The sequence below is a fragment of the Bombus pyrosoma genome, linkage group LG10, assembly GCF_014825855.1.
Source record: "Bombus pyrosoma isolate SC7728 linkage group LG10, ASM1482585v1, whole genome shotgun sequence".
Taxonomy (NCBI): Eukaryota; Metazoa; Arthropoda; class Insecta; order Hymenoptera; family Apidae; genus Bombus; species Bombus pyrosoma.
Window position 1 is genome coordinate 5484220 of NC_057779.1, and position 68367 is coordinate 5552586.

At 34.9% G+C, this 68367-nt stretch overlaps 8 protein-coding genes across 12 annotated transcripts; 4 read left to right on the forward strand and 4 right to left on the reverse strand.

Moving 5' to 3' along the window:
* Positions 1-16984: 16984 nt before the first annotated feature.
* Positions 16985-26870, forward strand: LOC122571409. The gene is made up of 3 exons (XM_043735096.1): positions 16985-17193; positions 17259-17324; positions 26599-26870. Exons 1-3 carry the CDS (start codon positions 17095-17097, stop codon positions 26689-26691), a joined length of 258 nt encoding a protein of 85 aa, XP_043591031.1. The 5' UTR covers positions 16985-17094; the 3' UTR covers positions 26692-26870.
* LOC122571408 (cold and drought-regulated protein CORA-like) lies at positions 17379-19290 on the reverse strand. The gene is made up of 3 exons (XM_043735094.1): positions 19114-19290; positions 18331-18548; positions 17379-17853 (listed from the first exon to the last, which is right to left on the reverse strand). The coding sequence occupies exons 1-3, from the start codon at positions 19123-19125 to the stop codon at positions 17682-17684; spliced, it is 402 nt and encodes a 133-aa protein (XP_043591029.1). The 5' UTR covers positions 19126-19290; the 3' UTR covers positions 17379-17681.
* On the forward strand, positions 22581-26121 carry LOC122571404 (golgin subfamily A member 6-like protein 22). Its single transcript, XM_043735090.1, has one exon. It carries the CDS (start codon positions 22968-22970, stop codon positions 25839-25841), a length of 2874 nt encoding a protein of 957 aa, XP_043591025.1. The 5' UTR covers positions 22581-22967; the 3' UTR covers positions 25842-26121.
* A 290-nt stretch (positions 26871-27160) lies between the features above and the next one.
* LOC122571406 (zinc finger protein 511) lies at positions 27161-28268 on the forward strand. The gene is made up of 3 exons (XM_043735092.1): positions 27161-27444; positions 27533-27734; positions 27805-28268. Exons 1-3 carry the CDS (start codon positions 27305-27307, stop codon positions 28252-28254), a joined length of 792 nt encoding a protein of 263 aa, XP_043591027.1. The 5' UTR covers positions 27161-27304; the 3' UTR covers positions 28255-28268.
* A 138-nt stretch (positions 28269-28406) lies between these two features.
* Positions 28407-30909, reverse strand: LOC122571405 (thyrotroph embryonic factor). Its single transcript, XM_043735091.1, has 2 exons — positions 30375-30909; positions 28407-29759 (listed from the first exon to the last, which is right to left on the reverse strand). The coding sequence occupies exon 2, from the start codon at positions 29754-29756 to the stop codon at positions 28827-28829; it is 930 nt and encodes a 309-aa protein (XP_043591026.1). The 5' UTR covers positions 29757-29759; positions 30375-30909; the 3' UTR covers positions 28407-28826.
* A 6652-nt stretch (positions 30910-37561) lies between these two features.
* LOC122571407 (40S ribosomal protein S12, mitochondrial) lies at positions 37562-43122 on the reverse strand. Its single transcript, XM_043735093.1, has 5 exons — positions 42945-43122; positions 42585-42632; positions 42417-42464; positions 38484-38702; positions 37562-37946 (listed from the first exon to the last, which is right to left on the reverse strand). Exons 1-5 carry the CDS (start codon positions 43006-43008, stop codon positions 37813-37815), a joined length of 513 nt encoding a protein of 170 aa, XP_043591028.1. The 5' UTR covers positions 43009-43122; the 3' UTR covers positions 37562-37812.
* A 233-nt stretch (positions 43123-43355) lies between these two features.
* Positions 43356-46661, reverse strand: LOC122572228 (glycine-rich cell wall structural protein 1-like). Of its 5 annotated transcripts, none has more exons than XM_043736981.1 (6): positions 46269-46661; positions 46006-46024; positions 45020-45359; positions 44282-44554; positions 43778-43910; positions 43356-43593 (listed from the first exon to the last, which is right to left on the reverse strand). In XM_043736981.1, the coding sequence occupies exons 4-6, from the start codon at positions 44291-44293 to the stop codon at positions 43460-43462; spliced, it is 279 nt and encodes a 92-aa protein (XP_043592916.1). In that variant the 5' UTR covers positions 44294-44554; positions 45020-45359; positions 46006-46024; positions 46269-46661; the 3' UTR covers positions 43356-43459. The 5 variants fall into 5 exon arrangements, with proteins under 5 accessions (XP_043592916.1, XP_043592914.1, XP_043592917.1 ...); XM_043736979.1 differs by having other exon boundaries at positions 45851-46024; XM_043736982.1 differs by lacking the exon at positions 46006-46024.
* A 344-nt stretch (positions 46662-47005) lies between these two features.
* Positions 47006-48632, forward strand: LOC122572104 (mitochondrial genome maintenance exonuclease 1-like). The gene is made up of 4 exons (XM_043736698.1): positions 47006-47649; positions 47711-47918; positions 48041-48173; positions 48247-48632. The coding sequence occupies exons 1-4, from the start codon at positions 47199-47201 to the stop codon at positions 48400-48402; spliced, it is 948 nt and encodes a 315-aa protein (XP_043592633.1). The 5' UTR covers positions 47006-47198; the 3' UTR covers positions 48403-48632.
* Positions 48633-68367: the final 19735 nt, after the last annotated feature.

Sequence of the window (68367 nt, forward strand, 5' to 3'; positions counted from 1 at the left end):
AAAACACATACACCCCCAAGTCTCGATAACTGCATAACTCGTTTCACAAAGGCTATAGCTCGACGTCTGAAGGAGCTCGAGAGATTCCGATTGCTGTATAACGTCCTAATTTTCCAAGCGGATGAAAACATATGAAAATCTGCGAGGCAAACGAGTAGACGTTAGGGGCGCCAAGTCAGAGCCAATAAAATTCTCTTCCTCCCCTTTGGCTCGATCGCTCTCCCTTCGCTTTCTCATCTCCCTTTTGCCTTTTCGAGCTTTCGCTTCTTTGTCCGCCCGTTGGTGCGAACTCGCTGGATACGCGCTTCCACTTTGTATCCATATCTCCAAAGATAATAAAAAATGTAGAATAAGAGAACGGAAGATGTTGGCGATTTTTCTTAATTATTGTTTACAGATTGAACAATCGTCAACAGAAAGAAGCACGTTAGCGAATAAGAAAGAACGAAGCGTGTAATATTAACATATGCACAGTGCGTGTATGTATATTTTGTACAGCAATAATATGTCGTTTCACTTTAAAGAAATAACAACTAACCAGCTCTTTAAAAAATCTCTACTTTTAATGACATTCCTAACTTTTCGTATGATTCTTATTGGTCGCGCAGTGAAAATACTGTTCTTATGCTTAATGGGTCGCACTCTGTCGATATATTAGCGTATTCCAACAGAAAAATAAAAGAAGGGGAACAACGATGGATAACTCGAGCAAGTTGTTCGAGATCTTGAACGATCTTCGAAACGAAGTCGAATTGGCTGAGCGAAAGAAACGAGATAACGGTGAGGATCGTTTACATTTCAATTGGCGGACAGCTGCCCGGAAGAGACGTTAATCGGTTACAAGAACCGGCGGGAAAATAATGAAATTATCGTAAATCAATATGCGCCACCCGAGGATCCACTTTGCTCGGTCCGTGGCACGAGTTAGATGCGAGCGGTACAGTTACCCGCAAGACTTCCCGGCTTCGATAAATCCTTGCGAAAATTCTTCTCGGGCTAATTGTTGCGGTAAATCTCCGGACATCCTATCGACGCGACGACCATTCGATTCGCGAAAACGAAGTTTATGAACGGAAAAAAAGAAACGATCGACGAGATCAACGAAACGTGATGAAAAAATGAAGCTACCATAGGTGAGTAATCCTTTGTCCATTTAAAGGATAATATTTTTTAATACTAGCATTTTTTATTACTTTGTTGTTTGTTTTTTACCTGTGGTCTTCATATAGCTATTGCGTTATACGTTATATTACAGGATGTTAATTATACATACATTTGTTACAGCTTACGTATTAACGTAGTCAGATAAACATTATGATCCATTAAATCTATTGTCAATAAGTAATAACAATATCTAGTCACAATAACCTACTAATAATGACTATGGTACCAATAAATATCAATTAGTAAAAGCTATCGAAAACCAATATCCACCAAGCAATAATCACTTGTATCTCGCGGTTCACGAAAACAGTCTATCACGAAACTATCGATATCACCGCGTAGGGACAACCCTAGACAGCCTTGTAAGAAAACACGTAAAATGACCCCATATTGTTGGGAGGTTGTTGCTGGCCCCTTGAACAAACAGGAATATATGTCGGGAAAAGATGTCTTTCCACCCCAGGACTCGAGGCGTTCCTTTTTTAAACGACGAAACAGTTGCGGCCACGAATCGATGGTAACTACGCCGACCGGACCCCAGTACAGTCCGGTGAAAACTTAGCGACGACCTCGACCTTCCACCACCACATCACAACCACCAATTTCTCTCCTTATTCCTTGTACTACCGTCTTTTTTCCACGAATCTCAACGTTTTCAATTACTCAGCATCGTTCCACATTCACGCGAAGATCAAGAACACGACACGAACTAAAGGAGAAGGATAACAGGTGGAGAACAAGCGAGGGTGAGAGACGACTTTCTCCGGCGTGTGTACCATGTTAGGATGCGCGGGATGCTCCGGTCTTTTGCATACATTTTGAAACGTAGAGCCGCCACCGCACCGAATATGCTGGCCGAGCAAGAAAAAAGAGGAGCGCACAGGGGAAACAAAAATGCTCGTCTCTCTTTTACGCGAGCGAGAAACGTGAGCGGGAGGGTGAAGAGAGGCTAGGTTGAGGGAATAAAAACGGACGGGTAAACGAGAAACGTGAAAAATCAAGGGCTGCCGCGCCGCGCCGTCGCGTTTCCAAACGCACTGCTACGGTCCATTAAAATTCTGGATATTTCTTTTTCTCTTTCTTTCTTTTATTTTTTTTTCTTTGTTAGTTTGCTGTTGTTTCCCATTGTTTCTGATTATAACGATACGTGAATGGGAATTATCCTCGTTTAACTATGTGCGTTATTTTTCGCAGCTTTTTTAGTTGAATTGTAAACGGGGATGAAAGCGGGGATAGATTGTTGGGAAGGAATTTACGTAATGGATATTGCGATGAATTGTAGAATTTTCTTTTTTTTTTTTTTTTGTTATATGAAGCACATTATTTTTATTGTGTTATGGAAATGATTTAAGCCTTTGGAGGATACATAAAAGTTGTTCGTACAATGTTATAATAATTAGAGGATCGTTGCTATGACTCTTTTCACTGCGACCATCAAATAAATATTATTCATATGATATTTTAATAAAAATTTACAATTATTAAAAATATTGTAATAATAGAAGTAATGAATAAAAAGCCAAAATGATCCTCTAATTGTTTCAAGCAGTATACATCAGTTAGTTAACTATATAACGATAATGTAGAAAGATAATATAGCAATTTTATTTTCAAAATCAATAGCATATATGTAATTTAACAAAATCGCATGAGAATTCTATTCATGCATTTACAAACCTTCAGAGAAGTTAAAACTTCTAAAATATTTGTAACATGATTGGTAATAAATTCTCTAATCGTTTACCTAAGTTGTAACGCTTGGAATCAATATCTCGCAAACGTTACAATGCCGCTTTCAACTCTTTGTGAACAACATGCTGGACAAAAAATTGGGAGAAAAAAGACGAACAATTTTGACTGTTCCTATTTATCAGTGTGTACCACTGGAAGTCCAATATTTAAGGAAAAAAGGGTGAAAAACAAGCGTCGTTGAATGGCCTTTATCTCCGTGCTCTGTCTACCCAGCAAAGTACCATGACAAAGGCCTCTATCTTTAGCTTGCGAGCAGACATAATACCAAATCATCAACCGCAAAAATATTAATACCTTGAAAGATGGTGTAATCTACGGACAGGTAATAATCTCGCCGCGAAAAAATAGACAAAGATAAATCATTGTGCCTAAATAAGCAATCAAAATATCCTTCGATATCGATCTATAGTAGTAGTGTATTACGAAACAATGCTCCGTTTGACTTTTTCTTGAAATCTATAAAAGGAATAATTCCTTAAATAATTACATGTAATTCGTCAAATTCGTTTATAAGTAATTTTTAATCAATCTACATTTGAAAACAGATATTATAGCTCGAAAATCAGGAAGATATAACTTCTATTCATCAACATGAAAGAAGTTTGTTGAATATAAGTAATTTTGTTGCTTATTTTATTAATTCTCAACTTCTTTGCTGACTTATACAACTATGCCGGATAATTAATCGAATGTAATGTTCTCGTTATCGAAAATTTTCCTAACTGAACTTGATAAGAACACGATATTTTCTTATTCTTCCGTTATTATATCGAAGATTAATGATGTCTCACAATATGCAACAAGTTTGACTATTCTACAATTCTTTTAAAATGTTGAAGTTCAGATGACTCAAATAACCTCGCCTCAGAAAAACGACGAAAGATCAGTAGAATACGCGGCTAGGAGGTTCCCAGCGAACTCTGACGCGGAGGGTTATTCCGACGCTATCGGAAAAATGTTATTTACGCAGAGCAGAGGCGAGCTACAGAAGCTCTGTCCTTATTTACATGTGGTAAGTCTCCTACGGGACCAAATCCCGGACCGCGCTCGGAACCCTGATAATTCTTCCTTTGATCCCAGTCCCGTGGGCTCGAGCCCCGTCCCAGCTGGTCCTGTCTGCGCCAGGGAACCAGTAAAGACCGACGAAAGGCGGAACGAGAAGAAAAGAATCTAACCAAAGAAATACCTGTCGCGCGGCGCCGAGATTATGACTATGTTTCGCTACTATGAATTTCGCGACGATCGATTTCTTAAAAAATCTTCAGTCTTCTAAGCTTTTTGTGCAATAGTACAAATTTCGAATTTAGGTTTGGAGCACAGGCATGTTATTTAAGTCGTATCCAAAATGAAACGAAATAGTGTTAAAATTTTAGTATTCAATACACTTTTATTTTACTAATTTTGTATATTTTACGCTTCCATGAATAAAATATTCGAAAATTTAAAAATAAGATATCTGGAAATATACAAACATAAAGAGGAACTGACGACAATAGCAGAAAATTGCGAAAATTATTTAAATCTATAATCTCTATCATTCCTAGATATAGTGTTGATGTTTCTGGTTATCACACTTCTTTGTGCCATGTCATTCATTTTATTTAAAAAGATTTAGAAGATCAAACAATATATACGCATCTATATGGATAACTATATACATCTTACTTTCTGAAATAAATCAAGATGAATGTAATACGCATCGTAAAATCAAATGCTACCTCCCCTAATTCATTCCACAATTTAATTTTGAATTTCACGGATAGTTCACAATTGATATATAACCTAACATCATCTGTCACTTGACTACCCAAAATTATTTGCCTACCGTTAATCTGTACGAAGTCTTAAAATTCATTTAGGATTCGTTTGGACTCCACAAAAAATGGGACCGTGAACGCGAACGAGTGGTTGATATCGGGGCAGACGTATCTTCACGAAGAATTTCCAATACGCCGATAAACAGTCGTTCGACCGGAAGTTCAAAGAGGAAGACGCGGGCCAGCGCGGTAACCGCGCGGTCGGAAATCGATCCAAATTAACTCGCGACGTCATTTCCAGCGTGAACCGGCGACCGGCTTGAAATTTCCGCGTGGCTGTCCCACCTTTCCCTTCCGCCATCCCTCCCTCTCTCTCCCTCTCTCTCTCTCTCTCTCTCTCTCTCTCTCTCTCTCTCTCTCTCTCTCTCTCTCTCTCTCTCTCTCTCTCTCTCTCTCTCTCTCTCTAACACCACTGTTCACTCGCCAGCTTTAAGGTGTCTTTAAGTCAGCGAGCTTGATCTGAATTTTGGCAGAGTTTCAAGTCCCATCTGCTTTAGTAGCGCGGCAGAATCTAACGAAAAGGAGAGACGCGCCGATATCATCTCGAGCAAACTAGCGGGACGACCGGTGCCACTGGACGGATATAGGGTGTCCCACTATTATGCTGATAACATTCGTAAACACTCCGACATGCAAGACAGCCGCATCGATGCCCACCTTGCAACACCGTTTCCATCTCGTCGCGTCTAGCGGGTGACGCGACAGGAAATGCTCTACCTTTCCTGCAGAGGAAAACCGTGTCATGTGGGTATTCGCTTTTACGCTAGACGTCTTTTCCATTGGAGTTTGGAAACCCTCTGAACTTCGTAAAAATTGTATTTTCGATGGCCAGAACGCGTCTTAGATAGTTCAGAAAGGTTAGACTTTTCAGTATAATTTCTTTGTTAGAATTTAAGTGAATAAGTAAATAAGATTTCCGTTAAAATGAGAAAAATGCATGTTTATGCGTAAAGATAATAAAAAATTAGGGACTTCAGAAGACTTTTCCATGAAGAATGTAAAGATTCAATCGTACAATGAAGTGTCTAGCCATAGATTATTGGATTCGTTCAAAGACCTTTATTTGTATTTTAATGGATTAAGTTAAAATGTACTAATATTGAACTAAACTATACGTCGATTGTAATTGTGAGCGATCGTTTCGACATATATGTAGATTTTACACCAACATTTATACTAAACTTCCCTGAAACACCGTACATATCCAAACATCAAGTCTTCGTCCTATCCAACATCCTAATCAACTCTGCTCCCAAATATTCATAAAACTTCAGACCCTTTGGAATTTTCCTTAAAATCAATTACAACACCGGCCGATTCCTCAGTTATTCCAGGTACGATCCTTACAAGGTCGACCGAATAATCAGGATAGAACTCAACGCTGTAAATTCGTTGTAATCCCTCATCAGAGATTCCTCCGCCAGATGAGGCCGCCCATTGAATTCCACTGCTACGAAATACTATCTCGCTGGTGGTGCCAGTGTCAATATGCCCGATATCAAACGCGCCACCCGGTACATAATCTCTCCTCTTCGGTTAGTTAGCGGGTCTCGAGGATTCGGGCCGTGAGTATCCTTGCTGGATAGAGTATCCCTCGGGAAGTTTTCGTCCAATCGGCTGGCTGGTCAGCCAGTTCAAATGGTGGGGGTAGAAGGACGACCATTGGTCAGTCGAGGGGCGGCTTGGTATTGAGCGACTCGCTCCGGGGGTTGAAAAAACCGCCCCGAACTGACCTCAAACGTCCTACCCTCGTCTCGTCTGGAAAGCCTGCCTAATGTTGTCCCCCCGCTCTAGCTTCTCCCCACGGGGTTTTACAGCCGCCCCGTTCTCCCCTTTCGCACCCCTTTCCGCTTCATCGGTTACGTTCATGCCTCTCGTGGCATGGTGGACGTCGTTATGCTATTTCAGATCGCTCGCAAACGAAACATTCTTTCATCTAGTTTGATACAACTGTATGTAAATTAAATTTTTGAAATTTCTTCGAGTATAATAAGCGTAATTGGTATGGTGATCGTTTTGTCATATAGATGATTTGTCGCACATTGTGACACAGACAATGTTAAAAAATTTGCAGAGAATTAAGGAAATGAAAAAAGGTAGTAGTGTGTGTCATACCTCTTACTTTATGCGAAGGTATATCAAGTCATATGTGTGTAGGTGTATGTATCTGCACCAGATACTTATACACATAATACCTCATGATGAATATTTCCCAAGTTACAACAGAAGACAAAATTGCTGAGTCTCACGAGTTAATTAAAATGTAAAATATTTTGTCATTCTTTTATAATATGTGTTAAAACAGTTTAAAACTTTGTGGGACAGAACGACTACACGAATTTTCCATAATTAATAAACTAAAAAGAAGATGAGAAGAACAGTATTTCGTAACGAGAGCGCAAAGTAGCTGTTCTCGCGTCGAACTTCGACAAACTTTCGCTTAAAACGGCCCGGCTAGGCTCCAGGAGTCCACTCCAGAGTTTGTCGGAGGATGGTAGTAACAAGGTACGTTTCAATGATGGTATTTTTTAAGCATACCTATACCTAGAACACCTCTATCTTCCACGGAAAATACAACGCGGTCTAACTCGAGCTGCCAGCGCTAAAGTATATTCAGCCGGTCTAAGTCCAAAGGCTATTTGCATAGGCGATATTATATCTTCGCCTGAAACTCCTTGCCCACCCACCGATCTCCTTTCCCTCTCTGTCTGTCTCTCTCTCTCTCTCTCTCTCTCTCTTCCTTACTTGCTTTTCTCTCACTCGTTTCATCCTCTGTCTATACGTCGCGTACATCCCGACGTCTCTTTCTCTTTCGTCTCCCGGCCAACCCCTTTACCAACCTCCCACCCCAGGCGTAGCAGAACGTCTTGAGATCCCCGGAATTGGATTAGTAGTGGTTCACCCAAGTAAGACTTGGACTATACTCAATTTGAACTAAGATCGCGCCGCTCCGGAATGGGCAAATTGCTAAATCAGTTTTACGTGATCACCTATTCAGAAAGTTATTCGCGATCGAATGCAGATATTCCGTGGAAAGGCGGACCGGCCACCGGGCGAAGGATTTAACGAGAAAGGATACGGAGATAGGTAGGGGAAGCAAGGACCAAGGACCGATTGCCGTCGATTGATAGGGATTTTCGGCCACTTAGGATTACGAGACCCGTAGGATCGGAAGGATCCTTCACCCGTTCGTGCAACCATCAAGTTATTTCATTCGTCTTTCGGGGACGAAGTCTTAACGGCATTATGTAATTGATCCTGACTGGGGGATGAAGAAATTGGAGACGTTTTTAGGAATGTGGAATGGTTTGTTCTCGATCGAGATTTGATCGATACAAGGGTGAACGTCTGTCTCAGAAGCTAAAGTGGTCAACTCCGCGTTTTATCTTTACATCTACTGTTTATACTCCGAACTTACGTCTTTTTGACATCATTGAAATCGTAATAGTTTAATTTCGTGATAAGTGATAGATATTAAAATTTTCGATCAAAAACAGGAACAAGAAAAAATTTTACAACCCTTCTTTGTGTGCGGAAACCATAGTGATATGTAGTTGCAATGTTAATTGCTTGGTAATTAAAGTATTTCTTTAACTAAATTATAACAAATGAAAAGAAACTAAACTTGGTCGCGCTTTTTATGTGGCTCTCGATTCTGTAGATCAGATAAAAGGATCCCTTGTTTGTGGAGCTCGAATCGAACGGTCCGCTTCGTCTCCTTCTCTTTAAGACGTCTCAAACAAAGATTTTGCAAACATTAGCGATTCGATTAAGCCGCCGTCTTGGGCGATCGCCTTTAAAGTCGCGTGGAAGTTTCCTAGTGAAATCGTTACTTAAGTTTCTCGCATTATACACTTTCACCACCTTCGAAAAAGTTCATAGCGAAGTTCATAACATAGCCTCTCGCGGCCAGAAATACGAAACCAATGTAATGTAACGGAAGAATTAAAGTTAAACGACTGGAACTTAACGCAAACGTTTTTTGCAATGTTGTCGATGATTTTTAGTCTTCGTTAATCACATGTTTGGACAGTATTTTTATATGATTGTTAACTATTACCCCTTTCCAACTATAGTCATGATAAAGTACTCCCTTTTATCTACAGAATTACACAAAAATCGTAAAATCAAGAAAAGTAGATTTATAGAACATTTTCCATTTTCAAATGGTCTTCAAATGGAATTAAGTTGATGGAAGTGTCTTCAAAAATGAGGAACTCTTAAGAGCTTATTGCAGGTAAGTACATACTCGTTAAGAGGGGTAAAATGCATTTGGTCGATATAGAACTTACATAAAATCATATTTTTTTTAGTATTATAATATACTAAGACATAATAGATTTTATAAACACCAATTCCAGGTACCTCATAACGCAATATTTACCTAACATAAACAGTAATCTATCGGGATAAACAAAACTTTCGAGTTCAAAATTCAATAAAATTTTTCACTACATAATATACATCGTATTATCTTCAACGAAAATCGTCCAATAATGTCATATTAAATTATAGCTACAGTAAACCACGACACTTAAAAATTAATATTGAAAATTCAATAAAGAACAAAATTTTTCACTACACTATACATCGTATTATTTGCGAGAAAACCCCAGAAATATCAAACAAGTGGATATCAGTTGATGTCAAAACACGCGATAGATTTCAAATTAAATTCGCGAAGAGTTAATCAAACGGCAAAGACAAAAAGCGAAAGGGGATGAGATCGTTCAGCGGGGGTGGAAAAGGAAGGCGAAGGACGAGCAGTATCCGTTGAAAAATCCAGCGTAAAATGGCCGGTCGTAGGTCGAGGAAAGCATAAAGAATTCCAGGGTCCCGATCTAACGCAGTTAATTTGGCGAATGGGGCTGTCCCTCCACCTTGAACATGGCCACTGCCGTCGCATATACGGGACTCCTCTACATACATATAACGCGTGCCTCTGCCTATACACACGAACACAGAAAAAGACGCGTGCACACGAGTATACCGGGTGATCCTGGTGGAGTCTAATAAAAAGCATCCCCGTGAGCCGTGGGATGGTTGGGTCAGAAGTCCATTCGGAAAATGGAGGGACTCGGTCGTCCAACTAAATCTACCCGATAACGTGCACGTATTGTCCAAGTAGGACTACGTTCAAAAATCATTCACATTCTTACGGATGCGAATTAAGAAACGAAACGAGGCGTAAAAAATTCATCGAAATGTAGTTGATACAGAGACGTTGAAAAAAGTTCGGTAGGTTGGTTGAGCAATTTTAAAAAATTTTTTCTTGAAAGGTGGAACGAGACGAAACCTATCCGGTCTGTTAGGAAGACGTATGGGATACGGCTAGTCCTGGCCAGGGTTCGACTCGACTTCCGACTTTCCCTGCAGAAAACATTGAGTCTGTGGGGTGGCCGCCTCATCCCTACCCGCCGGGATCGCAAAAGACGCTATAAATTCTGGCCATCCTATCCCCCCTCCGACAAACCCCCCTTGTAGACTTCCGAGGATAGTGGCCAAAAGTAAGAAGAGTAGCTATATCGATGGTCTCTCCCTTGGAAGTCGCAGTTCTTCGGTACACAAAGTGCTGCTGCGATGCTTTCGTTCTTGTCGAGACGATGGTTCCAGCGCAAACTGGACTGATTCATCGTACAGGGATGATTGACAGAATGAACGAATCAACGTCTTGTTTTTTGAGATACTTTTAAGAGAATCGTAGGATTCGAATGTAGTATCATATGTGGCATGAATTCTTATAAAATTGTTTAAATGTAAGGAATTGGATATTAAAAGACTTAAATAGAATTTTGTAGTATACAATTTTCTGCTTTCAAAGTAATTTAATAACATTTGGAAATAAAATTAAAAGATTTAAATCTAAGTTTCCTGATTAAGATTTTTTAATAATTAATATTGTTACGAAATAATTCGATAGGACAACAAAAGGTAGATAACAATATTTGATAATACAGCACAAAGTAAAATATTTCATGGACTAATCCAATATTAATTGAATGGAATACTACGATTTACCATAAACTAGCGATTCACAAAACGAATTCGAAGGAAAGTAAAGAATAACGGGTGCAACGAAAAACCATGAACAAACCCATCTTACTAGCGCTTCCGGACAGGAAATCTGCTTCGGCCACGGACCGTCGACCAATCGAATCTCACAGGGAATTTAACACCCTTCTGAATGGACGGAAAAAAGCCGAAATTTCCAATTTTATCGAATCACCGGTCGTCTGTCCCTTAAACAAATATTACCGCGGCTGCTGACTGATCGATAGGAAATTGGAATGAAATTTATTATGGTTTCGATTCTATTATGCGGTGGCCACGTTCGCTACGGCTTCACTTTTAAAAGAGGAGCAATCGATTTTATCGATATTCGAATCCGATAGACGTAACACATCACGTAATTACATAATCCACCTTTACCGTTCGATTAATTTCTATATGAAAACATTTATGTAACGTCGATGGTTTTTAAACGATTGTGCAACCTCTTTGCTTTCAATTTGAGGAGAAATTACGTCGGTATTTCGTAATACACACGATCAAAATTATATTCGATTAATCTCTCAAAACCGACTGTGTTTACGTAATGGAAAAACGGTCGAAAAGCTAGTTAATTTTTCAATATCCTCTGCGTCAGGCCATACTTGCTACTATTTTACAAAAGGAATCTTCTGAGATGAAAACTATAACAATCCCTCTTTATATCGCACATACAAAGTTACAAGTTTCTGTAGGTAATATATTTGAACAAATACAAAAACAGAACAAATTTATTTCACAGCTCAATAACGTAGTATATAGTAGAACAAGTAGTTTAATGATTATTTGATTGTTGAAAGTCATCATTAAATCGTTTGTTAAAAAGAATTTGCCAATAGTTTATATAACATCGTGTAGAAATCAGCCAAGTATCCATACTTATAACCGATACTGCACCTTGAGATGTATCGAGGTATACTCATCGAATGCTTCCAGAATTTAAGTTTCGTTTTATGTTTCGAAAAGAACCAGCCTCGAACTACGGGGTTCGTTATAGTCAGCCATCACGAGAGAATCGAAGGAAAAGAGCATCTCGGGCTACAGAAAGCACGAAGAAGAGAATGCATCGAACGAAGAAGAATATCCATCGGTGCAGGCACAGCATCTGCGTAAACGACCTTATCGGAAAGACATAAACGCCTGAAATCCAGGCCGTAAATTAGGATCGATAGAATGCCGGACTCTTCTTCCGTGTCCTTCTTTTCGTTCTCTCTTCCTCCCAATCCTCGTTCTAATATTTTTACCGTGTCCCCAGATTCAGGATTCTTAACGGTGATAAACTTAGTCCACTATCCTGTGACGACTTACTTCCTGCCACCCTCTGTTTTGTCGCTGCACAGCAGAAAATTAGATACAAGTATTGTTCGAGGGGAACACCACGGTTGTCACGGAAGATAAGAACTTTACGATTGCTCACGAGAAAAATGAACTTCATTAAACGATTAACTCAGGAAATTTATTTAGATTTTTTGGTGGACTTGGCTTTATGTGGAATGTAATAGATTTCGGGTTGAAGATAACAGAATATTAAGTACGAGGTTGTATATTACAATGAAAGGAAAGTAATTGATTTATATATTGTAAGTAACAATTGTTAATAATTCGTTGAAATTGAAGTTGAACAAAAAAATGTTCGTAATTGACCAAAAATGTTTTATACGTTTTAAGAATTTTAAAAAAATCAATTAATTCTTTGTCAGGTTAGAGTCTATTAGGGTGAAGAATTATTATAAAGAAACGATTCTTCGCGAAAAAATACATCTGAGATATAGAATAAAGATTTTACCTACATATGAGATTTCGTTTCTAAGAAAACTTGTTCTGCTTGATACAAGTGTACTAACTGTATACTTCGATTTGACTAATTGATACCCACAAACTAATCCTATAACTTGAACAACGTAATAATTTCCAAATAAAACTAACCCCGATACAACGCTTATCAACAGGCTACGGATATTTATGCAATTTTTTATTTTTATTCTCGTAGCTAAAAAAATAGAATTTAAATATTATAATACTCTACTTTAGGTATTTTACATATTCTTGCGCGTTATATGCATTCTGTAAATTTTTACACCCTTAAATTTCCCAAAAATGCATGAACATCAGAACATCTACCTATCACACAATTTCCCAGAAGAAGAATCCTGGCAATTCTCCGTGACGCAATTGTTATCACAAAATCTGAGATTCTTCTAAGTTTCCTCAAACTTCTCCGACTGTTTAGAAACTGGCGAACAGTCACATACCCTCGTAGCCTCGTCACGTGACCATTACAGGAGTCAAGAATTTTTACGAGAGCCTAGGATAAGGGGAAAGGGATGACGATCCTTCTGTCGATCCTGGTGCTAGTGCCAGCAAAGAAGAGAGCCAGCTTGATGGCGGGATGTTCGACGGCTCGGAGGGGAAGGGGGTGATGGCGGTGGAGAGTCTATGCCGTAACAAGGGTGGCACGATTTCAAGAATGCGGAGCACGTTCTCAACCAATGCCGGCAGCCAGGCAGTAAAACAAATACGCCCTCGCTATATACGGGGTGTCCCGACAATACCGCGTACGTCTGCACGACGTACACGTTGCATCGACGAAAATCCCATGCCGTAGGAGGAGGTCCTCGTTACCGATACGAATAGAGGTAATGCAGCGTGTACGCAGTGAAACCTTTTCATGACCTCCTCCGGGACACGCGTCTTCACAAACGAAAAACAAATTAACTCGAGAGAGGAAGACGATGCAGGCACGAAAGAGTATTTCCACGAATTCTTGCGAAGTTCTCTTCCTCTTTGACTTCCGCCTTTCTGGAATAGTATTCGTATAAGTTTTAACTTTGTTTTTTCTAGCAGATCACTAATGTGTTCCTTTATTGATAGATAAATTAACCCATTCTCTGCCAGGCAAATTTTATTAGTTGCATACACACAGTATTAAAACGGTATTTACAGTAATTCGAAAATGAGAAAGGACTACGAGATAACTCGTAGCTGGTGTCACTGAATAAAATTCCTGTCCCGACTCCGCAAACTACGAGATATCTCGTAGTCGGCAGTCTTGGTACATACGCTTACTACGAGATATCTCGTAGTTGGCAGTGAGTGGGTTAAAGCATTTTAAATGTGTTGTGATTTGATATACGTAGATATTAAGTTGTATGGATACTATCTTCCTGTTTAGGGTAGTAAATTTCAAATTTGGGACGCTAGTGATATTTTTGTCGATCGCTTGCTTAATAAATTAATATTGGAAATCTGATTAATCTAATAATTATCCATGAGGAAAGAGTACACAAAATACTTGAAATAGAAGATGTCTGATCAACATAGATGATATTACTCATCGATGATGAACAGATTTTGACAATGTTTCATGTTCTAAAAACATGTATCAAATTGAAAGTGTATGACCATCTAAAGTTTCGTATGACCGTGACTCGAATACTATTATTTTACGTTGCATTATATTTTATATTTTACAATTTTGATACTGAAGCCGTTTTTACAGTCCCTGTCCTTTTACCCTTCGGAAGATGATATAATAAAAATTCCTACAACATAAATTAACAAACCTTTTAACTTTTTAATTTTTTCCATAGCATACATATATCTTTTCGTTTAGGAAAATCAGAAGGATCATAATCAGCATCAGGTCGCGTATCGACGTTACCGGTGCGATTACGTATCGATGTGAGTACCTCTGGCTTGGAATCCGGAATAAAGCAGTCAATTACGAGTGTAGGCTCCCTTTTCAAGTATTCACCACGAGGAGCACACGAAATCCCCGGTAGAAACTGAACGCGAAACGGCCGATAAAAGCGCACAATGACTGGTACGAGCACAGAAACGCAAATGTCCTCTTTCAGCGACGGAGACGTCCTCTTTGGAGGGCAACGAATGATGGACAGGTGAAAGAAGTGGCCAATGTGGGTTGGTTTCGGCGTCTCATGTGACACACACGTCACCGTCCTTTGTTTTTTTTCACTTTTGATCGAGTGCTCCGGCTCTTTTGTCCGCTCGCTTCTCGAACCCCCGTTTCTTCTCTCTTTTTTTTTTTCAAGCCAGTTCGTTTAATACCGGCGAGAATTTTCTTTGGGACAACCCGAGGAAATTGAGCCAGACAACCTAGAGAATCCAAGAAAAAGAGTTCTACGACGATAATAGGAAGTGTGTGTTAAGAGTGGCCAATATAGAACCTCTGTACGTTAAAACGTTACCCGCTGCTGATAAAAATCAATTATTGCCTCAATTCGCCAATTAACCAAACAATTTTCCTATTGTGTGTATCTTCTGATTAAATTATTATATCGAATCTATTTTGTTTCTGTAATTGTTAGGTTCAGATTCTGCGAATCTCTGAAATACTGAATTTTCATTAAATCGAAGAATATTTTCACATCTTAACCATGTTCTCGAGATATGGGACTACTGTATAAAGACTCTAAATCCTTATGTACATAATCAAGGTATTTTCGGTACTCAACGAGTATTATACGTGTAAATAAGCCTATACCTTTAATATTTAAAACTATTTGTATAAATTTTAGCATAAAAATTTCCAAAGATTTCGCAATAAATGTTTTTAAGAAAAGAATACGAAATTATTAAATGAAATACAGGAATAAATATAGAAATTGTAACGATCAAAATCAGAAAAAATTAATTAAAGAATCATCGTCTATGCTAATTAAATCTTACATAACGAAACTTCTAATATAATTCAATTAAAAATCAAAGCAACCTGTCCCTACTCGCGAATCATGAACCTGCAGTCCACTATTCTGTATCTCTCCTGATCTCTGATCTTTGTTCGCGGTCAAATAACACGTAAACGACTTGCTCCCGTTTTTTGAAAGGGTCTGCAGACGATGGACCAGTTTTCCACCTGATCTGGATCACGATCCATTTTTGTTCGTCAATAGCGTCTCATCCCTTCCAGCGGAACCTGTTTGCTCGCGTGGCGAGAGGTCCTGTCCTCTCCAACAATCTCGCGGATCCTGTTGGGAAACTGGTCCATCAGGAAGGCGATGCTGCCGCCTCTCCTTAACAATGGCCACTGTCCACTGTCTATTGTTGACGAAGGTAAACCGCAAAATGAACCCAGTTAGCCTTTGACTCTTATTGTGAAATCGTTTCGGTCAATTTCCGCTGACAGAAAACTGGTCCACTAGAAAGGGGATGCTGCCGCATCCCTTTGTATTTAATGGTCAGTATCTAGTTAAGAGCAATAAACTCGAATTATAAAACGTAGAGCCGGTTAGCCTTTGCCTCTCATATTGAGATAGGATCATCTAAGGCACTCCCCTTTTTTAGGGTTAAGAATAGTGTCCCGTTTGTGGATAAATAATTGAGGAGATATGTGAGAAAGGGGCCCATAAGAGAAGATGATAAATCGAGTAAATTAATTAGCTAAATTTGAATTATTAATTATAATTTCTCTTAGAGAACTTTATTATCTATCTATACGTATGTTTAGCTACGCGCCATTTTTCAAAAAGTTTCTAAACTATTAAGAGAAATGGTTAATATGTATAAACGTAAGTATTGTATAATGATGTGTTAAATGAATTATTTCTTATCAGAAATTGGATATTGGAATTGAAGTATTCTTGTAATATAGTGTTGGCTCCAATTTTGGTTTGTGTTTAGAGAATATTTCTTTATGTGAATACAGAAAATTATAGCATGTCAGGAATTTGTGAAATGACATACACATAGATCGTAGATTTAAAAATATTTCGCTGTATGTATTTGAAAGTTTTCCCGCCAAAGAAATTTTACCTTCCGATTCTTCAATCCTTTAATCTGCCCCCTAGTAGATTCCATAATAAACTGTGAGAAAGAGCTTCGAAACTGTAGAACTCTACTCTGACAACACAAGATAAATGGTTCAAACCGCTCGGATCACGCTTGACAGAATAGCCCTGACTTTAAATGGAACTAGCAACGAGGTTCTTACTCTGTTTCGATACTCGGTCTGTGATTCAGACATTTCAGAATAGCATCTGTTGCAGATAACACAGATTCCTTTCGTGGGATGTATGATAAAAAATAAAAGACACGAAATTTAACAAAAATTCAAGAGTATATTTAAGGATGAGGGTAATTAGTAATTGCTGAAAAAAAGAAAGTAATTTACATAAAGCAAAATCACGTTAAGATTCTGCAAAAAAAATCCAATAAAACGTTTGTTGTTTCGCTTGTCTCCAAGCAACACTATACCGCATATCAGGCGCATACGAAGTGTTGCGACGTACCAAAAGTGTTATGGATTACTAATGCGGAAGTGAAAAAAGTAACACGTTGTCTGTTTCGTTTTGAGATGTACGCAACCAATCCACAACGAGTGTGCAATAATAATTTATCCGAACAACAACAAGTTAAACTACAGAAGATCAAAGAGCTGACGAGAATTCTAAAGGTCGACTGACGCAAAAATTTGAAGATTATTTGACAATTGTATAACACATACTTCTTGTTCCGCAGGATACAGACAAAAATCTGACGGTTTGCGAAGAAATATTGGCAACTTATATAAGGAAACGACTAAGGGTATGTGCAAAATCATTTCGCCCTTCCTTTAATATGAATCATTTATTCTTTTTCACTGATGAACATCTTGGTATTTGTGCAAATATATACGATACATAACTTTGAGAATAAAATCGAATAAATGTTGAATGAACTTACGTTTTACATATTTGATGAATAACGAAAGTTGTAGGTGTTTTATCTCAGTCTTAGGTTTGCAGTACTTAATATAGATATAATTAAAATTCAAGTGTAGCCTATTGTTTATTCAGTGCAAAAAGTTAGATGTGAGATAGTAGGAAAGCCTGTGAATAATATTTATAAAATTATAGAAATCTCCTGGACGATTTTCTATCCTTTCTATTTTTTCTTAATTTACTATCCCTTGTACCAGCCACCGTGGCTACGATATCCATAACCGTATCCACTATATCCTCCATATCCATGTCCACCGTATCCACCGTATCCACTGTATCCACCGTATCCACCGTATCCACTATATCCGTGACTATAATATAGAGGCCAGCTTGGATACCATCCAAAACCATACCTAAAATTGTATTTTGTGAAAATCTGCACATACGAATGCCTTACTATCCTCAGAATCAAAATGTTTCAAATATTCTTGTATAATAATCTAACGAAAAATTCTCATACACTCTAAATATTATATATAGATTGTACATTAGATTAATTCAATAAATAATTGTGCAACTCTTTTTTCAAAATCAGTCTGTACCAGTCATCGATGTTTCCTTGTAAATATTTCTTTGAATTCTATTCATATACTAAAATCTGTACAATTTTCTGAAAATAAAATAGGAGGAAGCAATTAAATAGCTTCATAGCCTATGACTAAGAGCCAAATTAAAACATAAAACTCTATAATAGCACAGGAAATTTGTTACCACAACGCAAAATATTTGACTTCCTCTTACAAAATCCGCAAGAATATCTGAAGTAAGCGGCTATTTTTTCCGCAAAACCTTCCTAGATTCGTCGCAATTTCTTACGGCAATCTACCTACCAGGGCCAGTAACTATATCCTATGTAACTCCACGGATTCCAACCGTAACTTCTTTTTGCCACTTTTTTATCCTCAGTTGCATCCTGAGAATTCGGTTCCGCCTGATTGTCAGCGATTATTTTTTCTGACACGTCACTATCGCCCTTTACTTTTTCAAGTTTGTTGATTGGGGGCACAGTGGCTGTTCCCAAGGTGAAAATGGTCAAGAATACCAATAACTAAAACGATGATCAAGATTCGTTCGTACAAATGGACTAATATTAATATTAATATTAGTCAAATTTTACAAGTCACAAATCACAGGTTGTTAATAGACTAGGAATTTGTTGTATTTACGAAAAATTTAAAAAGACGTGGGTACACGAGTATAATAATCAATAAATGAAACAAATCTCTGCGGAAGTTCCATCTTTTTAGTTATATTCGTAAAAACACGAACTTGCATAAATCTCTATAGTCTAGTAGTATTACTGATTTCTTGTGCACAACAGTAACAAGTTTGATAATGAACTAAATGAAATTTTATGAGTGAGCTGTATTAATTTCAAGTCGTCTGATTATTTTCTTGAACTTAAAATTGTAAAATTGTACAAGAGAAAATTAATAACTTATAATTTGTAACTTGTACCAATTCACTGATATCGTTAGATGGTGAATTACTGTGCGAAAGAGTTCTATTATCACTAAAACACTAATTTCATACTGGAATTAATCAAGGAACATTGTTTGCTAATTCAATAGACTAAATTCGTGAATATTGGAAACTTTGTCGATTATTCTTACCAGAAGATTCATGTTAAACTTGATTCAGAATACGACTGTGTGATCCAAAGAGTGGGCAGTTCTTTTATACCTGATACAGTTCAGAAATTATTTGCCGTGTTATATATACCTACTGAATTCTCGATCCACAACTATTTTCTAATGCCTAAATTAGTCTCTGTTACATTTTCCATCTATGGATAATCGCATCTCATAACTAGTTACATACATTGATCATGAATTCATCTGGAACGAACGAAAGCACAAATTCTTTAATGGAAAAGCGAGCATGTAATCAAAATCTGGTTTTATTGTTTTGGTCATTGATTAACTCAATTTGATCTAGTATTTTATGGCAAGTATACGTTTCCTTGAAGCAAGTTTTTATATACAGGGTGTGTGATTTTTATCTATTATTGGAAATATCTAGAAAGAAGAGTGGTTAACTGCGATGAAATCGGCTTATCATCATCTACGTATTTATTCATATTCATTGATCGCTTATGACGTTAAACGTTTCTATCGTTAAACGTTTCTTCGACTAATTTTGGAAGTTCTTGAAATATTTAAGGAATGTTTCGTTTCGAACTTGTTGAAGATGAATTCTCTTTTCACAATTTGTTAAAGAGTAGACGTTTAATACTTTTGTTGGAATAATTTCGCTTACTATATGATAATTCGAAAATTAATCGGAGAGCAGAAAATACTTCGAATGTCAGCAAGAATATTTTCAATTTCTCATAGAATATCTAATTCGTTATAATCACCAATTAACTAATTTCTTTAATCTATTCGATGAACTCCAGTTTTAACAATCAATGTCTTCCCCTCATAGACATTATCAATGAATCAAATTAAAAATGATAATCAAATAGTACCCAACACTACTCTCCTATTCCATAGCAAATTCTACTTCCGCCGTCTGTATTCAACTACCATAATCACAATCTCTGTTCTCTAAAACAGCACGAAGTCTCTTTTTCGAAGTTGAAAGTAGCAGCTCGATCTAACATATAATAATCAAGCGCAATAACATCTAAACAATCACCACATGAATATCGCGTGTGTGCTGACAATTTCACGGCAATTTCGCCGATTGTAAAACACCATACGCAACGCGTCCGAGTAATCCGACCACCCATAATGTTTGCAATCCGGCATTGTTCGCGAAAAAAAATCGAGTTAATGAGGTGAACGAAGCTGGGAACGTTCTCAAAAGATGCGTGTAATTCCGCGGAGTTTCGCGTGTCGTGCAATTAGCCAGACAAGGTAATTAAGTAATTAGCTAGACACAGTGTTCGATCGAAACGTACTCGAAGCGAGTCGACTACCATTCGAGGAGTCCACCGACAGGAACTCGCGTTTATTATATAAAAACCTGAACCTTCTCCCTATTCCTTGTCGCGTTGAAAACTTGTGTCGTTAATATTTTTCTCCTCTTGTCGTAATTGTCCCCTTAAGGAGGTTTTGTCACACCAGTCCAGGAAATCGAACCAGCGACACCGTTTGCCGCTGGACTTTCTCTGGGTGGAGAACAGGTGACATAATCGACATACTTATGAAAGTATAGCTGGTAAATATCTAAACTCGGCTCATTGTCCGGTGACATAATCGGTATCGTTGGTAATAAGATCATTGCTCTAACTGATCGTGTGTAATGTGTAAAGGTTCGTTTACTTCTTACGTAATCAAATAAAATAGTAATCTGATTACTCTGAGACGGACATTATCGCGTGTAAGTAAATAAGATTGTTTAAATGAAAAGGAAATGTTGCAACTGCGAAAATATATCAAAGAGGTGTTGAAACACAAAATGCACGTGTAGCATAAAAATACTTCTTGCATTTATGGAAAAGATCCGGAGGTATAGAAAATACGCATGCAAGTAAAAATGTTAAAAATATCAAAAATAAGTAAAATAAATTTCTATTTATCTATTTTATTTGTCTATTCATATAATGCAACATAAAGGTAATACGCTATTTCATTTTAAGAAAATGATGGTAAAAAAATTTATCACTCAGGAATGGCTTCAAGATCAATTGCATTCAAACTAATTAATCTTCGTTAAATTCACTCTAATCTATTTCAATGCTTGTAACCTGTATTCGTATATGTCATAGAAATGTGCGTTAAATAATATGTACTCGTTACACGCACGTACTAACTGTAAGATTCGACTTATCAGACTTCTATTTCTGTTCATGTTAGTAATTAGATGTATAATTATCGTAGATGAGACTAGCATATTTTTCCGATAGTGACCGTAAATTATTACGATCAAAAGTGATATAGTAATCTATTTCATCGTTCAATTTCTCAACCATCAATTAATTTAACCGATTTCTTTTTGAAAAAATCAGTCTCGTACGTAGAAACAGTTTTATTTTCACTTGTTCTGCAGTATCGCTCGATTAACTTGATCCGTATCGATATCCTTAATGAATTAACTTCCTACGTTGTGCAACAATAGCACAATTTTGTGGTAGTATAATCGTCAAGGCAGAAAGTTTCAAAAGAAATTGACTTTTATCATTTTAATCGTTCAACCAAAATATTTAAGTAATCGTTCAACGGTTTTGTACAGCTAGGTAGAAATTCTTTAAAAAATGCCTCGTATAGAGCCGCACTGAAATTAGTTACGGTAGAAATTCTTCCAGAAGTATTTGAATAATAATGTATATTCCTCTCGTTCGAAAATATAAAGCGCAATATACCGAATGTGTTTATTGGGTCTAATGAGTTCCAGTTTTCTGAATAATTTCGCAAAATTGTAGCAAAATTGTAACATTAATAGATATCGACATAGATATAATAGATATAACTATAAAATTATATCCTTCTTTCAAAATTCCAAATTTCGTATTTCTTCCTCCGATATTTTCCAAAAATTTCTATTAGCAACGGAAATATTCTAAATTTTCTAACACATGTATTGCGTATATTCTTTCTCAATAAAAGGATTAAACTAAAAAGCAGGAAGTCAAACTAATATGTCCTTTATCATCTGCATCCTATTATTATCATATACATATTCTTCAATGCAATCCATTAATAAACTTATAAATCCCTTCTTCTAGTAACTAAATACGAGTAGAACAAATTTTTTTCAAACTGAATCCAATTACGATTAAAAATCGTATCTTTGTTTATTAAAAAACATCTACTCTGAATCGTTGGCTCGTGTAATTAGATTCCATGGCTACACGTGGAATTAAAAACAGCGCATGACCACGTCGAACGTATTGTACGCGTCTTAGCGAACTGTTGTCGTTCGATTCTTTGCAATATCGCGACGTTCTTTTCCCGCGTTATAACGTGCCGCTTCAGTTGTCGCAAATCAACGAGCGGCTCTGTGCAATTGAGGTGAAACTCGACATTTCTTTCCGATGTTATGCAAAAATCCATCCCCGCCAGCTAAAGTTTCGTTTAACGACGCTCGAGCGCGACACTGATCGCACAGTGCTCGTGGAATCTCGAGGCACAAAAGTACACTTCGTGCCACTTTGTAAAACTTTCTCACACGATGAAACATATCTCTCTATTCTTCACATTTTTCGTCAAAATTTGGCCGTGAATTGCTTCCATATTTAATTGTGAATCGCTTCAATATTCAATCAAATCAAAAATAAGTTTAACCGAAAAAATTGATATTTTCTCGCAAATTAATCTAATATTTAACACAAAATTGTGTCGATAGTTTAACAAAAATTGAAAGAACAGTTCGTTGTTAGAAGTATTGTATGAAGGTTATATCATGTGGCAATCAACGATACAAAGAAGACGCCACTGAAGATAACACGATGGTCGATATCTCGTCATCACCCGGTGCATAAAGTGTAATTTCCGAGCAGAAAGTGTTCAAGCCTACTATAATGAAGCTTAGGAAATTCCATCTCCTATGCTACGTGTGCGTACTGTACACTTTCGTTCAGTCTAAGAAAACAAATTGGGAAAACCAGTCTACACCATATCCCTCTTTAGGCTCGCAAGAACCAACAGAACTTTTAAACGCAAATAATCCGCGAGACAAACGAGCATTAGGTCTGATTCTCTCGGGCTTGGCGCAGGTTTTTGGCTACACGGTAAGCCCTGTGCAAATAGCCTCGTTGCCCAATCCTAATTCCGAATCAGACGAGGCAAGAGCTACTAATAACACTCAAACAAACTCTACTCAATCGACTACATTAGCTCCAAGACAGCGAGAAACGATCAAATTCACGGGTGTGGTGAATTTTAGTAACGGAACAGGTGTATTAACTCAGTTGCAACAATATGAGAATATTTTTCATGGTAATTCGTCTTCTACAACCTCCAAACCGCCTTCAACTTCATCAACGATGCCACCACAGATTGATCCAAGGAAACAGACTCCTACTCAACCACTACCACCTCCTCTCTTGGTAAAGATCCCCCTACCAGTCATATCGGAGCCTTCCTTACCGACCGTACCTCAACCACCTCTTCCTGAGATTCCTTCTCAATTCATTAATCTATCCTACCCTGAACCGTACATCAGTTCAATTCGCAATGAACAAGGAATGGTGTACAGAAAGAACGTGAGCACTGAAAAAGTGACAATAGAAAATCAGCCAATTTATAATGCAAAGGATATTCAATCGCCACCTCCTGCAATGTTAGTTCAACCGCCAATGATACATGATCTTTCAACTACATCTCCTTCTTATAATGAAGATCCAAGATGGAAACAAGAGTATGAAGAAAGACTTGCAGAATTGGAGCGTAAGCAGGAAGAGCATGCGAAGAGATTGAGGGAACAAGAATGGTACAGAAGTCGTCAGAAGGATGATAATTATAGTGGTGAGGAAGATGGTGATTCAAGGAAGCAAATAGATCACGGAAATCAAGATTCTGCGTGTGAAGGAAACCAAGAGGAAAGCGATAAAGGAAAACCGTTGAGAGAAGAAGAAGATCAGTCGAGAGAGAGATATGAGAGTGAAGAAAGGATTCGTGAATATCCCACGAATCAAAGACAACCTGCAGAAAGTGAAGAAGAAGAGTATTATAGGAACGATGATGTTTATAAAGAAGACACGCCTCAAACTAGTGAAAATTATACTAGTATACAGTATAGTGAACCACTACCTTTGAGCGAAGATGATGAGGAACGACGACCTGAAGATCTTCGTAACAGTTATGGGGAACCTCTGTACAATCGTGAACTAATTGATGATGGATTTGTGAATTTTTTTGGAAGACTCAAGCAGCCATTGAGCAATATTTATAGCTCGTCTGTGCCTGCTGAATTGGAGGAAGAGGTCTCGAGAGAGGAGGAAGATTCGCGTGGTAATCAGAAAGATGAAAATGAAAGTGATGAAAGGAGCAGAGAAGAAGATGTTCCAGCAAGAAACAAGTATGAAGAATATACTCTGGAGGAAGATACAGATAACAGGAAGAAAGATGGAAAAGGATCTAACGAAGATAATTCTGAGTTACCAATGAAAATTTCCAATAATCAATCGAATGGCGAAAATCGATCTTTTCCCCCCGAAGAACGGGATGTGACAGATGAATTGGATTTCAGTAAATTTATGCCACTAATCGTTCCCGTTCGGTACCTGAATGCTCCTGAAGAATTAAGAAAGACGAAATTGAAGTCATCGGCAAATGAAAAATCAGAGAAAGATAATACTTTAAGAGCAGAAGCTTCAAAAAAAGTCTCGTCTAAAGAGCCAAAGCGATCAAAGAAGGAAAATTTGAAACCGGTAGTAGGTGTTGCAGAAAGAAAAACACCGAAGAATCTCCATGAGGGTGAACAAAAGGAAGTGCAAATGTGGCCACCGCCATTCGACTTTATTTTCGATAGTACAATACATACTAACACTGTTCCAAGAAATTCGAACGATAATGACAATATTAAGGTATCGAATAGTCAAGAAAATCGTAGAAAATTTGAATCTTCCAATAAAATGAGGAAAGAAAGACATCGAGAAGAGAAAAGTCAAGTAATACTTGATAATTCAAATCAAAGACCGTATGACTATTCTGAAAATATTTATGACCAAGGTTTCAAAAAGGAACTCGAATTTAGAACAGTTCCTGAGAAACGACTGACGATGAATAGGCCTATAAATACTGTGAGTTCAAATAGAACACGTTTTGAAACGAAAACCGTAAAATCTAATCAAAATGATAATGATAGAAAAGAAATACCAGATTTTTTAAAGCGTTATAAGTATATTACAAATAATAATTATAGATTCACAGAACGGCCAAATATCGAAATAAAAAATTTTCCAGAGCTGCAGGACCCGAGTTCATTAAATTCTAAGAAATTTGAATCCTCGAAACGCAGTATTGAAAGAAATCAACCATCTTCAAAAAATAAAAAGCAGATGAATGTTAAAAATCGTATAATACAAAATACTCCAGTTTCTCGACAGAAGTTTGAATCAACGATGTTTCACGAACCTAGAGAAAATTATAATTTGTTCAATTTTGGTGAACGTGTTTATGATTTCAATTATGGCAGGGGAAACGACAAATTGTCCGGAGTTTTTGACGGGAATAAAAAAATTGGAAACGTAGAAATAATTGGCTTGACCACGCCGCAACAGGACGTGTATCGCTATGACGAAAGTTTAACGAAATTCACCAGTGAACCGGAAAGCAGAAGCGAGAAAGTCGAAGATTACGCGAATGGTGCTACCACTATAAAAATAGTAGCACAAGAACGCATTAATCCGAATGAACCAATTAGTTATGTCGATTATTCTCGTATTTTATAACTTGTTATTATTTTCAAGCTAATTGTGCATTATGATCCATTTTCAATATTTCGTTTTTTTAGTAATTTAACACGTCGAATTTAAAAATATTTTAAGTATAGTAATTAAAGGAATTTAAAAGAATTTTTAAAATAGTTATCAATGTTTTGTTATATGACTCATTTGAAATACTTTTTCACTATTTTCAACATTTCTTACATTATAATATAATGAAATCAATCATATTTCATGCTTTGTGCTAAATAATTGGAAAATTTAATAGGAAAATTGTAAAATGATCCTTTCATCACGTATATATAGTAATTATAATTTAATATATTTACTAAAAATTAACCTACAAATACATATATGTATTTTGTGTATTACACATAATATATAATATTCAAAATAATTTGTCTAACTGAAAATCTCAAGTGCATATTTAAAAGTATTTAGAACCCGAAAAAAATATTGATTTTTTAAACTACTCGTATATATGTACGAGTTAAAATTTATATATATATACATATACATACACATAAATAATTAATACATCAAAAGATATTATACGATTTGCTATAGAAATTGCTATAGAAAATGTTAAATACTCAGTTTCGAAATAAAGTGTTGCAAGATGAAAAAAAATATTAATTTTTTGGTAATTTGAAAACAATATTATTTCCTTAACCTCTTTTCTACCGTCTTTGTATAACATAATAATTGAGATGAACGTATAGCAATTACAAAAATATTCTATAATATCGCATGTATGTTACAGGACAAGCGACAAGAAATGCAAAGACGCAGTGAATTGGAACACAAAATGACGGAAATTCTCGAAAATTTGAAAACGCGGCTGCTGGTCGAGTAATTCTTGTCAAGATGTATACTTATACGTTTTCTGATTTATTTTTGTCATAACTAATGAGTTTATTGCATGAATATATTATTGAGATTAAGTACCTAAATTATTAATACTGAATTACCAAATTAGCAACGTGCTATAAGAAATACATAATACGTATAAAGATAAATCACTTACCAACTTTTTCTTTCTTGAATCTATCCCTTATTGTCCTCCTGTGTTGTAATTCATATCTAGAATGACTAGAATTTATTCACATAGTTCACTTATCACATAATTAAAACTATGTCACTAATTTATTCGGTTTTATTTAAGAAAATTATAATTTTAATTTACGACGTGCACGGGACGACATTTGATACAATGAAACTGAAATTTTCTTTTCGATAATCGAAATATGTAGAATTATCGAACTGAGTTATCGAGATGAATCATCAAGTTCCATTCAAATATTGCGCCATTAGAGTGCAATGTTGTCGTTGTGTTGTTACTATATTAAAACTGTTTGGTGGTTTAAAGAATAAATTATTAAACAAAAATACAATGTATAACATTAAATAATTAAATATTACAGATTGTAATATCTTTTTTAAAGTTTGATAATTAGAATATTGCAAGGATGGAGATATTCTTACAAAATATAGGTGTGGGGTTAAGATCTATTGATGATCCATTTTTCGAAGATTCATACAGAATTTGCAAAATTTTTCAACGAAAAGGTGTTACTGTTGAAGATGATGAAGAACTATGTCATGATGTGTAAATAAAGATTTCTTTTATATAAACATTTATCATTGGGCATAACCTACAAATAACTGATTTTAATAAAATAATTTGTCAATTTCAGTATAAAGGAATTCTCTTGTTACGTTACTGGTTGTAAAGCAACATTCAATAAATTAATTGATTTTGAGATGCACTACAATAGCAATCATCGATATGTTTGTGCAGAATGTAACAAATGTCTACCAAATCCTAGATTCTTAGATATTCATATTCAAGAAACCCATGATAGCTTTTTCCAAGTTTTATCAATGAAACAGCCAATGGTATTTATAATCATTTTATTTCAATATAATGTACATCATAATGTTTGTTAATATTAATAATATCTTTTAGTATCAATGTTATGTTTCTGAGTGTGATTTAAAATTTAATACTTCATTTGAAAGAAGAGATCATTGTGTTAGCGTACACAAATATCCAAAGAATTTTAGATTTGATAATACTCCACATTGCGTAAGAGATAAATCAGAAGATAAAATGGATATTGATGAACCAGAGCCAAAGCGGAAGGAATCCAAGTCAAGAAAAATACAGTTAAATAAAAATCAAAAAACTAAAATGTTTATAGCTACAGCAAAAACTACAACCTCGACAAATGTCATTATCCGTGAAAGTCAATTAAACCCTTCAAATAATAGTGCAGGAGCTACTTCGTTACTTTTTATCCCTAGGCAAGTACATAAATCATATACAAAAGTACTTACTAAAAATCAATCTGGTGAAAAAGATGTGCTTGAAACAGAATGTATGATGGACTTGGCTAATACATTACCAAATACATAGTTGAAAATAACGTACAACTTTGGTTTAATGTTTTTTTATCATAAATATAATTTAAATATTACAACAATCTTTGTATGTACAATGAACCTTACAAAATTTATTTCAATATTTCACGTATCTTCTATCTTATCCTCCCTTCTATTTACATATCTGCACTTATAGTCTTGTTGCTCAATATATAAATAAACCTCTAAATTTATCTATCCCGAGTTGCTCACTACATATAGAATATCTTATGCCATAAATTGTATATAAAAAAGTTCTAGGCAAAGTTATCAGACCTAGCACAATTGTCATTATCTTGGAAATAACATTATAACAGTAAGTATATTTATATAATCTGTTAAATCTTTACACTATATTTGTTATGCATATGACTGTATATATTGTCTGTATATATTGTAAAATAATATCTCTGTTGCTATGTATCAAATATTAAAGGCGAAACCATAAACTATTAAATTATACTAACGATTACAGAAAACATGATACTTATAGAATACTAGACAAATTTTGTGCAGGCATATTTTTTTTTTTTTTTTTTCATTACCGATGACTAATACAAAAGAAACCTAAGTCAAATAAGCCATTAACTTAGCTGTTTCGTTTTTAAGTACTGAAATTTCATATTTAAGTTTCTTATTTTCGTGTTCTAAGAAAGCTGCCCTGATAGCAATCTCATCTTCCTTGGCTCTTCGTGCATCCCTAGAGCGTTTTGCAGCTTCGTTATTCTTTCTTCTTCTTTCTCGATAAGCTGCATCTTTCTCATCAGCAGTGCTTGTTGGCACAGGACTTCTCGTCACTTTTCGCATCTTTGTAATCGTGCCCTCGTTCGATTGTTTCATCGTTTCCAGCATTCGCTTTCGAAACTCCGAATAAGCTTCGCTGGATTCTAGATCGTATAGCAATTCGGTTCTCCCTGTAGTAAGCGATAATGGATCTATTGGATAAGCCTTAAATGGTCTTGTATTTTTTGCAATATCTATAGGCAAATCGCATAACGTAGTTTTGTTAGAATCTGTAATCAACGTAGCAGGGGGGCTGAAAAGTTGCGTTGAATTAATAGCTTCATTATCTGTATTCAATAACGTTGACAATATAGTAGGAATTAATGGAATCGAAATGTTCATTGGCGAAGTGGGAAAACCACCGTTTTGCAATGACGTGTCCGTAAGATTCTGAACTGGCTCGTATTTAATTTTTTTCGGTGAATCACATTCGGAAGTTGGCGTTATCATAAACTTTTGAACCTCCGAAGGACTTTTTCCAGTTTCTGAAAAACGCTTAACTTTATCCTGTTTCGTTGTGTTTGTTACGAGTGAGTTTGAATGTGAATGTGAACTGGAATTTTCTGACTCCTTCGAGATTGTTGCTTTCTTAAAGGACAAGTCTAGTATCGAGTCAGAAAATTGCATGCTAGTATTTCCGTTAGAAGCGCATTCTTGTGCTTGTAAATTATCCACCAACGCTTGGAAAAAAGGATTCATTTTGCAGTTTATCATCACCTAAAACGAAAAGTTTGAATGAAATGAAAAAAACATTTCTTTGAACGTTTTTCATGCAAATGCAAATACTTGTTTGCTATGTTTTGAAAAGTATTGCATGTTTACTGGTCTGAGCGTTTTAAAAATGAAAATAATAATAAATAGATAATGATATAAATGGATATTTTTTAACTTCCAATTCTTTCAGTTTTCCAAATATGTATTAATTATACATTACTACACGTGGCAGTAACAAAAATGAAATGTGTAGCGGTTAAATAGAGATTTACGTGCTCGAATTAATGATAACAATCGTTTGAAAACGTGGAAAACTAACGGGAAGCGACCGTAACAAATTATATCTCGATATTTTGAGTAAGGATATTATGTTAATGAAGTCAAAATATTCATTTGTAGTTAAATAACATTTGTTATTTCGACGTGTTCCAAAATAAACCAGCCAATATTTACTTTAGAAGAAATCGAAATATAATTTGTCTAACGAGGAATACAGTTAATATGACAAAAAATCGAAATATAGACAACGTGTTGTCGAATAGGCATTAGTGTATCCGTTAATTACGAAAATATGGAATTCTTTTATGTTTATCAATTAACATAGAACATGTGTCTTACTTAATAGTTAATCCGAGGTCACGCACCGGTCACTGATGTATCACAACAATATCACTCTATCGCAGTTTCAAATCGTGCACGTTTTCTTGAAGATCTTCACGCACTAATTGTTCGAAACGAAAATCGTTTTTTAACAAAGTTCTAAAATCGATTTTTTGGTTTTTACCAATGTGCTCACACGACGGTTCTTCAAAACCGTTTAGGACAAGAGGGGGTGCAGTTTCGCTTATATACTGCCCAACCCTTGTGAGAACCCTTGGGGTAGGAGAGAATCCCTTAGAAAATGGTAGGGAACGACAATCCTGGTGACCACAACGCTGGGGTCTGACTGGCACGCGTTCGCCACTACCTAATCCCGAAATGTTTATAGGACGACACGTTCACATGATTACGACTACGTAATCGCGTACGTAAGAAAATTAGTTGGGTTATCTATGATCAAGTAATTGATTGTATATGTATTTTATTGGGCTTGTATAGTATATCTTGTAATAAAAGGATCTTACAAGGGAATTTACATTTTAGTTTAATAGTTCGAAAATGGAAAAATGTTATTACTCAAAATGTTTTATTTATGAGGGTAGTTTATTAAATATGAGTTAAGAAGGAATTAAAAATTTCATTTTTATAGTAACTGGATTTATTAATTATTTATTCATTTTCTTTAGATATGTTAGTTATTTCCTCATTTTGTTGTTTATGTATTAACCTATTTCCTGATTATTTCTTAGTACTTCTATTACTTCTATTATACCTTTTTATCTTTTTATTTCTTTTTATTATATATCTTCTATCATTCAAAATCAATTCATACAATGAAAATCACGCATTAAATATATTTAAAAAAGAAAAACACTTCTACATTAAAGAAAGGAAATAAGTTGAGGATTAGTCGAATTTTAAGTACAAAAATTAAAGAGGATAAGTCTTTCTTCAAATAAGTAAATTCTCTTTCCTTTATTACGTCGAGTTAACCAATATAATACTGAAAAGTACCAGATGTGCCATAAAATCAAAATTTTATATTCACAATACTTTTATAATTAGTGTGCCATCTTATTTGTTGTTGCCGTTGTACATAAGACAAATTACAGCGGTAAGTGTCCGGACTACAATGGAATCCCGTTAAATTAATCCAGGTACTAAATCACCTCTTATCTCACCAGGATTTTGAAAAATCCAGTTACCGATTGGCATACTTAAATCTTTTGTTCCAAATCCTGTGTAACTTCAAGAACCATATTCTGTTTCTAATAACTGGTTCGTCAAAGGGTTAAGTGTTTCGACGATCGGTAGCTACTAACTGGGCGACCCTCAACTGGCAGACCTGAGATGTCTTTTCGTGTAATGCTTACCCGTACAAATAGTGTGTATAGAATCACTATGCATAACCCTTTCGTGACCCTTTCCTTGACTATTTTCCGTAATATTTCGTAGCGATCGTTGTTTCTGCTTTGTACTGCATGATTTACGATGGCCACCACTAAAAGAAAATCGGGCAATGTGCATAAAGCGCTCATAAATTAACTGGTGAAAGTGTTGCGACTAAATGAAATTTGCTCAAAATCTTTATGTCAAAGAAAAATGAGGAAGAAGTCTGTTTGTGCTTGACGATGAGTGTTTTTTTGTATGTGATGGATTTCTTTGGTCCTGCTAACTCGTTAGGATTGGGCAACATATGGCAATCTTCAGAGCGTGTCACCGGAAGATGAACTTACTCTTTTCTTCGACTAGTGTTGATTAATGGTCCAGTTTCATGGCTGACTATGTAAGTTCATTAGTTAATCGTTCAACTTACATTTGAGCCTCCCGTGGCGTTTCTTTGTTTGATGGATTCCATTGTCCCTTAGGTAGAATGGGATTTTTTTGAGAATAGCATCGAGATGTTGAGGAAATCTGTTGGAGCTCTACTTAAAACGATTAACATAAACGTTTACGGTATGTTATTGAAAATTACGTAACTTTAAAAATTACTTAAGTTTATATCATACTAAAAAGTGATTGGATTGCACAAATTATATTTCTGGCAAGAATTTATTACAAGACTATAATGATTAATTTCATTTTTTGTAAATTCATATTTAAAGCTCTACAATGCCATATGACTTGAAAGTTATACTTTTTTCATTCATATTCCATATTTAATAAATCTTCATTCCTTTTATGCCACTATATCATTTTACTCTCCTTCATTGCACTATTGTATTGCTTATTATTGTACAATCCTATCTATTGATAATAATCATTACCTTCTATCTTAATCATTAGAATAAGAAACTTCTCTAAAAATAAGTAACTTACCTCCTTTATAAGAAAATGGCATAAATAATTGTAAGTTCCAAAGTGTTGTAACATAATCATTTTTTTTTTTTTTAGTTTTTTAATGTGTAGAATAGATCAGCGTGCATTGTTAGCTTGTCAATTGTTTTTGAAAGATTTCTCTGCTCCCTTTTCTTCCGAATTTTCAAGAAAATTTATAGAAATTCGAGTGTGAGAAAAATAGGGAAAAGATGATGGACAACGAAAGTGTCCAGTTATGCTCGGTAGCATAGACGTCACATTATGTCTTGGTCCCAAGATCACGCCAAATTTAGTCCTCCATTTCATATCCCCGTTAAAATGACGTGCCGTCCATGGAAAAGCATCCTAGCGATCAATTCACTGCACCGCCTCCTTTCTCGTATACAAATTTTTGCTCTTTTGGCCACATAACCCACATTTCTATGGTGCAGGAGCAACTGCAACCCGTTATTTGCGATATTTTCTGTAGCCATCAACCGACGACAGATGAATGGATCCCCGTATTTGCATCTGCTCCTACCGCACCGAAACGCACATAAACTCTATAACGGTATGTCGATGCAAAATTTTCGCCATGATTCGATGTGGAAAATGTCTCAATTCACCGGCATCGTTGACGTTTTTTAAATAGTCCCGCTGTGAGTAATCAGTTTTCGTGCAAGGAGAATCGAACGAACAAGGAATGAAATACAAATTTTTCAATTCATGTAGTAGATATATCGATCATCGGACAAAAAGAGGTAAAAGTAAAGTGTAAAAGTAATATAAAAGAAGGGGATGATATTCCAAAGATTTCTTTTCAATAGATTTAGCTTTATTGTTTCTGTTAGATTCGGATGTAAATTGCATTTATTACGGATAATATTCTATTTTGATGTTTTTACTTTTTTATGATTCTGTTCCTCTATGATATTTCCTTTCAATATTTCGTAAGCAAACGGAGCGGTCCAACTTTCAGTCTTGAACCTTTCTTCTTCGAAGATTTTTAAACATTTGTCTTAATGAAAGATTGTATAATGGAGTACCTCAGAAGTTTCTTCAAATTTTTTGGAAGTCTCAGACAATGTAAAAGTAATACTTAAATACGAATGACTCAATTTTCCTATGATTTATTTTAGTTTTATAACTTCCTACTTCAAATTCGTTTACTTAAAGCAATTACTTTAATAAATTTGTGCTAATGTCTAGAGTCACTAAATTCATGGTCTACGTGTTTTCGTGGTTAAATGTTCTAAATCGCTCGTGGGCACATCAATTACACAATCACCAGATTATCAATAGCTATGGCCCGGTTGTTTGCATGTACTAGTAGATAACACAAATAGCTAGTAGAAAGCTTCTGATAAACCAGACAATTATAATCTTTGAACACACATTGGTATGATTGTAACTTTCACACAGATTTTTCAGATTTATGAGGACCATGATGTTGCACAATGATAATAGTTCTTAGAATCGGATTTACATGATGTTTTTGATTGTATTTGTTTTTCGTTGAATAATAAAATAAATAGTCGAAAATTGCCTATAGCAGTATACTTTCGTATGTTCTTCGAAGGATTGCATATGAAATAAGTTCAGAATTAGACATTAAAGATCTTATCCACCGAATACAATTGTTTCGAAAGAAGCTTTTACCATAAACGTTTATATTATATATGTTATCACATACTTATGTTACATATAATGTTATATATTATTTTAAAAATTATAAAAAATTTATTAATAGATATTTCATCTTGTATTTGAATCAAGATTATTATTAATTTTTTATATAAATATAAAACGATAATATGATGGAAATTGAATATTATCAAAATGTTATCATATTTATAACGATTCCTTTTTCGGTTTTTCTCCTTTTTGTATGGAAAGTATCTCAACTTATTAACAATCTTGAAGAAATTTACAATCCTCTCGGTAGGAGGTCTCAGGGTGTGACTTCGTTCTCAAACAGACATTAGTCCATTTAATAGTATTCGACACCATCGCGTTTTGAAAAGAGAGATGCATTATGATGTATGTGGTGAATGTCGTTCGCAATAATTACTTCTCAATTTATCTTGCGGTCGGACCACCGACCAAGTTTAGCCAACAGACTTTCAAGATTTGCTTGCTTCCGGTCCTCGGCACGCCTCCTTCCCTCGCGAGAACTCTTTTCTTTCCACGAAAGCTTTTGCATTTCGTTCTCACTGTATCACGAGGCACGCCTTTGGGCAAATTCTTTAACAAGGAATTTTATTCGTCGACCAAGTAGTCTCCTTTCAGAGATGGCTTCAGATGAATAGCCCTCGCCATAAACACATTACCAATACGTCTTATTTACGACAAGGGGCGACCGAGTTTGAGGAAATGTCTGAGAAACTGTTTTGTAGGTGGAGAAAAGCTTTTGTTATAAGAGGATTAAAAACTTTGTATATTGTGACAGATAAATAGACAGCTTATAACATAAATAAAATTACCTGGGACGTTAATTATTTTTACGTTATGCTATATAGAACCTACGTAGAAATGTCTTTCATTACCATTAAGTATTATAGCAAATATAATACTTTGTATATTTTATGTATTCTTGCTTATTATGTGAATTGCGTATGTTGCTCTCTTTTCTATAAGTACTAAATGCTGCAACAGCTCTTCTTCTTCTAATAAACTTTATTAATCCCTCAAACTTATATTTTATTACAATTACAACAATGTCTTTTTACGATATATACGATAGTAATCTTTATAAAACATAAGTATGGAAATATCCACCGATTGCAAGTTTAGTAATTGTAAGTACAATAAGAATAGTGAACAAGGTGTTTGGGAACAGAAACATTTACGAACAGATCGCTTGGTATCTCATTACTAAGCTGTACAATTACAAACAAAAAAGATTTGAATGTCCCTCTCTTTCTAGAAAGAGAAAAGGTCAAAAACGTTTACATGCTATTTATTTAAGAAGCCCTCGAAAAAAAATAACGTTGTCGTAATAAGATTCGTGTATTGTTTACGCTCTTACGAAGATCATCGCTCTCCTCCCCATTCCATAAGCTTCTCTAAACTAGTAACATTCTGTCCATACTTTCTCTGTTTAAGACCTGGGTTCCATCAACCTGGCAAATACTTACAGGTTTCCCAATTTTTTAATGGAAAAAAGAGTGATTAAAAAGAGATTTATCAGGGCATTTCACAAGCGACAAAAAATGCATAATTATTACGAAAAGCCATAAAGCAATTGGTATGGTCACAAAAATGACAAAACGGATTTCACGATATGAAACGAAGGGCTAACTATTACCAAATGGTAATAAGGTATTTTTTCTTGTATTTGAGCCAGGTAGACGCAAATTACACAATGAAACTTTGGGTTACTTGCACACGTTTTCACAACGACATCATGAAAAATACAATAATGTAATATCTTTTTATTATATTTTTCAAAGTTGCCTCATAACGAAGCGAAGAGAACAACTGTAAAAATTTGAAAACTCGATTACATCACAATGGATTAACTTCGTCTAACTTGGAAAACGGTTTACATTACCTAATAGCCACCTTTACTCAGCAAAAATACACTTCTCACTACCTTCAGGGTTTTTAGTGTACGGATTAAAGTAATAATCCGCCATTTTTTATTTTTTACGATAGCTTGTTCCTTTCGAATATTTGCAGAGTAGTTTTTATTAGTTTTATATAATATAAAATTACCTGTTAGGTAAGAACTGCACTTTTACGAAGTCCTTCGGTTATATTTAGGATATTTGTTGCCGGTTTAGGTTTTAATTAGCTTTCCATACATTTTTTTTTAGCCTGCTGTTTTCTTCACTTCTTCTGCAGATACCTTCTTTTTGGGATACTCTACTCATAAAAAGCTTAGAATTCACGAAAGATTGTAAAATTATATAAAATACTAAAACTAAATATTTAAAAATTATCTATGTTTTGGGATATATGGATCCAGAAAAAACAATAAGGTTAACATAATAGAAGATGGTCGACTAAGTCTTCGTGTTCTTGCACATTACCGAAGAACGAATCATACATGGGAAATGAATCTCATGCTGCACCATCGTCAAGCCCTTCAGTCGTTGACCATTATTAAGGTTCTCATTTCATTTACTTTTCCATTCTTGCAGTATATTTCTTTCTCAATCTAATCTTATTTTATAAAACAAGTCTCATATTTATATCCAATAATATTATCACAAATACATACATAATCGTGTAACCACTTGCGTTTATCGACAAGATGAGAAAGAGTATATTTTCCTGGAGACTATTTGAGGCGAGGCAAAGTTGAGAACCATTCTTTTGAAAATACCGAGATGTTGGTCAGCATGTCATGTGGCCAATAGCCAGTGGCCGCGTGGGTGGATGCAGAGTGCAGATGCAAGAGCAGACCAACCCTTCCGTAATAACGTGGAAAGAAGGGAGCTGTGCTACGACCCTTCTTTCCGCATTGTGACATGTCGATATAGGAGAATATACATTGTGTTGGCGTTCGCCCATCTCCTAGGACGACGCATGGTTCATCTAACGGTAAACGTACGGTAGGGAACGGCACTCGAAAATGTGTGTCAAAAGGCCACAATTTGTGGACCGCTAGATTTTAACCGTGATCTTGACGAACCCTTTCTGTCTTTGTTCGATTGAATTCGTGACAGATTCAGGAAAATTTTTATTTCTGTATGGATTGAGACCACAGCAGGAAAACATGATAATGCATTTCTTATTTTTTTTTTTTTTTTAATAAAATATTTTAAAGTTCAGAACGCTTCCGTAAAATCCTGTATGTATAGGATTATGTACTTCAGTCATAAAGCTATATTGCTATCTCTTTTCTTTATTTTCTAGTATGTGTTTTATAGGTTTCTTTAAGTAATGTTTTCTCTTCTTTCTTCCTTTCAACTATGTTTTATTAAACTACTCTTGTTTGCTAACCAAATTGCATACAAGTCAGAAAATCAATAAAAATAGAGTTGGCATGGTTCTCATCTGTGATCTTTAATTATAAATCAAATTAAATTGTTGTTTTAAATTAACTGAAGAAGCTTATTTTAATTATCATTCATTGTACACCATCATATATTATATAGTAAAATATAAGGGAGAGAAGATTTTTTTACAAAAGTTGCGATAAATTGTATAACTAAGTAATTTTCTTTATTACTTGAGGTAGATCATACTTGCCGCGAACGCATCTAATTTTAACACCTGGAGTATCCTTTATTTTTCCTGGCCGACACAGAACGATGTTATGCTCTTGAAGATTGTGGCCTTCGCCTAAAACAATAAGACACATAATTATTATAATATTGATATATAAAATGATTAGAATGTATTATATTAAATGAGGTGGTTATAACGTGTAGGTGTATTTAATAAAGTAACGAGTGGATGAATTTGTAATAGTCAGATGTATCAAAATAAGTATAAGTACAAATATAGAGATAGTGTATGCTGGTTTTAATCGTCGTTCGCTCAATGCTACCATACCAATCGAAGAAAGGATAATAATACTGTTATCATAGGGAGCACGTTCATACATTTGTTACCACAAAAAGTTAACCTTCTTATGTAACTCTGGCTAAAGATTAGAAGAAACAGCAATAACAATCTATTCAAAGTTCTTTTGCTTCTACACCTTGTAACCCAAAACAACGTTTGTATTCAAAGGAATAATATGGATCTCTGCCAGATTTGAATTTTCCAACTTAATACTTTTTCTACGACCATATGCCGCTACATAAATACCTTTCTTTCTCGTGCTTAGCATATTTCTATAGTAGTTCTATAATATGAAATGTAAAATGTGCTCACCCGGTATAAAAGCAACCATTTCCTTGCCGGTTGATAAGCGGACGATGACGCATTTTCGATTCGCAGAATTAGGTTTTTTTGGCTTTCGGGTTACAGTTTGTATGACTACGCCTTTTGCAAATGGTTTCCCATCTAAAGGATTTTTCTTCTTCTTATATTTTTTATACGGCCCAAATAGATGCAACCTTCTTAATGATGATCCGAGTCTTATCTGTAAGCCTAATTTAATTAAATACATACTTATAATGTGAGTTCGATGAAACAAATATAAAGTAAAAGTAAGAAATTAGGAGAACAATTTAGAATTTTTTTTCAAATAAGCTATTAATATGAAACAAATTTCTCTCTCATTCAATATATTCTAAACATTGATAGACTCCTACTGTTTACTGCATTAAGGTATGCTTTCCTTTTTCCCTTTCAATAAATATTCTGATTGAATAAGAATAAAATATCTGCGAATGCTTGTGGCTACGAACAACTTTGTAGAGCGTAACACGTAACTTTTATTTTCCCCCCATTTCTTGAGCAGTTTTGCCTTTCTCTCGTTCGCGTTCCTTTGTCAAAGTTTCAAAGATAAAAACCTGTATTTACCAAACGAAGAGGACGTATTAGGCTTCGTGTGGTCGTCCGAGGAAACACCTTTGGTCCTCAAAACAGTCTGAGGGAAATAAAAGGAGTAGTTGCGAAGCAATTACAGGCGTGATACTCTTATCTTCGAGACATGTATAGCCGTAAAGGGAAAGTAATCGCCTGGTGAATGGGTACAATTGGATTTTCACTGGAAATTCTTCGATTACGTAACGACAAACCGGGCGCAATTAGCGTCGAGTCTACTTTTCGGTGACGAAATTACGCCCAGGGACACGACTTCTTAACTAATTGTCGATCTCGATAAATTAGGAAACGTTGAGCAATGATTGCCTCGCGAGAAACTATTTACATGTAAAAGAAATAGAAGATCTGAAATAGAAGAGAAATAGAAAAATCTGGACACAATTTCTTCGAAAATAATTGTTCAAAATACTCGATAAAATTTTTTTGAAGACAATTCTACAAAGATCTCGATGCAGTTTCTTCGAGAATAATTATTTGAATGTCTTCACATAATAATTCCTTATTTCTCTCGGAATAACTTTTTAAAAATTTCGACACAATTTTCACGAGAATTGCGCGAATGGTATGAGAAAAGAAATCATACAACACGACTAAGGATTGTGACAAGGAAATAGTCCCCAGGGATGGCCATGTCCTAGTCAAGGCTATTGTCAACGAAGTCTGGAAAAATAGGAGACCCACTGCGTGGTAACAGTACGGAGAAACTGAAAACTCTTTCGCAAATAATCTTACGAACCAAGGGAAAAGAGGGTTGCCGGAGTTGATGGAATATCAAATATGACGGGCGTTTGACATCTGCAAGCCGCTCCACCAAGTCTAGACCTTTTTCGCTGAAGCGTGTATAAGCTTATTAAGAAACATTGTTACGAAGTAAGGTCCATCTATCTTTGTAGAAAACGCTACGATCCATGAGATCGCGTAACCTGAAAATGAACAGCAATTTACTGTTTGCAAAATTGGAAAAAATGAACAGTACGTAGTGATGAAATTCTTCGATTGTCTTTCTCTGTCTAATTCTTTAAGTCGAGTAGTCATGATATTATGTATGTATGCAAATGGAAGTGGTAATTACAGTCACAAGACTAATGATTATAGGCTAGCACGCAATTAATGTTGCCTGGAGATAATAGGCAATTTGTTGAAAAAAATTCATATCAGAAGGCGAAAATACGTTAAAATAGGAGAGTATTATGAATAATAAATTAGCACCTGCATGCCAGTCTTCAAAATCATTTACGTAATACAACGTTTTATGAAATTAGATAGAGAAGTGAAAGATACTTTAGAAACAGAAAAGATACGTTAAAGCGTCTTCTATAACTTTTCAAAGAAAGCAGTAATAATAAAATATCAATAAAAAGCTCGCTATAATTATATCGAACATTTCAATTTTCCACGAAAGATTCTAAATATTCGAAACACTCTCAAATCATCGTGCAGAATCAGTTGTTCACAGTCGTATGAAAGAAATTCGCCTAAAACGTTCATAAATCCGACGAGATTCATAGTCGAAGTGAAATGTCAACGATGACACGACAATTTCGTGATACTTCCTTGGTCGTTCATGGAAGTCCACGATTTAACAGGGTCTGTTAGTCGAGACTGTGCCATTGTTGTTCATTTCGAGATCTGACTGACCACCGTTCTCCAACACGACAGATGTCCAAGCCTGTTGCTACTAATCCAACCTAACTCGGACTTAACTAGTGCGCAAGAGACCAGCAGAACCTATTATGCATGGAAGGCAACCCTTTTTCTCGAAAATCAATACGCAAGATTACATTGCGAAAATTCTCGACGTCGTAGTTGCGCCTTTGTCGCGTACACGGTGCCAAGAATCTATCACTCGCTAAATTCGAGGCTTATCTTTCCGGTTGCGACTGTTTAGTGAATGAAATGAACAACTGGTGTCATTAGAAGCTGATAAAAAGGCCTTGTTCGGAAAACAAACATTGTCCGTAATCTGGAAATATTGGGATCAGTCGCGTTTCAAGTTTAGTTTGAATTAAGGATCTCATTCATTTATGGAAAAAAGGAAGACAGTGAAAAGTGAATAGAAAGACGTTTTTTTATATTAGAAAAGGAAGAAAGATAGTGAAACGTGAGAATGTTTAATAAAATTAATGAAGAATATTGTAGAAATTGTTATAGTTTGTTCATGATGTTTGTATTGAGTAAATTAAAGCATACTTATAATTGTACGAGTAATTTTTTACCATAGTTTGCAAATTTTGTAGTTATAGTTTTGCATTTATCATAGAAATAGAAATTTAGCAAAGAAATTGTAAAATGAAAAATTGCACCCAAAATGGAAGAAGATGAATACGATGATAATAATCTATATAACATATACAACGATATTTAAAAAAATAATATTGCATGCAATGATTTAAAAAAAATAAAAATGTGTCCAATGATAACATCCGTTCCTAATTGTCGAGAACGAAACTATCTCACGAATGGTCCATTGTATCGTCGCGAAAACTGGGAAAATGCGGATAACAGTCTTATTGCAGGCTGTATCCTTCACAGGATCACATCTGACAACTGGTCAACCACAAATGGACACGTCACCCCTCCGATTCCCAGCGATTTTCGCTGTTGGCCGAGGAAAAGCTTACTTTCTCTCATTCGTGTCCTTTCTTGTGTAGTAGCCGGATCCCTTTTTGCATTTTGAGATGTCTCTTCTTTCTATTTGTAGGCATCAAAGAGGTAAAGCGCTGCGTGTGCTTTTGCAAGCCACGCGCTTTTTCGCGGACGAAGAATAAGAGAAGAAAATCGTGGTCCCTTTTTAGCTCGGCCACCCCTTTTGCTGCATTTACTCCGTTGAGAAAACGGAGATACCGATCTTTCGGAAAGGCTTACGGAAATTCGAGATGTCACTCGAATTCCTATGAAATTGTCTGGCCTGGTTACACTTATGGAAAGTGCAAATAATACCGATGGATCTTCACACGATTTCACGTAAATGGGTCAATGCTGGTTTTGGTTTGCTTCAAGCAAAGCCCTTTTCATCGATATTTTGAAAAACTTCTGTATTTTTCCAAGCGTTTCAATTATTTTTAGGCACTAAAGCGACTGCTTCTACGAATTTTGAAGAATATTTTTATAATATTTTTGTTGAATATTTAAGGTTTTGATATTTGCTTACAGTATGATTATGATTTTTTTTTACTAACAGTTATTAATAGCAATTTTTTATTTAATAGGAAATTGAAATTGATAGATTACTAAGTTATTATTAATTGATAGATATTTTATTTTGTGATATATTGTATATCTAATATTGTCTTTGATTTATAAAATATAGCTTACCTTGTATCAAGCTTCCAATACATGAGTTAGTAGTAGTCAACACATTTCCTATTCAAAAACAAGAATATTATTTTTACGTTATTACAATAAATTATGTTCTAAATTAACATTTCCCAATCATAGCCTTATAATATATACTTAGAACTCTGTTAATTAGGGGAATAATACCTTGAATTCCAGGGTTTGCGCATAATCTAGTTAACTGTAGTTTGCTAGCTGTGAAACAAATATATTTTCTATTAAAATCATGTATAAAATTAATGTTTATTAAAGAATACGCTAAAATATCAAGCAAAAATTGATAATTTGGTATGATACAGGGATTTATTTTTGACAACAGGAACTAATTATTTTTAAATAATATTTATGGTACGTATATAAAATTAGGGCCATAAAAAAACGTGAATTATTGTTGATAAATAAAAATTGTGATATTTTTTATTTGGATAGTTTAGGTTAGAGGTTAGGTTATATATAGTAACCTAAGTTACTAGATAGTATATATATAGTAGGATATAATAACCGTACCTGCGATGGAACTTGTAAGACAAGATCTAGTCCCGCTCACCATACTTCTTGCTAAGAAATTCATGATTATTCTAACTTTTAATTGATAACTACACAAATTTATAAAATACAACTTTGTATCTACATTCTTACAATTCTGTCTAGCGGAAAAACATCGAACCTCGTTATGTCACCAAAGTGAGGATAGATAAAACCTATTTCTACATTATCTTTATCTGAGACACGAACCTTATGACTGTTCATTAAAAATGTTAATAAAAATAATCAACTCTTTCGTTAAAGCTTCAAGAATCTTAAAATTAATTTTATTGAAGTAGGTTAGTATATATATTTATAATTTTACTTAACGATTAATTATATATAGAGTATGGGATATAACAGGAAAACAGTAATAACACTGATTACAAAATTATTAAAAATTTATTTTACGGTACGGCAGTACAAAAGTTCCTTTCGCCATCAAATATGTGAAAAGAAGCAGTACCATAAGATCAGAACAGTTAACACTGACTTTTTCACCATCCACCACCGTGTCCTCTGGAGAGTCCTCCAAGACCATGTCCTCCATGACCATATCCTCCAAATCCACCGCTAGAGATACGGATGCTTTTGGTGATTACTGGAACGCTGTATGATACACTACTAAGTCCTGTAAGTAAAAAAGTAAAAAGAATTTTTTGTCATATTAGTAAACTGACAAGTTACAAGTCATAGATCATCTTTATAATATAAATATAGGAATTATCAAACATATCCTATTGTTTAGACAACAGGAGTAGCCCTTGCAGAAATTAGAATACATAAGATTAGAGTAAAATTTTCTGTATCGTCACCTCCTCCATGACCCAAGCCACCTCCATGACCTAAGCCACCTCCCAAACCATAGCTGATGCCTCTCTTCTCGATTACTTTTTCCTCAGATTGGGCATACAAGGGAGATGCCAAAGCGAAGATAGCAAGAACAATCTGAAAATATAAAGTTAACTTGTACGTGATAATCTTGCAAGTATACTTCGTAATACTAGTCTAACCTATATACTTCGACGTAAACACCTAAGTTCCTCGTAAAATATAAAATTACGCTTTCCTTCGAAAATGTAATTTTCTTAGTTAATAGCTTTGTTTAATTACGTTTAATACCGACCAAATATTTCTTGCTGCTTTCAATGAGTCATTCAAGGTATTACGGTAAATTCCAGGTATTAGACCTTTATTTGTTAACATCGTGTAAGTACCATATATATTTAATTACTAATTAAAGCGAAGCAGTAATTTCACATTATTATGAATAGGTAGTATAAAAATATAAAGAGTACAACTTCAAAGGAATTACTCACGAGAAATTTCATGTTGCTAGTGCAATGTAATGTGTAGCGACGGTTGGTTCGCGACTGAAACTGATGCAGGTCGGATAGAATACACCCCTTTTATACTATTCGAGCCTTTTTCTTGCGGTATCGCATCCCGGCGAAGTTGAATTACGCGTGTGTGTGCACTCGTCTACACGCCTTTCTAATACGTTGTTTTCCCGTCGCTGTCTTGTCACGAAAATTTTTCAACGCGAGGCTACCAGCCACCGCGATGATATTAACCGCACGGTACCGTCAATTCTGTTGGAATAAAATAGGTCAATTGTGAAGATTAGTAATAGATATCATAACGAAATCGTCATTCATACGCGAAAGGAATAGATTTGTTACTCTTCCTGGTTTTGAAATCGGTTTAACCGCTCGAAATTCAAGCAGTCGTTTCTACCAAACTTAGAGAGTAACGTATACAGGTTTTCTTGCGCACACGAATTTTTAATTAAAGAAATCGCCAAGTGTTACGTTGATTATTTTCCTTTCTCGAGTAAACTTCTCGTATGCCTAGTACCACGTGCTATTATTATTATTGCTATTATTATAAATATATTATGACAAGTAATATTTTTAAAATTACGGGGAGAGTAGAATAGATGTATTCAGACAATTTTGATAACATGTACGACAAAGTAGCCAACTGTAAAATACTCTCGTAAAAACTAAAGTGATGGCTTATCATGTTCTTCTCCTGTTATATAGTATTATATTTACGGTTAGCTTAAGGATGGCATCGGATGCTCCAAAAGTGGATGAGCTTCTTTGACATGTCGCGTCACGCCGTGCTTTATACGATGATCCTTTCTCACTCGATCCAGTTGGCACATCGGTTAAAAAGAATTTCAATACGAGACGTTAGCTCGTATTTTCCGCGCATCTCGAATTTCATCTATACTGTGTTACTTTCACTGTTACAACGTGCTAAGAGGACGGTTTTCGGTTGCATCGTTACGTAAAATACGAATGCAAATTTTTATGTTGCATCTTATGGTTACACTTCCTCCCTTGAGTGTTGCGTAGGGACATCAAGTAACAGCGAATTGGACCGCATATTCTGCGTATGAAAAATAGGGATATTGAAGTGACACGTCATTTTTTATCTCTTAAATCTTTTATCATTTTTAAATCAGAAATCTTTGTTACGATTATCCTTCTTCTAACACGACTTTTCAAACGAATTGCTGCCACGTTTTGTTACAATTTACACTATCTAATATAAAATGAGTTTTTATACCATTTATTGTATAAAACTATACTGTTCAAACAGATTTTCGTAAATTGAAATTCGAATCCGTATATCATCATGCAGAAGCGCTAGCAATTTAATATATAGGATGCCATCCAAAAGCACTATTAGGATCTCAGACATGGTCCATTCCAATATCACGAAAGGACATTGATGAATGAATTTGTGATTTCCAGTTGCAGCTATATTATATCATAACTTCACAAAATAATTATTAAAATAATCCCCTAAATTCATCGAAATATATATTTGAATTTCAATATAAGAGAAGACAATTTTTCAAATAGAGAACAGAATACCTAATGAAAAGGAAATGTTTCATTATTCAAAGTTTTGTAAACAACTTTCAAAATGCAATAAATATTTCCCGTCAGAACGATTGCATGCAATATTTTCTGATTGATTAATGGCTCGCCCAATATGCATCGCCGGTTTTAATATCATGTGACTCAACTCTAGAGCTCGATAGGAATCTGAAAAGCAGAAGATATAAAGGTAGGTTGATTTAATCGGAATTTTTCTCGTTTGTTTCGTTGTAAAAGTAATTATACCATTACGATTACGTAAATGTAATCGGTAGAAACGCAGTCGGTAGAAATTGAACAAATTTCTTATAAGTTTACACACGTAGATATTTTTTTTTTTTATTGTTTATTTAAATTTTACAATTTGTCCAGTAGGACATTTGGTAAAATATTATAGCTTAAATATACATACCATGTGGATGGTTACCCCCAGCGGGGTACCATCTTCGTGTTTGTTAGGTTATATCCTTTGTGAACGTAGATATTACTAAGTGATTAGTTTCGAAAGGTATCAGAGATCACAAACAGGGTTATTGTGCAAGATCGATGAAGAGGGTTGCACTCCGCATCATTAGATTGATAGACGGTAATTTGATAAGCGGCTAACTTCGAAATTGCAATCGTGAGCTAAAACGAACCGAACCGTGTAAAGCCTGATAAATTACGACTACGTTTTACGTTCATTGACTGTGGTGATGTGTAGCCACTGGGGTTCTGGGACCGTTCTTCTTCTTAAAGTACGCCAGTCGACCATCCGAAGATAATTTAGACTTATAGTACGCAGATTCTAATAAATTTACGACTACATATATTTTCAAAGATTTTTAATACATTTCATTTGACGTGACTTGACTACAAATTTAAATGATACATTTTATATAATAATCACATGAAATGTGGAAGGAGTGATATATTTAAGAATTGTTTTTAAAAATTGAATTAATATGAGTTAATATGAGATGAATACCTTCGTTTTTAATATCATGAAAATATTTCTTATTTTATAAAGAAAATAAGAAAATGTATAAGATAGCAGGGTATGTAATACGTATAACAACGGTGTCAAAGAAGGATAATGATTTTTAGTGGAAATTTTGTTATCGACAGGAAAGAATACTCATTAAATAGGCAACACAATGACCGATAGATGGCACGACAAGGTATTGAAAATAGTGCTAGAGTTTTCGTGCTAACCTTACTGAAATTACTTAATAAGTGTCAGAAAGGAATAATAGTCATAGTTATAACGTATAAAGTGTTATCAAATTGATTTATAAGATTATACATATATTTCTTTTATTAATAAAGCTATATTTGTTTTGATTACTACTTTGCTATAAATATGTTACGATTAAGTATTCTACAAAGTGTAAATGGAGCAATTTTAAAATTGAATACCAACGAAAATAGATTTTTAACCAAATGTATGAACAATTTAAAGACAAGCAATGGAATAGCAGAAACAAAAGATACATCTGAACTGCAGGATACTACAATATTCTCTGATATTGATGGTGATGTGCATAAACAAATCAAAGATAAGGAAGCTGCGTTACAAAAGCAACAAACAGATTCTAAGTTATCAACTCAAAAATCAATATCTATTTTTGGTTCTGAGACAGTTAAGGATAGTGGATTACAGTACATTAAAAATAATAAAGATTTAAAAATTCCAACTGTAGCATACATTCTTAGCGAAACCATGTCTCCCATAGTAAAAGCTGCTTTAGAAAAGTGGAAGAAAAATATGATTGATATATATGGAGAAGAGCATTTTAAGACACGCTGTAAAGGTATAACATTTGTATGATGAAAATGAGAATTTTAGATATTAGTGACTGTTATGTATTTTAGGTCTATTGGACAGTAGTAAATTATTTTACTCTTATGTGCAAGTGATGCTTTCAAAGAAAGAAAGTGAAATTCCATCTTCTATCAAACCAATATACTCTAGTATAAAACCACTATTAAACGATATACAAATTTTTCATGGAATTGAGACAAATGTGGTACATCCAATATTGAGATACAAAAGCATCATAGATTGTATTGCTTCCTATAGGTATAACAGGAATTGCCTTTATCGTTACAAGGAAATATAACTTCTCATATGGTCATCAGTACAGTATACTAGTTTTTAATTTGAAAATTACATTTTTATACTTTAAAATAGTATTTGTTTAGAGGTTACACATATTTAATTGATTGGAAAAAGTCAGCGAAACGGAAAACATCGCTTGCAGCAACTTATGATGCACCTATACAAGTTGCTGCTTATATTGGAGCTATTAATGCCTTCAATAAATACTCATTTAAGGTAACTATCTTTTAGAAGTAATATATTAAGACATCCAAATAGTTTTATACTAATTATGTAATTGCATTAATAGATAGATAAAGGTTTGATCATTGTTGCTTATACAAGTGGTGAACCTGCTAGTATTCATGAATTGAAGGATGATGCCTTAGAAAAGGCATGGGGAGAATGGTTGAATAGGTTGGAACAGTTTCATGCAAATTGTAACAAAGACAGTTTAAATACTTAATTTATATTTGTAAATTAAAATAGGGTACATATTATACTACTTATATATTTCACTGAAGTAGTTTCGTACTATTTTTGTATAAATAAAATCATATTGCTTGCAGCAACAAATATTTTTTTATTTGAAAGATTATAAAAGATGAGTATTCTTTTATTGTAGCAAAAAAGAGAAAGGTGTTCCTGGCTATATACTGCTTTATCTTATTCAAAAATAAAAAACCCAACAATTTACATTAATTCCATTTAATATTACAACTTCTCTAACTTTTTATCGACATTATTTAAAAAAAATAACCTTTTGTGATATCGAAGTAGAATAGTCATTCAAACAAATTGCATGAAAATTAGTGTGAATCAATTTCTACATAAATTGCCATAAATTGCTGTGCTAATAATCGTAATAGAGCCTACCTACGAAAGGTATCAAGAACGTTCCATACGTACGGGGTCGCTTCCCCACCTGTCTACGTTGGTTAACATATAGCAATTATAACTTGGAGCCAGCCACCCTCCGTAGGACGCGACATTGCCCAACTCCCTGTTACAGACTCTTATAAGCATGATGCGCAACCCTTCGCAAGCCCCTGGGAACCGTAAACTAATGCTGAAGCTATGTAGCGGAAACGTATCTTTCATTGTATTTCGCCGTATTTGAATTTTCGAGTAATTCTTGACCATCCAGATTAGCACGGCATATGCTGAAAGTTAACTACAGCAGCAGACGTCGAAAACCTTGTTTACGAATAAGCTGATAACGAAATGACGCGATTTTGTTGTGTTGTTTGCAGTTTAATTGGCGTTTAATCTGTTCGTATTCGTGCATATAATCTCACGGGTACCTTTACGATACTTACATGGAATTTCGGGGTAATAACGCTGCACGTTTATTCATTTTACATTCGAATTAATTATTAGAATGGTAATTAATGAAATTTATAATTAGTAACTAGAATTACAAATAGCATTAATACAGAAATGATTGGAAGTAATAAATCGGAAAGGAATTCTGTTTCATATATTAACAATAATTCTTGGTTACAAATAACAAAAATTATATTGAATAAAAGAATGTAATTGAAGATTATTACGTTATTTACTCTGTTCTCTGGACTCAGCATTGATAAATTTTCGTTCATTTTAATCATTACGAAATATTCAACGGATTATAAAGGGTGAAAGGTTTAATATAATGAAAGATCTGACGGCAGTAACTTTGAATATATTGTTCAAGAGACTAAAATAACTAAATAATAAAGTGAAACATGGTCTTAAAAACCAAGATAATAATAATTATTCAATAATAAATACGACAAACCTTTCACATTAGGGTATTTATTAACATTTTAAGTTGTGGAATAGTGTAATACATTTTAAAGTTCTTTGCACCAGTTTCAAGATAAAAAGGAAATAAATACAAGCAATTGTTATTTCTTTTGGATAAAACAGACGTGTAATTTTTTATTGTCCTTTGAATTAATTAAACGATCAGTCGAAGAAAATCACGGAGGATACTTTGTAGCTGAGAATCCTTTTCTTCACAAGAAACTGGAACTACTTCGACTGAAATTATGAAAAGCGTTCTTATGAGATTTACGTAGTTGTCCCAAGATAAGAAGGCTGTTTCCATTTCTTTGCGTGGATGGCAACTCGGCCAACTTGTAATCTCAGCACGCGATGAGCCGGAACACAAGTTCGTTCTTGTTCATCGTCGTCTACATTACCAAGGGTGTACCACGAATTCGCTGAATTCAGCATATCCGTACTATCTTGCATTCTTATGTTTCTTCCAGAGGGGATGAGATACTTGTTTGTCCAGTATGCTATCCTTTTCTTTCTTGAATGATATGGAGAAAAGTGAATCATCCGAAAGCTTTTTACCGTAAAGAGTGGCGACATGGGGTGAAATTGAATTTTCTCATGAATGAAAGCATGGATAAAGTTCACATACTATTACTGTTTTCCTTATTCATTGTGGCAACAACTTTTAACCCTGACGTGATTTTTAAATTTTTATGTTTCGATCTTTCAAACATTTGCAATATTTTAAGAAGATGTTTAACATAACATTGAAACGAAAAATTATGCATACTAATGTATTAGACCGCGGATGTTTATGCATTTATGATAAATTTAGATATACAAGAACGTATATATATATATAAAGTAAGAAAAAAAAAATACATTTTACGATTGTAAAAAAGATATGACATACTTTTATTCAAAACATACGTATACACAATATTTTCAATTTTTGCTGCAAAAGTATAGAATCATAATTTACAAGTAAAATTAAGAAAGAGATATAGTAGAATTATGCGGAATATTAATAGGTGAATCTTTAATCTATCGCAGTCTGTATTTTATACGTAATAGTATTATGTAAATGCAGATATATAACACACGGTCGATTTTTCATATCCTACGACACAGAATCCGCTGTTACATGTATTTCAAGCTACGTTCAATATTCATTTCTAACTCTACGATCAAGCAGAACTTTATAGAACGTCCTTTTTCTTATTTTCATTTATATATAATTATTCTCTTGTAGGTTGACTGGCAAATCGAAAACGTTCCGCATAATACTATTAGCTTTAAGGTTTTCAGAATAGAAAATACAGTTGAAGCGATTATTCAACGTATTTCATGTTTAGTGATTCTCAGTTATGGTTGTGTTATACGATAGATTCTAAAAATATTATGCTATAGAGTACTAATGTGCTTAAGGCGCGTTCGGTAGAAAGATAATCATATTTTCGGATTAGACGTTTAGCGAACAGTAGCCACGAGGCTGTTCTAAATCTTCTAGCTAATCCTTGCTGATCCTCTCGTAACAGGGACATATTTTCATTGGTCGGTCAACCCCTGGTGTGAACCACCCTCCTTGAACGAGATGAGTTATGAAAACGATAACTTTTACAGAGGGAACCTCCCACGGTTATATCTGTCGAGACGGCAACAAGCTGTAGTTCTACATATTAACGAATTTATATAAAATCTTTTAGGAGCAATCCTTCTACGTAGAAACCTGTAATATTTCAAACGATTTTTTATAGATTATACATAGCACAATTAAAACGATTATATATAGTCAAGGCTCATTAATGAAAGTATAGCAAAGTATTTTCGAAAATATATCATCTAATATATATAAAAGCTGTTAAAAGCTTAAACGTTAATATCGTGAAGTACGCTTGTACTTAGAATTAATAAGGAATAATCAGGATGTGACAAGTTGAGATATTATGAGCGATTAACTTAAGCGCAGACGTTATTCTAGACTTTGCAGAAAAATGTTTCACAGGGAACGCTGGTGATACTTCTAAGGGATATACGGGGCGGTTAAAATTAATTTTCTGTTCATTTTCAAAAATTGAAAAAATTAAAATCTGAATGCAGAGCACTTCAGAACCTAAGAATTCGAAAATTTGACGATTTAACGATTCGAAGACTTGAAAATTTGAGAACTTGAGAATTTCGACATTCAGAAGAAGAAGAAGAAGATACGTAGTTAGCCTCCGATTGGTTCAATTTACGTTTATGCGTTGTACACGTTGTTATACTATCTCGTGTTTTCCTCAAGTTTCTGGAGCTTTGTAATACGTAATAACCTTTTTGAATCAGTGGATCTGAACTATAAAATTGGTTACGTTAGCTAAGAACACATGACATCAGTGCTGCAATACCGTCGACAATTTATTTCCTTACTTCTTACCTCTCATGCACACCCGACTGTTTTAAATCATAGAACATACACAAAACCAAAATTACATTAACCCCAGCCTGCTTTGTTAACTCAAGTTTAGTATTTCGTTCTAAACATAGGAACAAAAGAGATACGTAGTAACGAGTAACAATACCACGATGTGGTACGAATATGAATAATAATAACACGAGCGATCAATTCATTCCCTATCTCACCTGTAACCTTATCACAAGATGATTTCAACCTCTTGATCCAAATTGCATACAAAACAAATTCACCAAACAACTCTCGATCGTCCAAATTAATTCCCATCCTCGGTAGATCCAAACCTACCAAAGATCGATATCGTATACCTGGAGTCTCCGACAGTCTAATCTAAACCCACCCTAAAATCGAAACTTAATTACAACGTCACTTATCCTCCGATAAGCACGGCGCATTCACCGGCCAAAATGAGCCGATAGGATTTCTCAGCTCCCGGGGCGATTGCTCGATTCACGGTAAATTAGCCGGAAGCCGGTGACGTCGTGGCGGTGGGTAATAAAATCATAGTCACGCGATACATTCTCCGCGGTCGGTTGTTTTCCGTCCTGGCGGCGATCGAAATAAATCAGCTTGCAACTGTTTCCCCGGGTGAACTTATTTCCCGATTACGACGGGGCAGCGCGCATTTATCGTGGCGCGGCACGACTTAACGTTCTCGTGTCGCGAACTAACGACAGCGGGGGTTGGCCACCATTAATAGCCAGTCGAGTGTGAAGCGGAACTTTTCTCCTTGCTTCGTAATAACGCTGTGCACGTATAAGAGGTCTACGGGAGAAAGAAGCAGTCTGGACCAATCACGAAGCCTCTCTACCCGGAAACTGGAGCAGGCCTGGAATTAAGAAGTTTTCATCGCGCCGCTTTTCACGGCACTGCTCTTCTTCCGCGAATCTTCCGTTAGAAGGAAGAGACCTATCTACTGGCCACTCAACCGGTTGAGAAAGGCTTTCCCGTTGAAAACTTTATAAATACGTCGAAGTTGGATGGCTGAATAGTGAAAGAGGATGCAAAGGGGTAGTTGGAAGACGACAATGGACGTCGAAGTCTATCGATGGCCGGTTACGGGCGGGCTCGTATGCCCGAATTAATCCTTTTCGAGAGCGAGACACTTAGTCGCGCATGAATTATCGATCGTCTGCACCATGCTACATTTACCTTCCGATGATAGTTAATAATCTGATGGCCAGCCTACAAAGGACCGAATTACTGGCCGGATGGAAAACGGCCGTTCGCACGGCACCCGTCAGCCGTTCTAACGCGACGTTTGCATACAGGGTGTTAATGAATTACGCGGTGTCTGGACCATCTGGATGAGAGAACTCGTGCGATTTGATGGGAAAATGAGTGTGTGCGAGGCTTCTCGTTTGTGTGAAAGAACCGAGTATGGTGATTAGGAGTGATTGAAACGGCTAATTTTGCACGAGACTGATTTAAATTCTTTAGAGAATTTTGGCGGATTAATCAGAGTTGTTCAAAAAAGCTTGTTGGAATTTTTAATGCTTTCACGTTAGCGATAAAAGTATTATAATATCGAGTATTAAAATAATCGCTATGAGAATGGGTTTTATACATATTTTCCAAATATTTTATATTTTGCAACATTAATGTAGATATGTAAATTTCTTATTGTTGGATTCTTTTTATCGTTACAAAATTTGCGTTACAAAATATTCCACAATATATATCTCTATATGCTCTTAGGTGTAATTCATACAAGTATGTCCTTCAACTCGATTCTCTCCTGAAATTATTCTTCTCGTCTCTCTGCGTCCAATTTGTCATTTAAAACAAGTACTTTAAATACAAAAGTACAAAGGTACATCTCTTTTAGGGAAAGAAGATCATTCTCGCTCATTTATTTCGATATATTCGTTATTATTAAAATATGGCTATTTCTTTTCAAGAGAATCTTACTTTTAACCTCGTTGCTTTCTATCTCGTTCATTTTTTAAATCTTTCCGCACGTAACAAATTTACGATATTTTGTAAGAAATGAACAATATTGATCAAATACATGCGATGGTTCAACTTAATTAATATCTATCGATATGTATAACTAACATCATCGATATTCAACACCGTGATAAAAACACGTATTTAATCTGAGAATCAAATGAAAAGATAGTTTTCATTGGTGAAATTGGTTTAGAATCTTTATCGTATGTCTCGCTTTTGGCCTTCGGTAGATTTTAATACAAAATTTACGCGAGAGTCGTGATTTAAAAAATAAAATATTTACATAACAACCAACACCTATGGAAACCCCTATGTCTGATGTATTTCGTCAGTTTGCAAAATATCTGATCATAACTTATTCACACCTCATGCATTATCGACTTCGCTGGTTTTCTGCACGAGCGCGAGTATCGAAAATTATCGGACCTCTTCCTCGCGTGTTCCGACCGCACACGTCGCTGCTCTTCCAGCACGGTGCATAATTTAGAGGAAGTATCGGTTTATTAGAGAGTGCATCTGTCGTTCAAATTTATTATTAGTTGAGTATCGATTAGTTTATTTAACCAGGGGTAGTTGTTTCGGTGCACGTCATTATCGCTATGGTGAAAATTAGCGCGTTAGGTGAACGTGAGGATAATGAGAATATTCCTCTTTTGTGGGCGAATGTCGACGTCTTTCATAACTTGATAAAGCTGTCCGCGTTACTTTCGCATTGAAAGATGCGAAACTGGAAGATGCCGAGCTTGGATTACAGAAACTGTTCCCAACAAAGTACGAACAAGATTTCATTAAGAAGTTCAAGGAAATTGTTTAGAATTAATTGTAACAATAATTATATACGATCGACCTCATAGAATTCTCCTTCTGTTCTTGTATATTACGTTTTCTCTTATAAATATTATATGTACATACGTGTAGATTAATGTTCATCGTTAATCGTAACAATAATTACAATCATTTTCAAAATATTCGTTCCTCGTTGCCTAGTTCCATACTTGTGTTAAATCTCCGATCCGTATCCTATCTCATTTTATGAATAAAGTTTCCAAAATTTTAAATTGTGTTACGTGACTAATAAAATAATTTTTTTAAGAAGAAGCTTTCAGTTATCTAATTTTTAATAGTGATGGTTTTAATAGTAACTTTATCTATGTAGATTAGACAGAACAATTAAACGATAATTTTCGCCTCTAACAAAATGTACAGAAGTTCTTAGGAATTCATAGAGGTTCGATCTTGGGGCGGATATTACTCTTCCTCTTGTTTCAAAGCGAATTGTTGGGAATGACTTCCTTCCGCCATGATGTACGTTTCACGTCGAGGTAGAACGATCATTTTCTGTATTTGTTTCGTCGTGTTATCACGTACTAGAGTGCAGTTTAGTCTATTTACTGGAACGCAATAAGTCATTCGAAATAAATTACCTTTCTGTTTTTCGTCACAAGATAAGGAGAAATGTTAGAAGAAAAAAGTTAAGTAGTTTCGGCAAGTCTGACTCTTCCATAGGAGTTGAGACCTTTTCTACCTCTTCTACCAGTCCAATAATTCATCTGTCGTTCTCTTCAAACAAAACTGTGTATTCTTTCTGTTACGTAAATCGAGTCTTCTCGTCGTTCTGCGTTCGAAATTATTAGAGCACGTTGGAATGGGAATACTTCGCGAAGTATTTCAGCCATGAAGGGAATGAAGAAACGACGCGTAGAATGTCTTATGCAGTTATGAAACATTCGAGAACTTAATAAATTTACATTAAGGTATTATTAACGAAGAAATTTGTAATCAGCGAGAGTTTCCTCGTGAAAATGATCTAGCATAATAATCTGAATATATATGGGCCGTATACTTATGTACGATATATCTATATGTATATATATTATACAGACGTACAGTATGATCATTTTTTCAAATTTACGTGTCGAATGTTCAAATATTTAATGCATGAGATATAAATAAAATTACGTATTACTATATGTATGGAATATTTGAAACCTTGGAACTCTGGAACTTTGAACTTTTGAACGTTGAAATATTTGAAATTAAGAATCTGGAATTTCGTGATCTTAATTCTATGACTTTTAATCTTTGAATTGGAGATTTTAAATCTAACACTTTTTAATTGACAGAATTTTAATTTTTACTTCTTAATATTTTCAGAAAACATTTCTCAATATACAGAAACCCAAACATCGAAATTCCTCGAAACATTAAAAATACCAATAATTTCCGTTCTTTATTTTCCTCACAATAAAAGATGAATTTATCCGATATTCGTTAAACTTGTCGTTATAAATTAATCGCTTCGTTAACAGACCTCAAATGTTAAGAATTAATTGGCTCAGTACCTTATATGCGACTTAATAGCGAGCCCGAGGGTTTGAAAACAAACGATGCAGCCTCTGTAAAATATTTTCTTGCGTTCTTTTGATGACGCATACTTTAAGCGGAAAAGGGTCTATACCTAGAAGCACCCAGCGAAAAAGATTTAACTTCGCGCGTCGTTTGCCAGAGCAATTAAACCGTGAACAATAAACTCCTTCGGAGATTACACGATAATTATTCTTTGCGCAACGTAACGAACGACGGGAAATTTATATGGATTATTACTGCGTAGACAGTGACAAGAAAATTATCGGAGTACCAATTCGTATCACTAAATGCGAAGTTGAAATATTACTGTGTACGTTGTCCTTCTTTTCCGCTGTTTCTTCTTTACTATGGAACGATTGTCATAAAGAAGGTGACTATATTATCTCGGCATTTAAACTATCTATTTAAAAATATTTCATTTTGAAAGGTAATTATGTTCTAGACGAAGAGAATTTAAATATTTTAAATATTTATGGATATTAATACATTTTAATAATTGATAATTATAAATTACTAATAATAGATATAGATAGGATATTAGAAATATTTTCTGAATTTCCTATTGTATTGGTAAAAGATGTACATTTGTTAGAAAGTAGAATTATGAAAGTTCATTTTCATAATTCAAGCTTTTTAGTTTTTTCTATAGTAAAGAGACTAGAAGAAACGAATTCAAAATTATTTTCTATGTAATAAGAAGATCAAAAGAAACGAATTTTAAGATTATTTCACTTTTTCGCAAACGCTAGTTCTCAGAAGAAGATGGAAGACTGGATTTTCAATACGTCATTTTAATCGAAAATTATACTCGTCGAAATACTCTGTCAGACGAGCACTCTAACACTGCTTCCCCATTTCCACCCCTGAGAATCAGCAGAAAAACTGACTCGATGACACGCTTACGTTTCTACTTATTTTATCTTCATTCATCATAATTTAATATTCTGATCTTTTAAAATTGCAACTATGCCATCATCGACCTCGTGCGATATTACAAAAATAATAAGTATAAGGAACTTGAAATCATATTGCAGAGTGAAATCGTTATTTTCGACCCCGGTTTAATAAATCAAGAAAGAAAGGAAAGGGAACCCCTCACCTACCGCCCCCGTACAAAGCATAAGCATCACAAGACGCATCCCTTCGAAGTTTTTCATCGCGAGCAATTTTTCCATACATCCCTGCACGCAGACAATCCTATCAGTCGCTTTATAAGAATCAGGCCGTGATACGAGCTGCAATACGGGCTCAGGCTAGCTACGAGCAATTTGATGGCGTGCTATATTTTACAAAGAAAACTCCCGTGGCGTGTATATCGCGAAATCGGCGAGATCCGCGTGGCGTTTGAAAATATAACCCCCGAACACGGGCTAGCGTATTTTAAATTCCCCGATGCTCTCGTACGCCTTCGAGGTTCGTGTACGGGATTCCAATGGCTGTTGGAACGTCCACGGCCTCTGCCTGAGAAATCGCATTTCCTTTCTTTCCAGCGTTTCGCGTTTCGCATCCATCGCTTTTATATTTCACAAACGTCCACCCAGCCCATTCTCTTGCTATACTCTTCCTCCCTTCGTTTCTTCCTGCCTTTTCTTCCCAGCTTCGTTCCTGCGACTCTGTTCGTCTCTATTAATAAACGGCCGGCGACGTTCGCGTAAATATTTGCGCCGGCACGAAACCGAAGCGAAAAACGCCACCTCAAAGGGGATGGACTTACATTTCAGTGTTTCGTTATTTATCGACGGGGAGGAGGGCGGTGTGTGGCTCGATCTACGGCATGCTGAATTATTAACTGGATCTCTGCTTCGATCTCCAGCGATCTGCAATGAATTTTGTTATTCAGCCGGAGCAAGGAAAAATAGAATCGCGACTCGTTAATCGGCCGTGATTCATTCGGCAGTAACGAATCTCGTTTATTAAAGTCTGCCAGATCTGACATTGACTGAGCGAGTGGGATGAGTCGTCAATCGAACAATCTATGTGTGGAGTATCGAGTATCGAAGAGTGATATTGAAGCGATTTTAGAAAGTCTAGCGTAATTTGAATAATGTACGAGAGGATTTTGGAGGTTTCTAGAGTTTTGTAAAAACGTAAATTGACTTACTTTATTATATCGAATCACATTTATGGTGCAGATTTATGGTACATGGTACGGATGCAGCAAGAATTATTAACAAATATTATCAACTAGCGTGATAAATTATATACCATGTTCTAATATTTCGTTGCAGCAGTGTGCCACAGCAGTGAATAATTAAGTCCGTACTATTACATTATATGAGACGAATGTTTCTTTTAATAATTATATTAATACTTGTCATTGTATTTATTATTAAAAGAAAAGAATCTAGTCTTTCTTTAAAATTGCAGCTAATCAATTTTCTTTCAAATCTAGATAAGCATATTATATAGTTCGTACTACCGAACTACATCATATGCATTGTATAAAATAAAAATCCACACTTCCTACAAACTTATCTCTTTCAGAATCCATTCTTACCTCCCATAATCTAAAAGAGCTCTTGCGCCACCGCTCAAGCAAACATCATTTCTTAACTCCATGTCATATAATACCACCCTTATACGCGTTCCAACAAACGAACAAGTTTAACGAAAATTTATCTCTGATGTACAGAGGGGGTATCAAAAATCGATTTAGGCGTTCGATGGTTCCGGCGGAAGCTTATTATTGATCACGGTTTCACGGAGAAATCCAACCAGGGCGACTGCGAGGATTTCGCGGGTATAGGGGGTGAGTCCTGCGACGAAACGGAGAAAGAACCGGGAAAAACGCTCGATTTCACAGCCATTGGCTCGCGAAAATGCGAACACGAGGCAGTCATGTGCGTTGGAACGTATACGTTACGGGGCGAGGTGCGCAAGTGGCCGGTTTACGTGTGCATTGCCGCCGAATGCGGATGCACTTGCGAGTTGCGTGGTTTTCTCTCTGCAGACACGCGCACCGTGTGCATACATACAGGATGCTTCAAAAAGTTGGTCAAACTTCAAGAACACATAGTACTCATCAGAAGGAACAAAAGTGTCTTAATAAACATGGGATCAAATGTCATGAGTTTCGGAGTTAAAAGACGTTAGCATCAGTCGAGTGGATACTATCTGTACAGTACTGATCTGTACAGATATATCTCTATTTATACTGTTTAGTATAGATATATAATTCTTATATTACATAATCTTACATAATATATACGAGAGTATCTGTAATTATATCGTAGAACTACATGAAATTGTGGGTGCCACGAAAGTTCTTTTTGAAATTGTTCCATTTTTGTTCGACAACAAATCACGATATACAGTTGTTCGTGAAAATACGAACACGTGTAGAAACTTCTTTGAGTATGTGTATTACGTATTTTAATATTTATGGTCGGGGGTGTACATTTTTAGATTTGAAATTTCAAAATTTTTTGTATAATGTCTACAACAAACGAGTGTCTTTCAGGAGTCACATTAGTCAAGTCTTTAAATTGAAAATTGAACAAAAAATGACGTTACGAACACTGTTTCTCAAATTTATCTTGGTGTCATCTATGTCTTCTGCCAATTAACGAAGTATGGTGGTAAATTATTTGTTGCTTAAGGATTGAATATTAATCATGTATTGAAATTATGAAAGACATGTAAAGAAATTAAAAAGCCACTAAAAAGTAGAGTTAATCATTGGCTTCTGAAAAGTTCATATATAAAAGTTGTCTATGGTAACCGTTCGCACACTTTCTAAGCTGGAAATATTTTTATCTACATTTACTAAGAGTTTTTATTTATTTGAATTTGTACTACGTGCTGCTGAAAATTGCTTCCAATTCTGTGAAACAGCCTGTATGTAAATGTACACAGATGCAGATAGGGTAAGTTTAGCACGAGCATGGGCGGTGTGTTTCTTTTCAACTTCGCTACTTAACGGAAGCCCCTCGAGCGCGATTCTTAAAGGGACACTCCGAAGCGAGACATTTGTTCTGAATTCGATGCCTTCCTCCCAGAACTTCTTACAATGAAACGCTTCACTATGACACCTGTTCGGGATAAGTAGGTCCCTTATCTCGAGAATTTTTTACGTCAACGTAAATGGTTCGTGTTTGAAGGGTGGAAAATTCGGATAGTTAACCCTTACGTTGTGATGGTAGAGTCACGCGATGATAACTTGAGAATTTTTTATTTTTATGTGAATGATTCGTTGAAATCGTATTTTTTAATCCTTTTGCATTTGTATGAGATATATTCGTGTTTATATGTATTGAGAATTTGATGGTGACCTGCTGATTTGAAATTTGAATATTAATATCTAGTTTTGTATCCACTATGTTTCTCGAAGTTCTGAGTAAGACCCGAAATTATTTCGTAAGATCATTTGTATCATCAGTAACGTGCATGAAATGGAAAAATGTATTAGAAGAGCTAATAGCAAAGAATGAGTTTTTACTGTAACATGAATAAATGAGTACTTTATATTTTACTACGAATATTTAATATTTCAACAATATTGGAAAATATAAAACGACGATCGAATGTGAATTTATAGAATATAAATTTCGTTTGTCGATATAACAGGGAGAATAGAATTATTCAATTTTCATTATGTTCATTGTAATGTCGATAAAAGGTGAAGGTAAAAATACAAAGGACTTTTTACGGATTGCTGATTTATTTCAGGCTTGACGATTAAATCTGATATTCACTGAATATCTGAGATATATTTAACAGGAAACACGCATTTCAAGTATTTTATTAATTCTTAGCGATGGAAATTTTATTTGTTTATGAGAGAAAAAAATTATTCCGTCCGCGAGTGTCCAGAAAAGATATAACAAATTGCAATAGATGTTCGATATGTCGTGCGTTTTCTTCTCTTAAAATTTTACCTATTTCCAAAACAGCTGGACAAGTGTTCGCACTTACACTGCGTTGGTAGAATATGGTGATGCACCATGAACTATTTTTCGTTGGTTCTCCGATGGTATCTGAAACAAATTCAAGTCGGATAAGGTTTAGTAGAATTTTACAAGAATTTTACAATTATAATTCACAGCAGATAAGAATGAAAAGTTGCTTCGTGATTTTTAGCTCTTCTCGTTTAAACATATCTCTTCAATTCATATTTCATTCATACTTTTCAATCCATACACCAAATTCCACTTGTCCATCCTTGAATCTTTGATGTAATACTGTAATAATAATTTGCTGTTTACGAAATACGAAACACTACGTATAAGAATGCAACGCTAATCGGAAAAATTACTAAAACAATCCCGACGAAATATATCGCAACGGTAATTCTTAGGAGAAATTTAACACAAAGTTAATATTCGTAGATGAAAAAATAAAAAAAAATATTTCAACTATACGCGATGGTCACAAGTCACAACGTTATGAAATTAATTCAAAATTAATGTAACTTCAATTCAATTTAAAATAAAACGAAACGCGACAAATTCAAATGCTACTGTTCAATAAATTCTGATAATTATTCACGATAGAAAACACCAAGTACATATCTTAAAAAATATTCAAAATCTTCTCACAATCTATCTCACAAATCTTCTTAACAAAAAGCTTTTATATTACATGCATGTAGCTGCTACTATTAAATAAAATATAGTATAGTATATTACTTAATTATTCATACAATTATTAGTTAATATATTTAAATAATTCAAACATAGTAATAAATAGAAAAACGTAACAAAAATGTTAGCAATTTAAAATGGTCTTTGAGGATTGATAGCGGAACTATCATGAAAAGGGAAATTTCTTTAATTGAGGATAATTTATTATCATTATTTACTTTGCTATTAATTGATGTATAAATTCTAAAATTTTTATTATTTTAACATGATCTTATATTAGGAAGTAAAACAAACTTGTGCGTGTAAGAACATATTAGATTTATATGTTTAATAATTAATTGTTGAACAATGCTATATGCTTAAAATTAAGTTATGAAAATTGATAAATTGTTATAAAATATTATAATGGATCATCAAAGTAGAAAATGTTTGTAAAAGAACACCGAAAAATCAATAATTATTACAAATTGAAATATTATGTAGATTCTTTCCCTTTGGGACTTTTGACCACTGGTCAACTTCATCTTTGGCTATTATAATAAAATTATGTTTGTCATAAACTAGTATTGAATATAGAATAAAACAGTTTTACATCAAACAGTAGTACCAAAAAGTAGTACCAGTAATGTACATTTAGTTTCAGCTGATAAAAAATATAAAAATTATAGAAATAATTATTATAATAGATCGTTGAAGGCGTCAATTTACAATAAAAACTGAGAAATTATTAAATTCGATTGTGTTAAAATGAAAAAGCCAACTTTTAAGATATCAAAGAGCCGTTACCCTTCGATTGACATTTTGACACTTGTCAAGTGCATGCCAATGATATATAAGGAACACGCTACTCAGGTACGAGCTCATTTGCCCTACACCTCTCTCACTGTGAACATCGAAAGAAAACTGTTGCGAATTAAATTATCAACTTAAAACATTTAAACTATTAAGCTATAACAGTTTAACTATTTACTAACAATGTTTAAACCATTAATATATAACATTTAAACTATTAATTTATAACATTTATACCATTAATTTATAACATTTAAACTATTAATTAACAACATTTAAACTATTAATTAACAACAACTAAACCATTAATTTATAACATTTAAACTATTAATTTATAACATTTATACCATCAATTTATAACATTTAAACTATTAATTACCAACGTTTAACCCTTTACTTGATAACATCTAAACTACTAATTAACAACATCCAACCTATTAATTAACAACAATTAAAGCATTAATTTATGTCCTGTAAACTATTAATTAACAACAATTAAACCATTAATTAACAACATTTAACCCATTAATTAACAACAACTAAAGCATTAATTTATAACATTTAAACTATTAATTTATAACATTTATACCATTATTTTATAACATTTAAACTATTAATTTATAACATTTATACCATTAATTTATAACATTTAAACTATTAATTAACAACATTCAAACTATTAATTAACAACAATTAAACCATTAATTTATAACATTTAAACTATTAATTTATAACATTTATACCATCAATTTATAACATTTAAACTATTAATTACCAACGTTTAACCCATTACTTGAAAACATCTAAACTGTTAATTAACAACATTTAACCTATTAATTTATAACAATTAAACCATTAATTTATAACATTTAAACTATTAATTAACAGCATTTAACCTATTAATTTATGACAATTAAAACATTAATTTACAACATTTAAGCTATTAATTAACGACATTTAAGCTATTAATTAAGTACATTTAAACTATTAATTAAGAACATTTAAACTATTACTTAACAACATTTAAACTATTAATTTCTAACTTCTCAGCCATTAATTTATAACATCTAAGCCATTAATTTATTACATCTATGTCATTAACTTAATTATCGAAACGATGTTTCGTTTCTTTTCCTCCCCTCCCCCACCCACTTCGCCCTTAAACAGCTTTATTTCTAGGGAATATTTGTGACCGCGTGCAATGCGGTCTGTAGAGTCAGTGTTTGTTACGCAATAGTTTCTTTTCAATATTTTAAAATCTCGATAGTTTTGATTATATTCGATCGAATAATCACACGCGAAAGTAATAAAGTTTTATTAAAGAAAGTTGTACGCGATATTAGAGTACTTGTTGGCCGATTATAATTTTAGCGGTCGCGGAAGCGTAGTTTTATTTTACATATTTTTGTAAATTTGTTTCCGGTATTAGAGTCAGTGCATCTCTCAAGAGGATAATAAAGCCACTGCAGGAACTAAAGAACGTAAGTAGTTCGATATGTAGTGTTTCAATTTGTTTAAATTTTTGTATTCTGTATAAATTATTGCTGATTACAAAATAAAAATGATCGATAATTTAAAAAGTTATAAATGTTATTTTAAATAGAATAAAGTGTTATAATAAAGTATTAACGTACGTCTATAATAAAATTTTCTCTGACATGCATTGAAAATCATTGAATTCTCAGTACTTATTACGGTTTATTAGAATTTCAATCTTTATCATTACTAAAGATACAAATTTAATAAACTTCCATTTTTCATTATCTCCAGCTTTTCAAATAGTCGGCAATCACTCATAGTGTTTTGTTCTGTAACAGATTTTTCGCAACCTCTAATTCCACCATTGGACTTTCAACGGTTCCTGCCTGATCTTAGCCTTCCTGATGATATTCGCTGGGATACCGCAGCATCCAGGGTAAAGTCCTCTGTTTCTCCGCATCGAACGGTGAGTCGCATGCATTTCTGTTCCTCCGGTCACCCAATCATGTCGTAGGATGAAAGGTCCGAATCGGCACGGGTGACCGGTTGTATTACGTAGAATTTTTTGCGAGCATAGTGACCGCGGGTATTTCTTATACCCGTGAGTAGTAACATTCTTTTTTTAAATTTATTAGTTTAGGATAGGTTTTCTTGCACAGCGCGATTATAATAATTAGTTTAAACATATACACTTGAAAATATATTCGTGTTATTTATAAATATGCATGTTCATATTCCTTATGAATATTTGCAAATGGCAAATATGTACACGAATATACCTGTTTGACATAAATATACTTGATATTAAGCAATGAATTGATCGTGACAATATTAAGTCACGTTCGTTTATTTCACTTTGGCTAGAATTTAAAATATGAGTCAAAATTCATTCTTTCCCGTACAAGAATGTGTGAAATTATACGTGCAGGAAGACACTTCGCGACAGGCAGATTTTTGAATCAAAGCAATAATTTTGAAAACTGCTTCTGCACTTTCGAGTATATGCTTTGATAAAGAGATCGCCTGAGATTATTTCTTTCTTAGTAATATATTTAGAGTCAATTATTTCATTTGATCGAGTCTCAGTCTTTTCCGATTAACGTTACCTTTCTTGCAACATTAAAATTTTATTCCGATTTATTAAATTAATAAAGTAGAGTTACTTGATTACTATTAAATTAATAAAGTAGATTTAATCAGATACAAAGTAGTAAAATATAAAATCAAAGAACGTTAGTCCGTTAAATAAGAATTACACAAACTAATCATCTTTTTAGATCAGGATTTTCAGGTTTAATCCTTTCCGTGCCCATTGTCAGGATCTCATTCACGTGCCCAGGTGCTACTTGAATGGGAGAAAGACATTAGGCACGATGATCTAGAATTAAGTAATGTAATAATTTCTCAGCGACTGACGATGTGTTAGTGTATCGTGCACGACGTATTTTCCACATTATGTGTGTGTGTTGTTAGGCCGTGGAATTGCGTCGCTTTTTCTCATTCGTTAAAACTTCAAATACTAAAAATGTCGAGACATTTATCGATTCAATTTACGTCTCGATACAATCACAATTTGTGATAATATCATCCACGCGATTAAGTGTAACCACGCTTTTAATATTGCCGTAAATTACAATTATAATTCCAAGTTTACTTACATTTATTTTAACGATATCATTTCTTCAGACGTGTTTTATCACGTTTTACGCAATGCTCACTAGCCTTCGTCAGTCGATTTCAGGAAAACGGTACGTACCTTAGAGTGTGAATGATGTGTGTTAAGCTCGGGTGTCGGAGGCGTCCCGGGACGTCCTCTCTAGTGTAGGACCTTTGCGCCCGAGCGTTTGTGTGAGAACCGCGGAGCGAGTGTGTTGGTGTGCATGTTTTGCCATTTTTAAATATAGCGCTAGGCAGGATAGGTAGTATACTTTCTGGTATGTCTGTTAATTATAAGTAGGTAGGGCCGGGCAGGTTGGCACAGTCTCTGGTCGGGTAGGCGCGTTTTCGTGTGACCAACCTGCTTCTGGAAATTTATTTGAAAAATCGACGGTGAAACCGGCACGAGTAGAGCATGCTCTCGTCTCTGGTTTTGCCTATCGATTTTTCGAATTTCGCGGTCGCGGTCGCGAATGGGTTCGAAACGAACGTATATTGCTCGAGCACGCACATGCGAGTGGGCAACGATCACAGCAGTGATCGTTGGTCAGTCCATGTGCACTTCAGTCAGTTTTCGCGGTTTATATTTTTATTTTACCTTTATAAGTTTTTTTTTCGCAATTTAGAAGTCTCGAGCTTAGATTTAAGTTTCAGCGGGCATTGCGTCCGAAGAAAGAAGAGGCTATAAGCCGAAGAGGCCCGGCAAACTGCCACTCAAGAGGGCAACTACTAATGGCTCCCCATCCTCTGGGTCATCCAGAGGATGGGAAGTCATTATTGTTACTACTTTGTCACTATGCTCGCTTTTAGTACTTGTAGTAGTAGTAGTAGTAGTAGTAGTAGTAGTAGTAGTAGTCTGCTTTTTTGGCCGATGTATATATCGGTCCATCGTCCCATTGGGCAAATCGCGACTTTTGTTATTAGTGTTGCGATAATGGTTAATTACGTGTTGTATTAGAGTTGCGAAATAACATCGCGGCTTTTTATTAGTGTAGCGAGAAAATGATTACGGTTTGAATTAGAGTTGCGATAAAATGACAATCGCGTTTGCTTTAGAGTTGCGAATTACGAATATCGCGGTTGCTTTTGCAATTTTTATTATGAATTTTTAGAATTTCTTAGAGAATTATACGTATCAGAATTTATCCTACTTTGTGTACTATTGTTTAAAATTAAATTATAAATATGTTAGTTTTTAATTAATTTTCTTTGAGACTTAGCGTTCCGATTATATTCCATGCGGTTTCTAATTATTTTTCCTTTTAACGTTGCGATAATGAATGATCGCGTTTTATCATGTAGAGTTGCGTTTACAAAATGCCCAAACCCTCCGACTGTATTTGTCGGACACTGTTCCTGGATCACACGTATAGCTGCAAGAGTTGTACAAGTGTGACCATTCATCGGCAACCTCCTAAATGGTTGCACTGTGATCTTTCGCTATTAGCGTTGCATATTCTTTAAATATGACGGTCAATCCTTGGGCTTTCCGCTGAACCCTAGTGTTATCTCGTGTAAAGGGGTACGTCGCATAGGTCTGTTAGTTCCTCGACAGATCGCGATCTCGTTCATTCCGAGTGCACCGCGATTTTTCTTTCATCGCCTGATTGTTCGAGCTTCTTCTTGCTTACCTATTTTTACGGGAAGCTTATTGCGGTCATGTTAGAGTTTCTTTTCAATATCTTCAAAAGTTTAATATCGCAAATATAGAATGTTAAACAGTTCCTACAACGACTCAAATATCCTTTTTGCAAAACACGAAACGGTATATACAGTGTTAGTAGCTTCATTTCCTTTCACGCGTTCCAAGTTAGACAAACGTTTTTTGATACCTAATGCCGCCAATAGGATTACGAATTATTGTACGATGTTTGTACTGATCGATGTAATCATTGTGTGGGAGATGGATGTTGCGTTGTATATGCTTTGTTTTACGTCTGTAAGGATTCATGTAAGCGATGCGTGGGAGATAGGTGTTTCGCAGATAGGATAGGAAACAACTATCTCTCTACGCAGACCCGTGGACAAATAGAGTCAGAACTCGATATTCTTGCCAATAGGTTAAATGTTGAGATCGATGTTCAATAACACATGGGCGGGTCTCTTGCGTAGTCACCTCCTCGTGGTGAGACCCGGTAATTGGCATCGTTTTCCAAAAATTAGTCAGTTGATTAATCTTTGGAAAAGGATACCAAGCTAAGAACTACGCACCAGTCCAGTTTGGGTCACCAAAAGCCGCCAAAAGAAATTTGGATGATCTAGACTGGACTAGCACTCCCCCGCGGGGGCATCGTGGGACACCGTGGGACATCGCGGGACACCGTGGGATATCGCGGGACACCGTGGGATGCGCGCGTTTTAGCCTTAATTAATCGTAAGATAGATA

Excerpts from the sequence above, each read along its gene's own strand:
- LOC122571409 (XM_043735096.1), top strand. The coding sequence starts at position 17,095 with ATGTACGCAACCAATCCACAACGAGTGTGCAATAATAATTTATCCGAA. Across the intron at positions 17,194-17,258 it reads AGCTGACGAGAATTCTAAAG|GATACAGACAAAAATCTGAC; the intron begins GTCGACTGACGC and ends CTTGTTCCGCAG. Across the intron at positions 17,325-26,598 it reads ATATAAGGAAACGACTAAGG|GACAAGCGACAAGAAATGCA; the intron begins GTATGTGCAAAA and ends TGTATGTTACAG.
- LOC122571408 (XM_043735094.1), bottom strand. Across the intron at positions 17,854-18,330 it reads GGATATAGTTACTGGCCCTG|GTATGGTTTTGGATGGTATC; the intron begins GTAGGTAGATTG and ends ATACAATTTTAG.
- LOC122571404 (XM_043735090.1), top strand. The coding sequence starts at position 22,968 with ATGAAGCTTAGGAAATTCCATCTCCTATGCTACGTGTGCGTACTGTAC.
- LOC122571406 (XM_043735092.1), top strand. The coding sequence starts at position 27,305 with ATGGAGATATTCTTACAAAATATAGGTGTGGGGTTAAGATCTATTGAT. Across the intron at positions 27,445-27,532 it reads GAAGAACTATGTCATGATGT|TATAAAGGAATTCTCTTGTT; the intron begins GTAAATAAAGAT and ends TGTCAATTTCAG. Across the intron at positions 27,735-27,804 it reads TATCAATGAAACAGCCAATG|TATCAATGTTATGTTTCTGA; the intron begins GTATTTATAATC and ends AATATCTTTTAG.
- LOC122571405 (XM_043735091.1), bottom strand. The coding sequence starts at position 29,756 with ATGATAAACTGCAAAATGAATCCTTTTTTCCAAGCGTTGGTGGATAAT.
- LOC122571407 (XM_043735093.1), bottom strand. The coding sequence starts at position 43,008 with ATGAATTTCTTAGCAAGAAGTATGGTGAGCGGGACTAGATCTTGTCTT. Across the intron at positions 42,633-42,944 it reads TCTTACAAGTTCCATCGCAG|CTAGCAAACTACAGTTAACT; the intron begins GTACGGTTATTA and ends TTTGTTTCACAG. Across the intron at positions 38,703-42,416 it reads TATTGGAAGCTTGATACAAG|GCTTACAGATAAGACTCGGA; the intron begins GTAAGCTATATT and ends TAATTAAATTAG.
- LOC122572228 (XM_043736983.1), bottom strand. Across the intron at positions 43,594-43,777 it reads TGGCTTGGGTCATGGAGGAG|GACTTAGTAGTGTATCATAC; the intron begins GTGACGATACAG and ends TTTTACTTACAG.
- LOC122572104 (XM_043736698.1), top strand. The coding sequence starts at position 47,199 with ATGTTACGATTAAGTATTCTACAAAGTGTAAATGGAGCAATTTTAAAA. Across the intron at positions 47,919-48,040 it reads GATTGTATTGCTTCCTATAG|AGGTTACACATATTTAATTG; the intron begins GTATAACAGGAA and ends GTATTTGTTTAG. Across the intron at positions 48,174-48,246 it reads TCAATAAATACTCATTTAAG|ATAGATAAAGGTTTGATCAT; the intron begins GTAACTATCTTT and ends TTGCATTAATAG.